The sequence below is a fragment of the Pongo pygmaeus genome, chromosome X (genome assembly GCF_028885625.2).
Source record: "Pongo pygmaeus isolate AG05252 chromosome X, NHGRI_mPonPyg2-v2.0_pri, whole genome shotgun sequence".
In the NCBI taxonomy this organism is placed as follows: domain Eukaryota; kingdom Metazoa; phylum Chordata; class Mammalia; order Primates; family Hominidae; genus Pongo; species Pongo pygmaeus.
In genome coordinates this window covers 105,935,564-106,007,652 of record NC_072396.2, presented here as the reverse complement: position 1 = coordinate 106,007,652, position 72,089 = coordinate 105,935,564, and the positions used below count along the sequence as shown (strand labels likewise).

The 72,089-nt window shown below is 37.8% G+C and overlaps 2 protein-coding genes and 1 non-coding gene across 8 annotated transcripts; 1 reads left to right on the top strand and 2 right to left on the bottom strand.

Annotated features, from left to right (window-relative positions):
• Positions 1-12,858: 12,858 nt before the first annotated feature.
• Positions 12,859-62,505, top strand: ZMAT1 (zinc finger matrin-type 1). 6 transcript variants are annotated; one of them, XM_054472028.1, is made up of 7 exons: positions 12,859-13,451; positions 40,860-40,966; positions 46,976-47,077; positions 47,154-47,328; positions 48,903-48,971; positions 58,078-58,177; positions 59,976-62,505. In XM_054472028.1, the coding sequence occupies exons 1-7, from the start codon at positions 12,911-12,913 to the stop codon at positions 61,285-61,287; spliced, it is 2,406 nt and encodes an 801-aa protein (XP_054328003.1). In that variant the 5' UTR covers positions 12,859-12,910; the 3' UTR covers positions 61,288-62,505. The 6 variants fall into 6 exon arrangements, with proteins under 6 accessions (XP_054328003.1, XP_054328006.1, XP_054328007.1 ...); XM_054472031.1 differs by having other exon boundaries at positions 12,872-13,199; XM_054472032.2 differs by having other exon boundaries at positions 12,874-13,199; positions 48,906-48,971.
• Positions 29,460-29,567, bottom strand: LOC129025495 (U6 spliceosomal RNA). Its single transcript, XR_008497251.1, has one exon. It is a non-coding gene; the product is annotated as a U6 spliceosomal RNA (small nuclear RNA).
• Positions 32,934-38,087, bottom strand: LOC134739058 (zinc finger protein 844-like). The gene is made up of 3 exons (XM_063660725.1): positions 37,984-38,087; positions 33,150-33,581; positions 32,934-33,042 (listed from the first exon to the last, which is right to left on the bottom strand). Exons 1-3 carry the CDS (start codon positions 38,085-38,087, stop codon positions 32,934-32,936), a joined length of 645 nt encoding a protein of 214 aa, XP_063516795.1.
• Positions 62,506-72,089: the final 9,584 nt, after the last annotated feature.

The following is a 72,089-nucleotide window of genomic DNA, read 5'->3' as shown; positions in this document are numbered from 1 at the left end:
AAAGAACCTAGTGTGGTGGGAGGTCAGGGCTCCTGATATGAGTCTGGAGCTACCTTTAAGACCTTGAGGTAAAGTACCTTTGAAATATTATTACAAAAGTGTCCAGAGATTTGTCTTTTGCCCTAGCAGTTACAGAGTCACTTCTTATAGAAAAACTGTGAACTAATTGAATACTCCAAACAAGAAGGAGGAAAAGAAGCCCAAGGACTTTAGCATTGAGCAGAAGTGGCAAAGTCCACATCCAAACCATGAACAAAATGAAGTCTTAGCCAGGACAAGCATAACCAGAATAAATGCTCTACAACATTTTCAGGCTTTTGGCATATAGTCCCTGGTATGCTCAGGGTGTTTGTTTATTATGATGAGATTCATGGGTATTGTCATCTTGAATCCTGTAGTGGCTCCTCATTCAACATCACTGTGATGGGTTGGAGCCAGAGCTGGTACCCTACTTAATAATATTGGCTCTGAGAACTAATTTCAGATCTTGTATTCTTCATTGGAAGATCTACACAGTTGTAAGTGTGGGATTAGTTGCAGAGATCTCTATTCCCTGTTAAGAACCTAGAGTTAGCTAACCAAACTTTAAAACAATTATAATGGAGAATGACTGCAGACTTTGGCAGAATGCCTTTTTGTGGCATATGGAATAAGCTTTTGGGGTTGGGGAGGTTCTGGATTTTATTGATCCCCATTCTATTATCTTCCCTAAATCCAGGCATCAATATGGCATAATTTATGCCAAAATAGAAAAGAGGTAGTAAAATGGGAAGGTGTCATTAAGTGGAAGGTGATATTATATTTGGGTATCGTATACCTAGAGTCGTAAGTGAGAAGTGCCCATTTTATGGCTAGAAACATGATAATGAATGTTTAAGGAACAAAATGGCAAGTTCATAAAGAGATCTAATATATAGATATATTTAATGAAACCCTGAGTTTCACTTATTGTTGTTTGCATGATAATTAACCATAGTTATGTGTTTTCCCTAAGAACTTATTTCCTCATCTATGAAATAAAAATAAAAATACACACAACATGAAAGTGTTGGAAAGAATAAAAGAAGGAGTGCACATATCTTAAGTGGTATTGTTTCTGGCACTTAAATTCTCAATATATGTTAGCTGAATATGTCATAATTTGTATTCCTACCAGCCAACCAGAAGGAGAATGAAGATTAGTGGAGATAGAGGAAGTTTAGTGCATTTTGTTTAGTCCGGTACCCTCCCTCTGGTGCAGTAATCTGAATAGACCCACATAGACCCTAGGCTGGAAAATGGGTGATCTGGGCAGTTCCTTGGACTGTTGAAGTGCAACTGGTCGGCTCTGGGTGTAAGCAGTTAACACCTTGGCATCTGCTTATGACCACTTAGGTAATGTCTAAGAAGACTGAAGCTTTCTCTACAGCACTCCTCTTCTTCTGAGCCTTCACCAGCATCACTCTTAATGCTCCACTCATGGCAATGTAGTCTTTTTCTAGCATGTGCCTCCGAATTCTTTCAGCCTCTACCCATTACCTAGTTCCAAAGCCACTTCTATATTTTTAGATATTAGTTGCAGCAGCCCTCCACTTTTTGGTACCAGTTTCTGTCTTAGTCCATTCGGGTTGCTATAACAAAATACCCTAGACTGGGTAATCTACAAACAAGAGAAATTTATGGCTCACAGTTCTGGAGGCTGAGAAGTCCAAGATCAAGTTGCCAGCAGATTTGATGTCTGGTGAGTGCCTGCTCCCTGCTACAAAGATGACTCCTTTTAGCTGTACCCTCACATGCCAGAAGGGCAAAAGGGGCAAACAAGCTCCTGCAGGCTTCTTTTATAAGGAAACTAATCCTATTCACAAGGCCTCTGCCCTTATGACCTAGTCATTTCCCAAAGACCTCACCTCTTAATACTAACACATTGGGAAATTGATTTCAACATATGAATTTGAGAGGGACACAAACATTCAGACCATAGCAACTGTCAAAAATTTTGTGGACATGATTTAAAATCACCAGCTTTCCATTTCTTTATTTTACTTTAAGTTCCGGTATACATGTGCAGAACGTGAAGATTTGTTACATAGGTATACATGTGCCATGGTAGTTTGCTGCACCTATCAACCCCATGCTTCTTTTTATCCTACTAACTTCCTTCATTTTATCCTACCAACTTTTCACAACAAATACCAACAAGTGATATTGTTTTAAATTTGTTTTTTCATCTTTTTCTACATTAAGAAGAAACTTTAAAAACTGTTTTTTGTTGTTGTTATTCTTGTTGTTATCACCAAATATGTGCTCACTGGTTTTGGGAAGGATTGAAGAAAGTTTACACAGTCCTTGTACTCTGGGAACCCCAGGAACTCCATGATTGCTGTGTGCCAGGTACTATGCTTGCTCCTTGACACAAATGACCCAATTATTTCCTTCAGCATAACTACGATCCGGAATATTATCATTTCTATTCACCAGATGAAATCTTGGGTAACACAGTCACTGTATAGAAAAAATTATATTGTAACTCATGTTCCTATGACATTATATTCAATGTTATTGCCTTTAGCATTAGAGTCATTATTGAAAAGAACCTAAGGTAAGATCAACAAAAATATGAGAATTGACTTCATAAGTCATCTGTATTATATACTTGAATGTCTAATGTGAAGACATATTAATAGAAAAAGAGCTATTGAGAGACATTGTAAGTGTTCTATAAATTATATGGGTTCCAGAAATGGAAAATGTGGGCCAGGCGTGGTGGCTCATGCCTGTAATGCCAGTACTTTGGGATGCCAAGGCAGATGGATCACGAGGTCAGGAGATTGAGACCATCCTGGTTAACACGGTGAAACCCCATCTCTCCTAAAAATACAAAAAAAAAAAAAAATCCAAGTGTAGTGTCACGCACCTGTAATCCTAGCTACTCAGGAGGCTGAGGCAGGAGACTCGCTTGAACCTGGAAGGCAGAGGTTGCAGTGAGCCGAGATCATGCCACTGCACTCCAGCCTGGGTGACAGAGTAAGACTCCGAATCAAGAAAAAAAAAAAGGAAAATGTGGCTTGATTTTGTGTATCAAAAAAAGGCTGAGTGTACTGGCTGTGTTCTTGTGATCCTGGTACTCTTGTGAGAATTGTACATTGGGTATCTTGTGATCAATGTCTTGATCAATGATAACCTTGTTGTGTAGGTGTGTGGTCTTATGGGAATGAAGTTCTATTTGAAAGAACAATCTTGGTTTGCATTTTGAATTCTGGTGTTGGTGAGAAAGGACAAAAATGCACCTCATTACCCAATTGTTACTTGAGTATAGAAAAGGGGCTTCCAGTTATGAGAAAGAAGACATCATATATAACCTAGGAGGGGAACTGGTCCTTTAAGGCAATGGACACTTTGGTTTGATGGGTACTTGGGTGGACTCTCATTGCATACTATGTTAAACTGGATTCTATTTTGTAGTAAAATGATAACCAATAACTTTAATTCAGGGTGCTTTAAACCACTTCCACATCCTTACCATAAAGCTGGAACCAGTACCTAGGGCTACTGAATCCAAGACTTCTGCTCTTGCTGGTAATTAGCCCCAGTGTACCTTTTGATGCCATCATGCCTCAATGTGATGACCCAGAAGATGTATAAATAAAGTAATTTATCTAATCCTCACATTATTCTCCTGCACAATTCTGGATATTCAAGAAGCAGGATAGATAAAATTCAGGCTGACAGGTAAGCTAAAAAAGAGAGGTGAAGGGATTTACACGAGGTTGTTGCAGAGTTACTGGGTTAGATCTCTCACTGGAACCCAGAGAGGTTTCCTGAATTCAGTCCAGTGGCCCCTCCAGCAGCCAAAGTACTGAATTTGTTCCTTGATAAGTAGTATCTCATTTTTCAAGGAAAGTTTTGTGTGTGTGTGTGTGTGTATGTGTGTGTGTGTTTGTGGCGGGGGGAAAGGGAAAGAGACTTATCACATTATTTTCAATATTCAGTGGTTATAGGATGAATTACCTTATGGAATTAGTAAGGAAGAAAAGAATAATTTTATCATTTTCTTTTATTTCATGTATTTTCCTAATCACTGATTTTATCACATAGTGTGATTTAGGAGAAAATTTCCCACTGAGTTCCAAAAGATGGTACAGAGGGACACAGCATAATAGTGGGATCACTTGATAGAAAAATGGATTCAGGAAACCCATGCTGTTGGCCCCATGCATAGTATTCTTCATTGTCATTAGGGGTTACTCCCTTCAGGTACCCATTTTGCTGGCACCATAGTAGACTGCTAACAGAGACTGGCTGAAGGTAACTGGCTGGGTTATCCTGTCTACTTAAGTGTTTAGTATCTTTTCTGTGGTAGATGCTCTCTAGTGGGCATTAATAGGCAATACAAACATTTTCACTTTCTGCCTATTCCCATTAGTCCATCCATATGCCTCCTCCCCAGACTTTACTGTATTTGATATTCAAATATTTCTCCTTCCAGGACCCTGACCAACCTGACAAGTCATTTTCCACTGCCTGTGAGCATATATATATATATATATATATAATATATATATACACACACACACACACACACACACACACACACACACACACATATATATTCCTACCTCTAGTCAATTCTCCTTGAACCAAGATAAATTAACAGATGCTCTGCCCTGGTATTCCCTATGCATATTGGGAAGCTTTGCCCTTAAAATGGATGTCTTTCAGTTACCTTTGAGTGAGGCTTAGTGCAGCAGCGTTCCATTTTCAGCTTGTACCCACATATTGAGCCAACCCCTCCATGAATCAGGCTCTGTCATTTTCCTTCTCCATCAGCTAGTCATAAGGGATCTCCCATGGCCATAAATGTGAGCTGAGACCTGAGGCTCTGATGCAACAGTGTTGATAAATTGGAAGTCTGGATCCCCTCTCCAATCGTTTCACTGTGCTTTCTGGACCTGCCTATGCCCAATCGCAGCCATACCACTACCAATTTACAGAGAATTGTTGCTGGACCACTCAAGTTTATGATCTTGTGGGTCTGACAGTATCCAGCTTATGATGGGAAATTCTGGCTATATGTTCACTTGGTGTTGAAGAATCAGGTGCTCTGTGTCTTTTAAGGCCTAATAACATGACAGGGAATCTTTTTGGAATGCTAATTCTTCACTGCAGATAGCATGGCCCTGATTTCAGAACATCAGAGATTATTTGTAAGTCTCCTGTTGAAGCTTGCCATAAATTCCACATGGAATCTATTTCCTCCAAATGCACTTCTAATAGTATAAGATCTGTTGGGTCATATGGCCCAAGAAGCAGGGCTACTTGCACTCCAACTTGGACCTGCTTTAGAGTCTTCTCCTGCTTCCAGCCCCAGTCAAAGTTGGTAGTCTTGCATGCCACTCAGTAAGTGGATCAGTGCAGTATTCCCAAGTTAGAATATATTGCCTCCGCAATCTGAAGCAGTATATCAGGTGTGGTGTTTTCTACTTAGTGGTGGACAACACAAAATACTACAATGTGTGTAGTGTTTCTGTAGGATTGTGCCAATATGCCCAAAACCCCTGGACCCCTAGAAACTCTACTGACATGAATCTGCAATGATTTTATTCCTCACCCTATGGAGCACATGTGTTTTACTTATGACTTAAATGTACCTGCCAATTCTTTCTCATTTGATCCAATTGATGTGGTGTTATCTATATAGTGGATCAAAGCAATGTTCTGCAGAATGTCCACACAGTCCATAGCTCTTCAGACTATGTTATAACAGTGGCACTGTTACCATATCTCTGGGGCAAAGCCCTAAATTAATTCTGTTTTTCAAAGCATGTGAACGTGAACTGCACTTGGTCATTCTTCATGATAGTGATGGGAAATAATTCATTGCTAGATTAGTGGCCACACACAATGTACCTAAAACCATGTTCATCTGTTCTGACAAAAATACCACATCCAGTACAGTAGTTGCATCGGGGCTAATACTTGTTTGCATTTGTGATAGTTCACTCTCCTCCTCTATATAATCCCTCTGGAATAGTGAATTAAATGGGAAAATGATAGACATCACTACCCCTACATCATTTAATTCATTAAGAGTGGCACAAATTTCTGCCACTCTCCACAGGATTTTTATTTACTTATTTATTTATGTATTTATTTTTGACATGGAGTCTCACTCAGTCACTCAGGCTGGAGTGCAGTGGTGCAAACTCCACTCACTGCAACCTCCAGCTCCCTGGTTCAAGCGATTCTCCTGCCTCAGCTTCCTGAGTAGCTGGGGCTAGAAGTGTGTGCCACCACACTCGGCCTTTTTTTTTTTTTTTTTTTTTTTTTTTTTGGTATTTTTAGTAGAGATGGGGTTTCACCATGTTGGCCAGGCTGGTCTTGAACTCCTGACCTTAGGTGATCTGCCCACCTTAGCCTCCCAAAGTGTTGGGATTACAGGCATGAGCCACCACACCTGGCCCACACAGGATTTTGTATGGTTGTTTTATTTATTGTTCTGGCTGGAATAGTAGCAGCTCTGAAGCTGCTACTACTGAATTTCCCCAGAATGATAGCTTTCTCCTCACAGGCTAAGGAACAAATGTGGAGATTCTATCATCTGTCATGTATATTCATTCTAATTATATATTTGTGTATCAGGGAAACAACAAGCAGATTAGTCTGTGGATTCATTAGAATGACAGTGAACCGGACCTGAGCAGACTCGGTAGAAACACAGTGAGGGCCTCCAATAGAGGGCCATGATGATGCTTCAGGTCTTCAGGCATCTAGTTGACATAGCGTCAGCTAGAACCCTGTGTCCAAAGGCCTAAAAAATGTAAAAGTAATTTCCCTCAGTGTACAGTTAGCTAAGTAAATGGTCATAGGTCCCTTTGGGGAAGGACTATCAGAATCATCACTATATAAACTTGCTATAAAGTTGCAAGGTTTTCCCTTCTTGAACCTCATGTCTGTGCTATCCCTGGAAGCTGAAAAGACACCACACTCAGGGGAGTAGGTCTATTGGATTGAGCACTAAAGTGAGAGTCAGCAGATGTGTATCCCATAATCAGAGCCATCAGTCTTTGCAGCACCTAAAGTAGGTCACTTTCTCTCTTATCATATTCAGCACTCAGTAAATGCCAACTGTTATAATTAGTTAAGTATACTGTGGTGCTTTTGAGTAGTTTTGGAATACGAGGCCCGGTAAAAATGTTCAGACCCTCACCCAAACACTCCTGGAATAGAGTTATTTTAAAATCTTTCTTTCCTGAAGAAAAGACTTGTGGTGAGTGGCTCTGTTGAAGAAGAGTTCAAACACATAGATTTGATTTAAGTACACACACACACACACACACACACACACACACCATATATCATCAAGCTAAATTCTCAGCCTCTTTCCTTAGCACAAAATCTCACATTCTATAATTGTCTTAAATTCTTTCAGAATGCCTACCTGAAATACACTCTTTATCAATAACAAAAAAAAAATGGCTACAATGATATTTATTCTGATGTTCTTTACATCCAGAAGATGATTATTAGCTAGGTTTAGGATCAGTCTTAAATTTTAAAAATCTAATATACACTATTACATGTCAAATTACTTTTATTTATCTTCATTGTCACTTGAATGCAGAGAACAGTTTTTATCCAAAAGAACAACTCTAGACACTACCTGGAAGGAAAGTTGATGCCTTTTAAAGCAAGACCTGCATGGCGATGTTAAGAAGATGAATAACATAAAATATAAAAATCAGAGATCAGGAAGGCACATGAAACAAAAGAAAATGGAGTGATGAAATCGTTCACTGACTCCATACTCCACAGAATGATTAAGTGACCAATGCCTAACTACGTTCTTCCTTTAACCAATTATACAGAAGCTTAGGTTAAAGGAAAACACTTCCCTATGGTTAAAGTCAAACAGTGAGAACGTTCTGGAACTTTCTAGATGTTTACATAGGAAACATTAAGAGTGATTCTGGCATAGATCTGGATACGAAATCACATGCTAGGATATTTCCTTCAGACCCTCTCTAGGCTGAAAAGATGTGCGTGTGTCTGTGATGAGGGTTGGGAGCAGAGAACAAGAATGAGAATATATGAAAGTGTACACTATGAGACAAATACATTAGGCATACATAGATCTATTTTTATAAAAGTTCTGTATAACTTCTTTTTCATTTAAATATATGTATGTATATATATTTGACAACATTTCATATCAATAAAGATAAATTTCTATAACTTCCATTCCCAACCAGGTACATCCTATACTATTGTAATTTTATCTATCACTATTAATCCTGAAACAATGGGGAAATATATGCATTAATTAGCTTATAGTTTCATCTTAAGCCTGACTTACCACAGGCTATCTACTCATAGTATTTTCATATATACTTTCCAAATATATTTTATGTGTGTTTATATATAATCCAAAAGCTATATGTTCATATGTGCAAATATATTTTTGTTCAAAATTGAGTCACATTATACATACTGCTATTGTCTGAATGTCCCCCAAAATTCATATGTTGAAACTTAATTGTCAATGTAATAGTGTTAAGTGGTAGTGCCTTTGGGAGGTGATTATTTGTATATCTCAATGTATCTTTTTATTTGTCTTTAATGTTAGTATTGCTAAACAACTTTGGATGTTTGCCATTGCTTCTCACTTTCGAATCATTTGTTAATAAAATTAAACATTACTATTATACCTAGTCAGATTCATTCGTATGTCAATCATATTACTTATATGCTATTAAATTCTGTTTGGATTATTTCTCCCATTTTCTGATGCTTTTAAATGTATTGTGTTTCTTGATAATGGCTTTTCAATTTCCCCATATTATTCCAAATGAGGTATATTATATTTCACTGCAAATATAGTGAAATGACCACTGGTATGCTTTTTGTTTTTTGCTGATTTCTCACATATGCAAAAATATTCTCTTTTTAGCACCTCTACCCCTACCTTACACCCAACTTCCCTCCCCTAATCCCACCCTTGTTTCCTTTCTATGATTTGGGGGATTGGTAGTTGAAATTCATTTCAATTAATACAGTCTCCTCCCTGTGGGTCAATGATATAAACAGACCATTTTAATCAATAAGTAAAGAACCATGGAGAAGTTATTTACACTCATGAGACTGAGTTTCGCATTTTTAAATGGAATTAATGAGCCCAATATAACATCACTTTTGTGAGAAGACTGGGAAATTCTAGGAAATGTCTGGCCCATAGCAGGCTTTCCTTAATTGCTACTCTGTGCTATACTCCACCTCCTCTTTCCTGTGAGATAAATTACGTTGGCATTCACTTAATAACATTACTGTCATAGACAGCAATGATAAGTATAAGAGGAGGAAAAGGGAAGTGTGTGCTTATTGTCACAGTGCATGACTGAGGTTTGGTGGCATTTTCATGTTATGGCATGTCACCAAATGCAGTTGAAGGATGGGGAGAAAATTAACTAATAATTTTATTTTATTTTGTGAATTATCCTACCACTTCTTTTTACCGTTAAAGTGGCAGAGACAGAATTTTCCATGGATCCTAAGAAGGACAAAGTAATTCCATAATTTAATATATATTTGTTGACTGATATAGTTGTTACTGTCAGACAGAGGTCAGGGAACTGCAGAAAACCACTGCTAATCTCACAGATCCTCCAAAGCCTTTGAGTACAAGACTTACAGAAGAATGCTAGGGTCTGAAAAAAATTTGTTTTATATCTGCCAGATTCCACATAAAGAACAGTTTTTATTTCCTTTCTATTTAAAAAATATCATACAAATACATAGCATTGGTGATACCTAAACCATATTCAGAATCCTGCTGGCAAGAAGTTTAGGAAATGTAATTCATAGGATTCCAGCTTCTGCAACAAAGGAGAGAACATAGAAGAGGATGAAAAAGCTCTGCAACAAAGGAGAGAACATAGACAGGGATGAAAAAGCTTCCAACTGCCAGATGACCTTATCTGCATAAGTCTCCTGGATTTTACTTCTTTAACCTTTCTGATTCTTTTAAGTACCTGATAGTCTACATTAAATATTTTCTGTTTGAAATACCTAGTGTAGTTTCTTTTTTGCTGACTGAATCTTGAGTGATGCCCACTCCTCCAGAGATTCTGATTGAATATTTCTTACATAAGTGGATTGTGATTCATATTTCAAAAAACAATGTTTTTGAGAGATCCCTCCATATCAGAAGGAATAAAATCACACCCCATTTGTATGCTTGCCTTGTCCTACTAGCTACTTGAGCAGATTATTTCTTGTGTCTGGCCTATCCAGTAACTTCCTTGACGAGTAAAATTTGATCTAACTTACATAAGGACAAGGTAGAAGTCTAGAGAAGCTACCTATTCACTCAGGTAATCTTGGGTAAATTATTGAACCACAAAAAACAACATAAAGATAAGTGCTTAAAAGCCCAGAACTCCAAGTCTCTCTAATTGGTTATTCTGCTCTAGCCAACTGTAGCCATTCAGGAATGCACAGCCAGTACTGCCAAATCTTCATGTTGTTAAGAGACTTTTATTTTGCATGAAATACCCCTTTCAAATGTTGATGAGGACATGAATAAACAATTGTGTACGTAGAAGACAACATATCATAAGCCAGATCTAGGGACTTAGAGACCTGGGCCTAGGGATCCCTGCCTTTCAACTTCTGTCCTAGGACTTTACTGGGCTGGAGCATGAGTCATCGAAAATAAGACGTTGTCTTTTGTCTCAAATGGTCCCAGGTTATTGAGAAGTACAAAGTATATAATTCATTACAATAAAAATACACATCAGATATGGATGTAGCACAGAAGAAGGTGAAATTAACTCTAAGGAGAGACAGAACGGGTTACTTGGTGAGGTGATGTGTTGTCTGGGTTTCTAAGAGTGTAAAGGATTTCATTAGGCAAGTGCCTAATGTGGGGATGTGGGGGAAAAGGTGTTTCAGGAAGAGAGAAGAACATATACAGTAACATTACATCATGAAATAACATGGTCTTCACAGGAATCTTTTTTGTTTGTTTGTTTGTTTGAGACGGAGTCTTGCTTTGTCGCCCAGGCTGGAGTGCAGTGGCACAATCTCGACTTACTGCAAGCTCCGCCTCCCAGGTTCAAGCCATTCTCCTGCCTCAGCTTCCCGAGTAGCTGGAACTACAGGCGCCCGCCACCACGCCCAGCTAATTTTTTTGTATTTTTAGTAGAGACAGGGTTTCATGGTGTTAGCCAGGATGGTCTCGATCTCCTGACCTCGTGATCCACCCGCCTCGGCCTCCCAAAGTGCTGGGATTACAGGAGTGAACCACCGCGCCTGGCGGTCTTCACAGGAATCTAAGAAGATTTAGGGATTGCTAAATCAAAGTAAAAGCAGAGGGGAGAGATGGGGACAGTGGAAAGAGATGAGGTCAAAGAGGTGAATGGGGAGACTAACAGGGCAAAACTGTGTCTTTTGACTTTGTCCAATAAGCACTGGACAGCCAGTGACGACTGGCAACAATTTGGTAATAGATTGGAGGGATTGAGATCAGAGGAAAGAAGATCAGTGGGGTAGATGCCATACTTCTGACCATATATCATGAGGACTGAAATACAGCAATGGATCTAAGACTGGAAAGGAGAGAATACTTAAGGGAGACTTGCACAAATGCACCAGGAGGTGTGCCCATCAATAAGGAAAAGGGTGAGACATCCTACAGCATCGACAGTGCATAACTACAGCTACAAGCAACAACATAGATGAATCTTAGAAACAGAATGTTACATGAAAGAAACAAGTCCCAGGTCAAGCATGGTGGCTCCTTCCTGTAATCCCAGCTACTCCAGAGGCTGAGGTGGGAGTATTGCTTGAGGGAAAAAAAAGCAGAAACAAGTCCCAGAATGCTACCTAGAAAAAGATATAAATATTTGTGAAAATTGAAAACAATCAAAACTAAACAACACTATTTAGGCACATATCTATGTGATAAGAATATATGTTAAAATGCAAAGAAATAATAAATATAAATCAGGATATTGGTTTCTTTGAGAGGAGAGGTTGGGGGGACAAGATGAGATTTAAATTATCAGTAATATTCTAGTACTTCTATTTGGTGCTGAATTCACAGGAATTTATTGTAATTAAGATGGGCAGATCGATAGATAGGCAGTCCTTTAAGAGGCCATGAAAACAATGTGTCAGGACGAAAGACTCTGTTCTATTCTCTGTACTAAGTGCTTTAAGAAAGCCAGGGGCCAGGCGTGGTGGCTCACACCTGTAATCCCAGCACTTTGGGAGGCCGAGGCAGGTAGATCACGAGGTCAGGAATTCAAGACTAGCCTGGCCAACATAGTGAAACCCCATCTCTGCTAAAAATACAAAAATTAGCTGGGCATGGTGGCACATGCCTGTAATCCCAGCTACTCGGGAGACTGAGGCAAAATCGCTTGAACCAGGACCCAGGAGGCGGAGGTAGCAGTGAGTGAGATCGCACCACTGCACTCCAGCCTGGGCTACAGAGCGAGACTCTCCCTCAAAAAAAAAAAAAGAAAAAGAAAAAGAAAAAAAAAAGCCAGGTGAAGATATATTTCAGAGATATTTTGGAGGTGAAATCAATAGGTTTCCAGACATTTTTTCCTCTTAAATTGGTTTTAGATTAGCTCTCCAAAGAAGCCTCACTGTGCGAGGCCCACGTGCTCTTACATCCCGCGCTTTTTGCCCTTTGCCCTTGGCCGTCATTGCTTCCCCTCCAAAGGGAGGTGGGGTGACGCAATGCAGTGGGGGAGGGGGAAACGGCCGGCGGCTTAAAGCTCTCCGATTGGTGGACAGAGGAGCGAGAACGAGGCTCGAGCTGAAGCGTTGAAAAGAGGGACAAAGGGGGTGGTGCTAACGGAAGGCGGGGCTAAAGGAGCTTAACGGAATCCAGACGCAAGTGCAATTGTCCGCGCGCCTCGCTGCGATGGCGGCGGCGCCGAGCACAGTCACCCCGCTGGCGGCGGAGTCTTCCCCTCAGGAAGCTACCGTCTCTGCCGCCTCCTCCTCCTCCTACACCGCCTGCGCGGCGGCGGCGGCGGCGGCGGCGGCGGCAGTAATTGTTCCTGCCTCCTCCGCCACCTCCGCCCCTGCCTGCCCGCCTGCCGGTGGCTGTGGCGACGGCGGCGGCGGCGGCTTTGGCGGCTCCACTATGGCGGCGGCGGGGAGGGGGGGCAGTAGTTTTAAAGTAGACACCCGCCCTTGCCTCAGAGAAGGTGAGTTCCCGTCCCGGGGTGCGGGGGCGGCCCCATCTCCTTCGCTGCCTCTCTTCAGCCCGTCCGAGACTGGGCTGGGCGCGGTTCGCCACTGCCCCACCCCCCACCTGCCGTGGCGCAGTAAAGGCCAAGCTCGCCCCGCCCCGCCCCGCCGTATTAGCCCCGAGTGTGCAAGATGGACTGAAGCAGAGAGGGCCTTCCCTACCTCTCCCACCTGTAAAGGATGGGGGCCCCCAGGCAAAAGAATTGCAGGTACTCACGAGGCAGGAGTTTGAAGGGAAAAAAAAATACCACATAATTTCTCTCCCAGCCAGGACACCTTAGTGTGCTGTAGGAAGCTGAGGTGTGATTTGGAAGAGAGAGGAGGCAAGGTAGAAGTGCTGTGGGCCAAGAGGGTCAAGGATAAGGGAAGGGGGACCGATGGAGAAAGGGGCGGAGATAGGAAATGCCGAAGAAATAAGGGGGAGTAAACCCCCCTTTGGTGTTCAACGTCCTGCAGTGTAGAAACTCGAAGTAGAATATTTACAGAGAGATGACGTTAGAAATTTGGGCAGGTTACAAGTGTATACTTGAGCTTTAAAGTAAGATCTGTCGGATTTTAGGAAGGTAAGGTCTGGTGGAGGGGACTCTACTAGGGAAAGAGGAAGAGAGTGTGGCAGAAGTACAGATTTCAGGAATCACTTTGGAGAGTTTTCTTTGGCTATTTGAGGATGTGACCTAGTAAAGCAAGGTTTACAGGTCCATCTTGAAGGTGGTTTGGCTTTTAATAAGTTCTGTTGTACCTACCAACACATATTACTCCTAACATAAAAAGATATTTCTTGACTGTATCAATATAAGCGGTATTCACACAAAGTTCTGTATACTTGTAAACAGCCTACTAATAGCAAACTGTAAAATTTGCCATTGAAATGTGTTTTAAAGCAGTTTGGGAAATGTTCTTAGCTGTTGGAGACCATTCCACTGCAGAGCATCCCAGTAAAGCATTTTGCCATGTAAATTTCGTAATTAATTTCCAGAATTTGCTGTGTTACCTTATGTTGCTAATTTGCCTCCGAAGTGAAAGATTGTGGACACCAAAATAGAGGAAAGTAAATTCCTTTTTCTTAGGAAGATACCCCATTAAAATTATCGCGTAAAAATAATCTCTTCTTCACATTCTTAAATGATATATCCCTGTGTGCTAGTCCATAACCTTTCACACCTTTCACTTTGGAGGAATGGCAAAGTAGAAAAAGAATCCCTTACAATATTTTTATAGGCACATTACATAAATGCCACTTATTAAATATGGAAGTTAGAAATACACTGTAATGTTTTATTTATCAACTCTCTTACTAAAGTCAACCTTTGAAAGACTCCATTTAGTGTCTTCAGTCAGCCTGAATGGATGGAAACATGAAATCTGGATTTTAAATTTTTATATCAACCTTTATGTCCATAACCAGCTAGTAGGCAAGAGCGGTTTTATAGGCATCAAGATCACAATTCAATTTGGCTCTCATCGTCTGTTCACAGTAAAGTTTAAGACCAGTATCTCATGGAAAAAAAAAAAATATGGCTTTTTGCCTGGTGATGTAACTGGTTTGTTTGCAGTATCTTTTAATATATGCAAATATTAAAGGCTTTCAGAGAGCTAATTTCATGAAGTAGGAGCAATACCTTACCTATATTATTGCTAGGCAGTAAAATGAGGAGCACCCTGGCATAGGAGTGTGATGCAGTTAATGTAGGTTCAGCTGCTAATTAATTCACTGGACTTTGTGACCCTGAACAGGCCCCATGCCCTCTCGATTTGGGTATTGACATTTTTGAAATAAGGGAATAAAACTACCCACACTCTGAGGGTTGATTTCAGATCTGAAAGTATCAACCATGATTTTGCTGTTCTGGATTGATATTCTTTCAATCACATTTCCATGGCTGTGCACTAGAACAATAACTCATAAATCGTAAGAAACCTTTTCTGATAGTTATCACCTGACATTCAGTGAATAATGAGATCTATGTTGAGTTAGTGTTGAGACAATTTACTGGCATATGAAAAACCAAATATAATTGTTAACCTAAAAATTCTCTCTTACCATTTCATTTTAACTATATATCCTTCATTCACTATTCAGTCCAAACTAAAATTCTCTCACCTTTTCACTTAACAAATGGCAAACATTTTATATATTACACTGTTCGAAACACTATTAGGCCTCAAAATATTTTTGTTTCTCTCTCTCTCTTTATATATGTGTATATATATATATTCTATATATATATATGTGTATATATATATTCTATATATGTGTGTGTATATATATTCTATATATGTATATATATTCTATATATATGTGTATATATATTCTATATATATGTGTATGTATATATACTATATATGTGTATGTATATATACTATATATGTGTATGTATATATATTCTATATATATGTGTATGTGTATATATATTCTATATATATATGTGTATGTGTATATATATTCTATATATATGTGTATGTATATATATATTCTATATATATGTGTATGTATATATATTCTATATATATATGTGTATGTATATATATATTATATATATATGCCATAAATGGTTGTCAATTATGATGGCGGATAAAGGAGAAGAAAGGAAAATGTGACTTGGTGGTGTGCCAGTATCTTTTGCTTGTTTAAGTCCTACTTAAGAGATTGCTCTAAAAGATGTCAAAGAACTGTCAAGATTCAATTATTGCAAGTCCACTCCTTATAGGATCATTAAAAGTGGTTTGGAAAAGCATTTGCTGATCCATTTTGAACTGTAGCTGTTATTCTTGAGGATTTCATCTGTCTTGGGGTGGATAATGAACAAATGTCAATGGAGATTAGAAACTAGCAAACGGAATATTAGAAGCTTTCAAAGATTACAAATGGGACATTGAGCAGTAAACCTAGTAATAGAACAAAGAAAGAAAAGAAATGCCATCTGAAAAGACATATATACACTCAGAATTCACAGTAAAGGGAATTATGAGATTTTGTAGGACACTTCATATTTCATTTTTCAAAAATGTTTAATGGCTCAAAAATGAATTTTCACCGAGGAATAATATTCCAGTATATTCATAGTAAAAAAATATATATTGCTTAATTTACCTCTTCCTTTTAAGAAAAAATATATCAAATGTATCCTGTTTTAGATTGGAAGACCTTCTGGCTTTTTATTTAGCTATTAATCCATTTGTGTAGCAATGACCTAACAAGACTATCATTTGTCTCCATATTATTCAGTAAAGTTTCAAGTCAAATGATAGTAAGACCACCATAAGAAAATCTAGTGGGTAGGCTGGGAGCGGAGGCTCACGCCTGTAATCCCAACACTTTGGAAGGCGGAGGCGGGCAGATCACGAGGTCAGGAGATGGAGACCATCCTGGCTAACACGGTGAAACCCTGTCTCTACTAAAAATACAAAAAAATTAGCTGGGCGTGGTGGCACACGCCTATAGTCACAGCTACTCAGGAGGCTGAGGCAGAAGAATCACTTGAACCTGGGAGTGGGAGGTTGCAGTGACCGGAGATTGCCCCACTGCACTCCAGTCTGGGCAACAGAGCAAGGCTCAGTCTCAAAAAAACAAAAAAAGAAAGAAAAGGAAAATCTAGTGAGTAACCTTTCATGTATTCAGGAATCATTTATTGAACACTTCTATGTGTGTGTGCCAGGCACTATGCTTAGTGTTAAGGATATACGGACAAATTAAACACAGCTATACTAAACAACTCAATAATAGTGCTTGATAGTAAAATTATAAAATATTTAAATAAGGGAAGGAATGCAGTTTTAAATGTTACTAGTCAGAATCCTGAGCCACAGGACCATTCCATTGTTTATTATAAATCTGTACTCTGTAGCTCATAGTATTTTATATACTACAGGCACAGTAAAGCAAATTGTACTGTAAATCTAATGTTGGTGTGAGAGAAGAATAGTAAACTGTTACAGAATTAGTTTTTAATTCTCTGCATTTGGCAGGTGGAGATGTCTGGAGAGAGGTAAATTATTATTTGTTCGTTTCTGACCCTCTCTATTAGATTTCAGTATGTGAAAATACTAACTAAGCTTGTTGTAAAGACTAACTTAAGCATACCCCCTACTGTATTTATTACATATCGGTTAGGATAAAAACTTTGATTCTTTCTCATCTGAAACCAACCTTGCAGATTCATTCACATTTACTAACCTGTTGGAATGAATGCATGTATTTGGTGGCTTTCTGATGCAAAGTAGCTGTCATGGGATCAAGTGTATTAATGGATTTACACAGTACCTTAATTCAGTTTCTGACTTCACAAGCATGAACCCTGAGCTGGCTAGCCACAAAGTGCTTATGATTATGAAGGTAAAGGACTTGGCTTAAATAAAGACAATGTAAATGTTAAACATATAACTAGTACTCCCAATTATTTTGTTAATTCTGTTGTAATTTGTGATTGTTAACATGCCATGGGAAACCCTTCATTATTTGTTTGATTGTGATAACTGTGTAAAGTAGCTAAAACTTGGCAAACTCATAAGTCAGGTGTTAATCTTATAAACTGAAAAACTAAGGACACTAGATAGTGTTATAGTTGTGAGTGGTCATCATGCTGAGAGGTACAGATCTGCATTTCTACCACAGCTATTATTCATGAAAACTCCTTAAACAAAGTGTGACCTTTAGGGGAAAAAGAGTTAAAACATTTTGTGTAGGTTAACTCAGTTCCCCAGTCTCCTATAACTTAGTGCTGTGCTCTGCTCATTCTTTTCTACGATTCTGATGGTATTAAAAGATTGCAAAGGTCAAGTCAGTTTTTTTTAAATTCTATTTAATCAAGAATGCTTGAGGGAGTTTAAAAGTGTAATCATGGAAAATATAGCACATGTGCTCTTTGCACAATTAAAATGATTATTTCTCAGATTTTGTAATGCCTGACTTTAAATGTGTGACTGAGAATGAGATTTATGTTTATGATATTGCAGCCAGTCCTGAAGTTTGCTCCATTTTTGTTACTTTATTAAAATAGGGTATACAACGAATCCTTTATAATGCTAGATGTTTTTGCATCAAGATCAGTTGGCCTGTGAACTTCCCACTTCAGCAAAGCATTAAAACATCTAATAGCAAGTTTTTCCCATAAACATCTGACGGGTTATCCTGAGGAGGAAATTTGGGGTTTTGTGCAACTCAACCTAATTGTCATTTAACAAATGCAAGTGAGATTCATTTTATTAAATATAGCCAGTTATATCTAAAATAGAGTCACCTAATTTGAATAGCTTAAACTTGGGGGTTAACAAAGAACATTTAATTGGAATGAACAGAGAATTCTGTTGCCCGGAACTGAAGAAATATGGTAATTTTCTGGTTCCTTTCCTCAGAGATCCTGCATGGTTTACAATTCCATAAGCACGGGTGGACCAAATTGGTTATTCTCACTCAAGCCATAAATGTTTTATTTTTGTCATAAAAATGCATTTCATCTTAAATTGCCTGTTGTTATGTAGTAGCATTAATTAGAAAGTTTCAAATATGATAATTTGGATTTCACACTCAGCTGCACTTTTGAATGCGGAAGTTAATGTTACTTTACTTTCACATAATAGTGCTGCTATTTGGAGTAGGCACAATCCAACAAACGTAGCTAAAAAGTAAGTTTCTGTCAAGTCAACCTCTTCGCTTTTTATATCATTGAAGGCAGATATTCTGGTACAAACTGAATTGAGTATTTTATATCAACATAAGGGATTTTAGTAATGCCCAAGTCCATAGAATGTGAGCTATTAGTACTCCTAATTGCATTTTACTGACTTAAGAACATCCCTTTACTATTACTATTGTCTCTTCCCGGACTACTAGAATTTTTTGATAGACCAAATCCACCTGAGTCTAGAATCATACGTTTTACATTTTACCTCCCTCAATTCTTTAATTCCTATTACCTCTCTGGGCCTTAGCTTCCTCATTTATGAAATGAGGACATTGGATTGGTTCTAAACTGGAGGCAGTTTTGCCTCACGGGATATTTGACGTTGTCTGGAGATATTTTTGGTTGTCACAACTATGGAATGCTACCGGCATCTGATTGGCAGAGGCCAAAGATGCTGCCAAATATCCTACAATGCGTAGGACAGGCTCCTCACCACAATCAGTTATCCGGCCCAAAGTGACAATAGTGCCGAGTTTCAGAAGCCATGAACTAGATGACCTCTAAAATAACTCTGGTCTAAATAAAATGATTATGTATAATATTAAGTAAAAAATTCAAAGCTTCTGGATTAGTGAACAAGCATACTTTATCAAGTGCCTACATGTGTTGAACATTTTAAAAATTATTTCATTTAACATTCACCAAATCCTAGAATTAAAAATTACACATTGTATTTCTGTACCTTTTAGGTGAAATAAAAAACGGTCCATAGTGGTTACATAATTTGCTGAAGGCTATATAGTTGTGGGTAAAGATGGGATTTGAATCTGTTTGACCAACTCAATATCTTATTTATTTTTTTCCTACATCCCAGTACTGTAGGTCATAGTTTTTCTCCCCATTACAAATTATTATGAAAGATTTATTTTCTTAGGTCATGAAAACGTTTCTTGTAAGAGGGAAATGAAGAGGTAAAACACTCTTATTTATAGAAAATTGGAGTTTATTCATTCTCCCACCAAATGCTGAAGCCACACTTAAATGTAATCAAATACATTACTGGAATATATGAGCTCTCTGATCAGATCCCATTTATAATTTGTCACAAAACTACCGTTTCATTTCAAATAACCATCATAAATGTTATTCAAAAGTGGATTGTTTATGTCATGGTAGCAAAACAACCATCACTTGCTCATGCAGTTTTCTCTGAGCAGCAGGTTGATTCTACAAGGCAGCTGTCTTTCATGCAGTGATTCAGATGCTTTTATCTTTTATTTTTTTCAATATTTTATTTTATGTTTTATTGTGGTAAAATATGCACACCATAAACTTTGCCATTTTAAGTGTGAAATTCAGTGGCATTAAGTACATTTACATTGTCAAGCAAGCTTCACCACTGTCCATCTCCAGAACTTTTTCATCATCCCAAATTGAAACTCTGTACATATAGGTCATAGTTTTGTTATATGACCATATTTCTCCACTCTGAAGAACTTTCTGATGTATTTATGGAAAGTAATATATATTTAAAAGTTATGCTTAATTTGTTAACAGTTGGCAACTTGAATAGTTTCTTATTACCACAAAGCACAGCATTGCAAAGCAATTTTACCCTCTTATACCCTGAGTATAAATGGGACCATCTAGTAAAAATTGGTCTTATCTTTTCCACATCTTATTATTTTTAAACCTTTACTTCATTATCAGATATAGGTTATCTTCCCATTTTGAACCTAGTTTTTGATAGTACTTTCTTATTCCCCACTGCTTTTGTTTCATGTTAAAATGGAAATAAATGACATCAGCATCAGAAATTCCTGTATATTTTAAAGATGGTATATTCCACTTCATATTTGAGAGCGTGCCTTTGTGTCATTAAGATCTCAATACCAAGTTTCACTAAAGTAGGCTCCTCGGCCGGGCATGGTGGCTCACGCCTGTAATCCCAGCACTTTGGGAGGCCGAGATGAGTGGATCACCTGCGGTCAAGAGTTCGAGACCAGCCTGGCCAACATGGTGAAACCCCATCTCTACTAAAATTATAAAAATTAGCCAGGCACAGTGGTGCATGCCTGTAATCCCGGCTACTTGGGAGGCTGAGGCAGGAGAATCACTTGAACTCGGGAGGCAGAGGTTGCAGTGAGCCAAGATCTCACCACTGCACTCCAGCCTGGGCGGCAGAGTGAGACTTCATCTCAAAAAACAAAAAAAACTTGCTTCTCTATCCTTATTTCTTTTCCAAGTTTATAGTAGCATAAAAAAATTCAAATGTACCAGGGAATGAAGAACAGTTGAAAAATTTTAGGCTAGAAATATTGAAAAAATATGCCTAAAATTAACCAGGAAGTATTTACCATACCATTTTCAAAGAAGTGTATTTTTTCCAGATGAGACTTGAAATCATACTTCACAATATTCAGTATATTGTAATTTGATATTCTAACATGTAATCTGTTTATATTTTTAACCCTAGCTCTCCTAATTTCTTAATTAGATTGAAAGATAAAAGACCATCTGCCATGAATTTTGTACATTTATCATTGGGGAAAACTCAACTATTGTACCTAAATCATAACCAAAATATTAATTTTGCAGAAAAATTTCTTTTTAACTCTAGTTGCAATTATTAAAATATTACACTTGGTAATAGAAATGCTTCATAGATTTTTACAAAGAGATATTTTGGAGAGAACCAGCTTTAGGGTTAGGACGTAGACAAGAAAATAAAGATGATGGAGGAGTAGGAGAAGAAATATTGGGACCCTTTGATTTTTTAGGCCCTTAAAGGTTTGTGTTAACTGTATAGCTGCTTAAAACTTTAAATCATCTTCTGTGCTTCGTATTTGGAAGCAACTAGGTGTTTGGGTCCTCTGTAAGTACCCCACCAAATTTTGCTTCCGTATATATTCCCATCTAAAATATATTTTTTCATTGGTCACCATCAACCCATATAAAGTCAGGTAGAAACAGAAATCTGAAAGGCTGTGATATGTTCTTAGTCACACAGCTAGTTAATAGCAGGGTGAAAACTAATGCAGTCTCTCTCATCCTAATGCTTTTTACAACTCTTACTACTTTCGGAATTAAGAATCAGTATAAACCCACACTTAACAACCAACCAATAAAAACAGATTCATTTCATATTCTAATCAGTTAAGGAAGAGAAAAGACATGGTGAGATTATAAAGAATAAAAGAGAGGAAGATGCCCCCAAGTTTCTTCAGCTATCCCTTGGTTCCCATTTCTACTAGAATCAGCTCCTAAGTCCCAATTCTATGCCAGAACAGTTTTATTCATGGCAGGTAGTGAGTTCTCAGTAAACATTAGTTCCTGTCCCAGTCATCTTCCTCACAGTCAACATTATCTGCTCACCTGTCCTCTAATTGAACATCTGCTCCCTGAGGCTGGCCTTTCCTCTAAGCTGTCACCCTGAAACAGGCTGAAAGACATCTGTATTGTCACCAGTTTCCTCTCGACTTTCAGAATTGGCTATTGGTCATTTTTTCCTGGGAGTCCAAAAATCATGTCTCAACTAGTGGGGGTTGGGGGTCGGGTGGATCGAAAGAAACATTTAGCATCTCTTGTGAATCAGACATATGTTTCTTACATATGTCAAGCCTGGAGATCAAGTCTCTTTTTAAGATTAGCCTTGCCTGTAATCCCAGCACTTTGGGAGGCCAAGGCAGGCGGATCACCTGAGGTCAGAAGTTTAAGACCAGCCTGGCCAACATGATGAAACCCTGTCTCTACTAAAAATACAAAAATTAGTTGGGCATGGTGGTGCACGCCTGTAGTCCAGCTATTTGGGAGGCTGAGGCAGAATAATCACTTGAACCCGGAGGCAGAGGTTGCAGTGGGCCAAGATCACACCACTGCACTCCAGCCTGGATGACATAGCAAGATTCCATCTCGGAAAAAAAAAAAAAGACTAGCCTTCTTAAGAGCGAGCTCAGGGAAATCTTGGGCAGACTTAGATTTGAATCCTGGTTTTGACACTTATCAACTGTGTGACTTTGGGCAAACTGTTTAACCTCTCCAAGTCTTAGGTATGACTTTTAGAAAGTAGACATCATCAAATTCATGTCAAATTTAGAGGAAATGGAACCTGAGGAGAATTTGGCAGTATACAATAGCCTCTGGAAAACAACACCCATTTTATAAATTTGTTCTCAGTGGAAACCCCCCTTCCATGAGCCTCCTGGTGGCAGATTCTAGAAGATCCAAAAAGATCTTGAAAGCCTGGAAATGGTTGTTTGACTCTAACAAGGTGAAACTTAAAATAAAAAATATAAGTATATATTGGGTCTGTTTTGGGATCCAGAAGAATTTCTATCTAACTATGTCCTAGAGGGATATATTTTAACCAGTTCTAGATCAAAAAGAACCATGTATTTAATCGAAAGCTGAGCATGACTCAACAGTATGATATGACCACCAAAAAATGGTGACGCTATTGTAGACTGTATTAATAGAAGATAAATATTCAAAATAAGGAGTTAAATACACTTAATACTACTGAACTGTACACTTAAAATGGTTGAGATAGTAAATTTTACATGGATTTTGCCACAATTTAAAAAATTAAGTACCCCACCAAAATTTTGCTTCCGTATGTATTCCCATCTAAAACGTATTTTTTCGTTGATCTCCATCAACCCATATAAAGTCAGGTAGAAACAGAAATCTGAAAGGCTGTGATATGTTCTTAGTCACACAGCTAGTTAATAGCAGGGTGAAAAAGGTGGTCCCATTTTACTTATTTGTTGTTATTACAGTATTAAAGTGATTGTGTTTAGGTTATACCTTATGAGTGGCAGGGATTTAGGCAAACTAATAAAAGGATTAGAAATTATGACATACTGGGATTAATTCACAAATAGGGCAGAGAGGGAGGGAAGAATAAATATGTCCTAAATAAATAATGCTGTCTTAAAATATTGAAGGATTGTCATTTTAGAAGAAGGTTTATACTTACCCTTCTTGTATCACCTGGGAAGCTTTAAGAAGCAAAGCAAATAGTAAAATATGACTGGGAACCACTCTCAGAGATTCTAATTAGTCTGGAGTGGATTCTGGGCACTGGTATGTTTTAATTGGTGATTCTGCTCTGCAGCTAGGCTTGAAAACAACCGTGGTGGAAGGTTGAACCAAATGACTAGTTTGGCTAAGAGATTATGGCCAAATATAGGCTAAAAGCAGAGATTATTTAGCCTCAATTTTGGAGAATTAAGTAGATTTGAAGTAGTGCAAAAAAGATGTACATTTATATATCCTTTTTTTTTTTCAAAAATCTCTTCATGTTAGACTAAAGCACAATTTAGCTTGATAAGTACCATTCTAGATGGCAAGACTTTTGTATCGATCAGCTTAGTCACCAAATAGATATTGGACAGCTATTATCTGTAAGATTCTAAGCCTGTCCTGTAGGGCAACGATTCCCATCCTAACTGATCATAAGTATCACTTATGGATGAATTGAACCACCCACAGATACTTTGATTTTAATTCAGCATGTATGATTTTGAAAAGCTATGTGTGTGGATGTGATAGAAAACCCTGATTGATTAATTGTTTTTACATTAGGATTTGTTCCTGAATATTTGAGTAGATATAAACCATTTGACTGAATTAGGAAAGCATGCTACTTAGAAAAAAATTGGATAAATCCGTTTAAGTACATTTTAATTTTTCTTTTTTTTTCCATTATTTTCTCCTTGCAGAACTCACAGTCTACCTTTTAAGTACATTGTAAATGTGAATCATCACTCCAGTATCTTTTATAATTTCATATTTTCATGTATTTTAATTTTCAATGATTGAAATCAGAGCATCAACACATTTATTTTATTACACCCACAAAGAGAATTTGTCATTGACAATTGTAGACGATTTTATTTCATGTAAAGTCAAAGCTCTATCTCCTGCATCAGGAACAACATTACTTAAGCTTAAATGTAATAGATCTGGGCCGGGCACAGTGGCTCACACCTGTAGTCCCAGTACTTTGGGAGGCAGAGGCAGAGGCAGGCAGATTATTTCAGCCCAGGAGTTTGAGACCAGCCTAGACAACATGGTGAAACCCTGTCTCCACAAAAAATAAAAAAATTAGCTGAGCATGGTGGTGTGTGCCTGTAGTCCCAGCTACTTGGGAGGCTGAGGTGGGAGAATCGCTTAGCCCAGGAGGTGGAGGCTGCAGTGAGCCATGATTGCACCACTGCACTCCAGCCCGAGTAAAGAGTAGGACCTTGTTTCAAAAAAAAAAAAAGTAATAAATCTACAGGATTATTGTATTCATAGCAAGTTCTAAACTCAAGCTTTAATACTCTCTAGTTTTGATATACCTCTTCTATTCTTTCCTTCCATTCTGTGCCCACTGCCCTTCTTCTAGTTCAATCCTGAAGCCTGAAACTGACCCCTGATATACCCACTTAAATCACTCCTTTCCCCCTGTTGAATGCAGAGTTAAGTCCATATGCCTTTGTGAAGCCCATCATGACTTGGCTTTATGCTAAGCTTTCCATTATTGTCCTTCATACTCTTGCCTCCCCTGAAATATTTTTATTCCACTCTTTTTGTTTGAATTTTACACATCTTTTAAAGTTTAGCTCAAAATCAGTTCTACTCCAGAAACCTTTTTTCCCCCAAATTCCTCAGCAGGAGCACACTGTACCTTCTTGTGTCTTATAACACTTAGACCATGTTGGTCTTGGGATCATAGTTCTTTCGGTACACATCTCATCTTCCTTACTAAATTGTCAATTTCATGAAATTAGGAATTGCATCACGTAGTTTGTCATCTCCAACATGTGGAACAGTTATGTATACATGATGAAAAGAGTCAAGATAATGCAAAGTTAAGTTCCAGCTAAACCCAAATGACACGTGACAAGTTATTTTGATTTCACTGAATCCTAATTTTCTATTCTTCAAAATTTTTGAACATTCAGACAAATGTGCCACTTACCTTGCACATTTGTCTTAAGGTCTAAAGGGATAATCTATCATTTTTGACATATAGAGGCCCTCATTAAATGTTTGTTCTTTCTTATCTCTCAAAAATATCTACCATAATACTTTGAAACTAAGCTCAATACATAACAATAAAGCTATATGATACCCAAGACACTGAGGGCCTGAACTAGGTAGTGTTATGAATTAAAAGGAAAAGGTAGATGTTGAAAAATGTTATAAGCTAAAATTGATATGAGTCAATAAGTTTCTGGGGAGAAGAATGACTGAGATTTTAATCCTAGGAATATTATGCCATTTGATTAAAAAAAAAGAGACCAAGAACTTGTTTGAGGAAATGAGTCAAAGGAAGTAAGTCTAGGCAATGCCATTCTAAACGAAAAGTTATAGGAGCACTAGTATTTTCATAGGCTTCATGGAAATGACCTGGAGCCCCAGTCATGAAAGGGTGTGTTTTAAAAAAAAACAGCATTGATATTTATGAACTCGAGTGTCAGTTTCAAACTTTGACTGTTAATAGTGGAGAAGTCTGGAATTAAGGGTTGATCTAGGAGAGAAATAAGTGTTAAATTTTAGGAATTCTTGAACCTTTAATAGTTTCCTTTTTTCTTAAAAGAAATGGTTCTTCTGTAATAAGTTATATTGTAATCAAAGAATAATATTTACTTTCTTTTTAATTTTTACTTTTTTTTTTTTTTTTTGAGATGGAGTCTTGCTCTGTCACCAGGCTGGAGTGCAGTGGCACAATCTCGGCTCACTGCAGCCTCCACCTCCCGGGTTCAAGCGATTCCCCTGCCTCAGCCTCCCAAATAGCTGGGACTACAGACACGCACCACCACGTCCAGCTAATTTTGTGTGTGTGTGTGTGTGTGTGTATTTTAGTAGAGATGGGGTTTCACCATGTTGGCCAAAATGGGTCAATCTCTTGACCTTGTGATCCACCCACCTTGGCTTCCAAAAGTGCTGAGATTACAGGCATGAGCCACCATGCCCGGCCTTTACTTTTCATGGGTACATAGTAGGTGTATATATTTGTAGGATACATGAGATGTTTTGATACAGGCATGCAGTGTGAAATAAGCACATCATGAAGAATGGGGTATCCATCCCCTAATTTATCCATTGAGTTTCAAACAACCCAATTACTGTTTATTTAAAAATACATGGTTATTACTGACAATAGGCACCTTGTTGTGCTATCAAATACTAGGCTTATTCATTCTGTTTATTTTGTGCCCATTAACCATCTCTACCTCCCCACCAACCCCCCACTACCATTCCCAGCCTCTGGTAACTATCCTTCTAATCTGTATGTCCGTGAATTCAGTCGTTTTGATTTTTAGATCCCACAAATAAGTGAGAATATGCAATGTTTGTCTTTCTGTGCCTGGTTTATTTCACTTAACATAATCTCCAGTTCCATTCATAATGTTGCAAATGACTGAATCTCATTCGTTTTATAGCTGAATAGTACTCCATTGTGTATATGTACCACATTTTCTTTATCCATTCATCTGTTGGTGGACATTTGGGTTGCTTCCAAATCTTAGTTATTGTAAACAGTGCTGCAACAAATATAGCAGTGCAGATATCTCTTTGATATACTGATTTCCTTTCTTTGGGGTAAATACCCAGCAGTGAGATTGCTGAATCATATGGTAGCTCAATTTAGTTTTTTGAGGAACCTCCAAACTGGTCTCCTTAGTAGTTGTACTAATTTACATTCCCACCAACAGTGTATGAGGATTCCCTTTTCTCCACATCCTTGCCAGCATTTGCTATTGCCTGTCTTTTAGATATAAGCCATTTTAACAGGGGTGAGATGTTATTTTGTTGTAGCTTTGATTTGCATTTTGCTAATGATTAATTATGTTGAACACCTTTTCATATGCGTGTTTGCCATTTGTATGTCTTGTTTTGAGAACTGTCTATGCAAATCATTTGCCCATGTTTTGATTGGATTATTAGATATTTTTTCCATTGGAGTTCTTTGAGTTCCTTCTATATTCTGGTTACTAATCTTTTGTCAGATGGGTGGTTTGAAAATATTTTCTCCCATTCTGTGAATTGTCTCTTCACTTTGTTGATTATATCCTTTGCTGTGCAGAAGCTTTTTAACTTGATATGATCCCATTTGTCCGTTTTTATGTTGTTGCCTGTGCTTGTGGGGTATTGCTGAAGAAATCTTTGCCAAGACCAGTGTCCTGGAGATTTTCCTCAATGTTTTCTTGTAGTAATTTTATGGTTTGAGGTCTTACATTTAAGTCTTTAATGCATTTTGGTTTGAATTTTGTATATAGAGATAGGGGTCTAGCTGCATTTTTCTGCATATGGATATCCAATTTTCCCAGCACTGTTTATTGATGAGATTATCTTGTCCCCAGATTATGTTCTTGGCACCTTTCTCAAAAATGAGGTCACTGTAGGTGTGTGGATTTGTTTCTGGGTTCTCTATTCTGTTCCATTGGTCTATGTGTCTGCTTTTATGCCAGTACCACACTGTTTTGGTTACTTTAGCTCTGTAGTATAATTTGAAGTCAGGTAATGGAGGAACAATTCCTCCAGTTTTGTTCTTTTTACTTAGGATAACTTTGGCTATTCTGGGTCTTTTGTAGTTCCATATAAATTTTGAGATTTTTTTTTCTATCTCTGTGAAGAATGTCATTGGTGTTTTGATAGGGATTGCTTTGAATCTGTAGATTGCTTTGGGTCCTATGGAGATTTTAACAATATCGATTCTTCCAATCCATGAACATGGAATATTTTTCTATTTTTTGGTGTCCTCTTCAATATAATTCATCAGTGTTTTACAGTTTTCATTATAGAGATCTTGCATTTCTTTGCTTAAGTTAATGCCTAGGTATTTAATTTTACGTGTGGCTATTGTAAATTGGATTACTTTTTTAAATTTTTTAAATTTTACTTTAAATTCCAGAATACAAGTGCAGAGCATGTAGGTTCGTTACATAGGTATATATGTGCCATGGTTTGCTGGACCTAACAACCCATCATCTAAGTTTTAAGCCCTGCATGTATTAGCTATTTGCCCTAATGCTCTCCCTCCTTTTGCCCCCACCCCCCAACTGGCCCTGGTGTGTGTTATTCCCCTCACTGTGTCCATGTGTTCTCATTATTCAACTCCCACTTATGAGTGAGAAATGCGGTGTTTGGTTTTCTGTTCATGTGTTAGTTTGCTGAGGATTATGGCTTCCAGCTTCATCCATGTCCCTGCAAAGAACATGATCTCATTCCTTTTTGTGGCTGCATAGTATTCCATGGTGTATATGTACCACATTTTTTTTATCCAGTCTATCATTGATGGACATTTGGGTTGGTTCCATGTCTTTGATGTTGTAAATAGTGCTGCAATAAACATACATGTGCATGTGTCTTTATAGCAGAATGATTTATAATCCTTTGGCTATATATCCAGTAATGGGATTTCTGGGTCAAATGGTATTTCTCGTTCTAGATCCTTAAGAATCACTGCACTGTCTTCCACAATGGTTGAAATAATTTGCATTCCCACCAGTAGTGTCATAGTGTTCCTATTTCTCCACAGCCTCGCCACCATCTGTTGTTTCTTGACTTTTTAGTAATCACCATTATGACTGGCATGAGATGAAAACTATGGAATGCTTCATGAATTTGTGTGTCATCCGTGTGCAGGGGCCATGGCTAATTTTCTTTGTATCATTCCAATTTTAGTATATGTGCTGCTGAAGTAAGCATTTGAATTATTTTTTCTTTTTCAGATTGTTCATTGTTGACATATAGAAATGCTAGTCCTTTTTGTGTGTTGATTTTGTTTCCTGAAAATTTACTGATTTTGTTTATCAGTTCTAATAGTTTTCTTGTGGAGTCTATAGGTTTTCCCAAATATAAGATCATATCATTATCTGCAAACAAGGATAATTTGACTTCTTCCTTTCCCATTTGGATGCCCTTTATATCTTTTTTTTTTTTTTTTTTTTTTTTTTGTCTGATTGCTGTAGCTAGGACTTCTAGTACTGTGCTGAATAACAGTTTTGACACTGGGCATCCTTGTCAAGTTCCAGATCTTAGAGGAAAACCTTTCAGTTTTTCCCCATTCATTGCAATACTAGCTGTGGGTCTGTTGTATATGGCTTTTATTATGTTGAAGTTTGTTCCTTCTATCCCCAGCTTTTTGAGGATTTTTATCACAAAGGAATGTTGAATTCTATCAAATGCTTTGTCAGCATCAATTGAAATGATCATATGGTTTTTAATCCTTTATTCTATTAATATGATGTATCTCATTGATTAATTTGTATATGTTGAACCATCCTTGCATCCCAGGAAAAACATCCTACTAGGTCACAATGAATGATCGTTCTAATGTAGTGTTGAATTCTGTTTGCTAGTATTTTGTTGAGGATTTTTGCATCAATATGCATCAGAGATCTTGGCCTGTAGTAGTTTTCTTTTTTGGATGTCTCTTTGTCTGGTTTTGGTATCAGGGTAATACTGGCATCATAGAATGAGTTTGGAAGTATTGCTTCCTCCTCTATTTTTCAGAATAGTTTTAGTAGGATTGGTCTTAGTTCTTTAAATGTTTGCTAGAATTTAGCAATTAGGTCCCGGGCTTTTCTTTACTGAGAATTTTTTTTTTATTATGGCTTCTATCTCATTACTTGTTATTGGCCTGAATGGTTTTGGATTTCTTCCTGGTTCAATGTCAGTAAGCTGTATCTATCAAGGAATTTGTCCATTTCCTCTAGATTTTCCAAATTACTGGCATATAGTTGCTCATAGTAGACACTAATGATCCTTTGAATTTCTGCAGTATCGGTTGTAATGTCTCCTTTTTCATTTCTGATTTGATATATTTGGATCTTCTTGCATTTTTTCTTGGTAGTCTGGCTAATGGTTTGTCAATTTTGTTGAACTTTTCAAAAAAACCAGCTTTTTGTTTCATTGGTCTTTTGTATTGTATTTTTAATTTCAATTTCATTTATTTCTGCTTGATATTTATTATTTCTTTTGTTCTACTAATTTGGGGGTTGTTTTGCTGTTTTTTTCTAGTTCTTTAAGATCCATCATTTGATTATTTATTTGAAGTTTTTCTAAACTCTTTTTAAATGTAGAGACTTATAGCTATAAACTTCCCTCTGAGTACTGCTTTTGCTGTATTCCACAGGTTTTGGCATGTTGTGTTTCTATTGTTATTTGTTTCAAGAAATTTTTCAATGTCCTTCTTAATTTCTTCATTGAACCACTGGTTATTGAGGAGTGTATTGTCTAATTTCCATGTATTTGTATAGTTTTCAAAATTCCTATTATTATTGATTTCTAGTTTTATTCCATTGTGGTTCGAGAAGATGCTTGATATTCAGTTTTTTGAGAGTTTTAAGGGTTGTTTTGTGACCTAACATATGGTCTATTCTTGAGAAAGACCTATGTGCTAAGGAAAAGAATGTGTATTCTGCAGTTGTTGCATGACATGTTCTGTAAATATCTGTTAGATCCATTTCGTCTGTAGTGCAGATTACATCTGCTGTTTCTTTGTTGACTTTCTGTCTGGAAGATCTTTCTAAAGCTGAAAGTGGGGTGTTGAAGTCTCCAGCTGTTATTGTATTGGGGCCTATCTCTCTCTTTCACTTGAGTAATATTTCCTTTATATATCTGGGCACTGCAGTGTTGGGTGCATATCTATTTAAAATTGTTATGTCTTCCCTCTGGCTGAACTGACCCCTTTATCATCATATAGTGTCCTTCTTTGTCTCTTCTTACAGTTTTGGTCTTGAAATCTATTTTGTCTGATCTAAGTATAGTGACTCCTGTTCTGTTTTAGTTTCATTGGCATGGAATGTCTATTTCTATCCTTTCATTTTCAGTCTGTGTGTCTGTATAGGTGAAGTATGTTTCCTCTAGGCAACAGATCGGTGGGTCTTGTGTTTTCATCCATTCAGTTAGTCAGTGTCTTTTGATTGGGAAGTTTAGTCCATTTACCTTCAGTATTATTATTGATAAGTAAGGACTTAGTTCTTCCCTTTTGATTTTTGTTTCCTGGTTGTTTTGTGGTCTTCTCTTCCTTCTTTCTTTAATTTCTGTCTTCCTCTAGTGAAGATGATTTTCTCTGATAATATGATTTAATTTCTTGCTTTTTATTTTTAGTGTATCTATTGTATGTTTTTTGGTTTGAGGTTCCCATGAGGCTTGCAGATACTTTCTTATAACTTATAACCCATTATTTTAAACTGCTAACAACTTAACACTATTTACATAAACAAACAAGCAAAAAGAAAACTAATAAAAACTCACCTTAACTTCATCCTCCCACTTTTTTTTTTCTAACATGAATTTGCTATTGCTTATAAGATGATGGTTTAACAAAGGAAAAATCTCCCTTTTTGTGAAACAAATATCTGTGTTTCTAACGCAAGTTCCGCAGAGAAATGTAGAGGGAGAACAGAGCAGCAAAAGCCATCTCAAAATCAGTGAGACTCTATGGAAGCAGCTTTACATTTTGAGTCTTCCCATACAAAGCTTTTCAGTCTCATTGCATATAAAGATTAATTGCAAAAATAATGCAGAGATAACTAAAAACCTGTTTATAGTACACTGATACTTTGTCATATGGAATTCCAGTCTGTGACTGGCTGCCACGTACCCTGATCAAACAATATACACACAAACCAGACAGCTTTTTACTGAGTCAGTATCCATAGTGATTCCATAAAGATGCCACTTTCATTTCTGGAACACTCTGCCATATTGTCATTTGGGAATGAATATCAGAGTCAATCTGCACCATTCATAAGCACTTCCCTGCCAAAAATGTAATGTGCAATAATGGCAAATTCTGACTTCATTTGGTTTTTGTATATATGAAAGGCATTTGTTGGGTTTCTCACCAATTTGAACATCTCTGGTTTGGAATATGGTGAATCCTTGGACAAAAGCTTTCCCTGGATCCACTACACTTGTTCCATTTCTTTTTTGTAGGTTCTATAATGTAGCACTAATGGGTGTTTGAGGCTGAAGGTCATGAGTGTTGATTATTTCCACATTTCCCTACTATTTGGATGCAGGGATGGATGACCTAGAGCTTGGTGGTCCCATGGTCATTTCCCATCAGTGTGAACTCTCTGAAGGTGTCTGAGGGGAGTGCTGTGTGAAAAGGCTTGTGTATGAATATACATTTCTCATGTGTATGATTGGGTCAAATCTAGAAAAGGATGAGCTGTGGCTGTCCCCAGCACATGTGGAGTGGGTTTATCCAGTGTGAGTTCTCTGGTGCTTGGTAAGGGAGGAGCTGTGTGTAAAGGCCTTTCCACAGTCCCTGCACACATATGGCTTCTCTCCTGTGTGGATCCTCTGGTGCTGAGTGAGGTGGGTGCTCTGCCTAAAGGACTTTCCGCAATCGTGACACTCATGGGACTTTTTCCCAGTGTGCGTCCTTTCGTGCTGGCTGAGCAAGGAGCTGTGGCTGAAGGACTTCCCACACTCATTGCACTGATAGGGCTTTTCCTTGGTGTGAATCCTCTGGTGTTCGATGAGAAGGGAGCTCTGGCTGAAGGCTCTGCCACACTGGTTACATTCATAGGGTTTCTCTCCTGTGTGGATCCTCTGATGCTGAATGAGGGGAGCAAGCTGGCTGAAGGTTCTGCCACACTGGTTGCATTCGTAGGGCTTCTCCCCAGTGTGGATTCGCTGATGTTTGGTGAAGGACAAGCTGTGACTGAATGCCTTGCCACAGTCATTGCATTCATAGGACTTCTCCTGTGTGGATTCGCTGGTGTTGGGTGAGGTGACTTTAACTTTTTGTTGTTTTTACTTATATCTTACTGTACTATGTCTTGAAAAGTTGTAGTTATTCTTTTTGATTGGTTCATTATTCAGTCTTTCTACTTAGGATAAGAGTAGTTTATACATCTCTCTTACAGTATTATAATATTATGTGGTTTTCTGTGTATTTACTATTACTAGTGAGTTTTGTACCTTCAGGTGATTATTTATTGCTCATTAATGTCCCTTTCTTTCTGGTTGAAGTACTCCCTTTAGCATTTCTTTTAGCACAGGTCTGGTATTGATGAAATCCGTCAGCTTTTGTTTATCTTGGAAAGTACTTCTCCTTCATGTTTAAGAGATATTTTCACTGAATATACTATTCTAGGGTAAAAGGGTTTTTTTTCTTTAGCATTTAAATATGTGATGCCACTCTCTTCTATCCTGTAAGGTTTCCATTGAAAAGTCTGCTGCCTGACATATTGGAGCTCCATTGTATGTCATTTGTTTCTTTTCTCTTGCTGGTTTTAGGATCCTTTCTTTATTCTTTACCTTTGGGTACTTGATTATTAAATGCCTTGGGGTAATCTTCTTTGAATTAAATCTGCTTGGTGTTCTATAATGTTCTCGTACTTGGATATTGATATCTTTATCTAGATTTCAGAAGTTCTCATTATCATCCCTTTGAATAAACTTTCTACCTTATTTCTTTCTCTACCTCCTCTTTCAGGCCAACAACTCATAGATTTGCCTTTTTCAATCTATTTTCTAGTTCCTGTAGGTGTGTGTCATTGTTTTTTATTCTTTTTTCTTTTGTCTCCTCTGTGTATTTTCAAGTAGCCTATCTTCAAGCTCACTAATTCTTTCTTCTGCTTTATCTATTCTGCTATTAAAGGACTCTGATTCATTCTTCAGTATGCCAGTTGATTTTTCAGCTCAGTATCTCTGCCTGATTCTTTTTAATTATTTCAATCTCTTTGTTAAATTTATCTGATACAGTTCTGAATTCCTTCTCTCTGTTATCTTGAATTTCTTTGAGTTTCCTCAACACAGCTACTTTGAATTCTCTCTGTGAAAGTCCACATGTCTCTGTTTCTCCAGGATCGGTCCCTGGTGCCTTTTTAAGTTTATTTGGTGAGGTCATGTTTTTTGGAATGGTGTTGATGCTAGTAGATGTTCTTCGGTGTCTGGGCATCAAAGAGTTAGGCATTTAATGTAGTCTTCACTGTCTGGGCTTCTTTGTGGCTGTCCTTCTTGGGAAGGCTTACCAGATATTTGAAAGGACCTGGGTGTTGTGATCTAAGCTGTGTCTTCTTTCTGGGGCACCCAGGCCCTGTAACACTGTGGTTCTTGCAGACTCATAGAGGTGCTGCCCTGATGGTCTTGAACGTGATCTGGGAGAATTCTCTATATGTCCAGGCACATACTCTTTTTCTCTTCCCTTACTTTCTCCCAAACTTACAGAGTCTCTGTCTGTTCCGAGTCACCTAAATCAGGGGATGGATTGACAGAAGCATCCATGTGGCCACCACCACTGTGACTATGCTGGGTCACACCTGAAGCCAGCACAGAGCTAAGTCTTGCCTAAGGCCCATTGTAACCACTCCCTTACTACTGCCTATGTTTTCTCAAGGCCCTGGGGCTCTACAATCCACAAGTAGCAAAGCCAGCCAGGTCTGTGTCCTTCCTTTCAGGGCGGCGAGGTCCCCTAATCTCTGGGTGAGTCTAGAAGTGTTGTCTGGGAGTCAGAGACTAGAGTTAAAAAAACCTTAGAAGTCTACCCGGTATTCTATTGTATTGCAGCTGAGCTGGTACTCAAACCACAAGACTGAGTCTTTCTTATCCTTCCTTCACTTTCCAAAGGCAGAGTAGCCTCACCCCATAGCCACGGCCACCCCTGACCACAAGGCAAGGTGTACTGCCAGGTTACCACTGGTGTTCCCTTAAGGCACAGGGGCTCTTAAGTGCACTTGTGGTGAATGCTGCCTGGCTTGGGACTCATATTTCAGCGCTGTGAGCTCGCCTCTGGCCCAGGGCAGTCCCAAAAATGCTATCTAACAGTCAACTCTAGAATCAGGGACCCCAGGAGCCTGCTTGATGCTCTACCCCACTGTGGTGGTGTTGGTACCTAAGGGGTAAGACAAAGTCCTCTTTACTTTTCCCTCTGCTTTTCTAAAGGAGAAGGAGTTTTGCCCCATAGCACCACAGCTGGTAATTTGCTGAGCCCCACCTGAAGCCAGCAAGTGTCAGAGGCTCAACAAGGCCCTCAAGGTAGTTCCTGGGTATCACTGCTGATTATTCAGGTCCCAAGGGCTCTTCAGTTAGCAGATGATGAACGCTGTAAGGATTGGGTCCTTTCCTTCAAGTCAGGGAATACATTTCTGGCTAAGGGTGTGTCTTGAAATATCATCTGGGAGCTATGGCCTGGAACAGGGTCCTCACAGCTCTGACTGGTGCCCTATCCTTGTGTGGCTGAGCTGGTAACCAAGATGCAAGGCAAAGTCCTCTCCTCTCTTACCTCTCCTCTTCTCAAGCAGAAGGAAGAGGTCTCTTTTGGATCCTCAAACCATGCAGCCTGGGATTAAGGGAGGGGTGATTTCAGTCCTTCCTTGGCTGCCCCAGCTGGTGTCTCAGTATGTCATGTGCCCCGCCCCCTCACCCCAGTCCACTGTCTCTGGGCCTAGTTCAGCCCTAGGACTCGCCTACAAATTGCAGTACTTATGGCCTAGACTGCCTTTCAGGTTTACTTAGAGACTGAGAGCACTTTGGCCCTCAGAGGTAAGGTTTGCAGGCAGTCAACTTTGAACCACTGGGATGAACAACTCCTCTCTGGCTAGGGCTGGTTTAAATGCTCCTTCCCTGGTTGGGTAACAGCTGAGTTTGGTCTGGTTTTCCTTTCTGCTCTAACAGGACAGCACAGAGTTCATTGCCTAACAATTGCTGTGTTCTCCCTTCCAGCATCCAGAAATGCTCTCTGCACCAGGCTGCAGCTGCAGGGATGGGGGAGGGGTAGCATCAGCTATTCAGGACCTTTTTTTTTTCTATCTCTTAAGTGCCTCTTTTAGTGATCTGAAGTTAAAATTGGGTGCTTTGAGCTCTCACCTGATTTTTGGTTCTTGTGAAGGTGTTTTTTTCTGTGTAGATAGTTGTTAACTTGGTGTCCTTGTGGGGTTGGGGGACAATTGGTAGAGCTTTCTATTCTGCCATCTTGCTCTGCCTTCTATATTTACTTATTCTTATTAAAGATTTTAATGGATGGGAAGTTCAAGATTGTACCACTATGCTCAATTTGCACATAGTAGTTAATCCTGAAAAAGGGAAGTCATGAAATGCATTTTAATTAACTTATTTACATTGCTGATGTTAGAATCGAAGTTAGATAAATCATATATTCTAAAACAATCTCAAAAATGATTGAGGTGATACTATATGTAATAGAGATAAATTTGTAACTATTCATTGTTATTTTTTACACGTTTCTAGTTACATTTATTCTTATCTTGAGTATGCACTTTTAAAGGTAAGCTTTTTTAGTCCATGTAATGGTATTGAAAATTAACTTAGCTAAAGATATCTAACATAACTTTTAAAATAAATATCTTCAATGGTTTCTATCTAATATAGGTATAGGTATAGGTATTCCTGCTCTGTTTTAGTTTTTCCTTTTCATTCTTTTCTTTTTTTCTCCTCTTACTGTATATTTTCAAATAGCTTATCTGAGTTCATAGATTATTTCTTTTGCCTGATCAATTCTGAGGTTGATGCTATTACATTTTTCATTTCATTCATTGTATTTTTAAGCTCCAGAATTTATTTGATACTTTTAAAATATAATTTCAGTCCCTCTGTTAAATGTCTGATTTGGTCATTTACTGTTTTCTTGATTTCATTAAATTCTCTATTTTTTTGACGTTTATTTAGATTTCTAAAAACAGTTATTTTGAATCTTTGTCAGACAGTTTGTATAGAGGTCAGCTACTAAGAAACTGTTCTTGTGGTGGTGGTATGTCTCTTGGTTTTTCATGTTTCTCATTGCCTTACATTAATGTCTGCACATTTAAAGAAACGTAAGGACTTATTCCAATTTTTGCAGACTTAATTTTTCTGGGAAAGCCCTTCACCAGTCAGCCCATCCAGAGATTCCCAGGCAGGCCATCTGGTATGATCCCTGATGCGCTTGTTGCTGGAGTCCTTGGGCAGGCTGGCCTGCTAACTGGGTCAGCAGGTGGGTGGGCCTGGTATCTGGGTCTTCAGGGTTGGGCCTGAAGCCTGAATCCACTGGGGTGGACCCGTTGATTGGGTCTTGAGGAATGGGCCTACAGCCTGTGTCCACGAGGGCAGGCCTGGAGCCTGTATCCACAGGAGCCAACCTGAAGCCTGGTCCACAGGGGCTCACCTGGTGCTGGGGTAGGCCTTGAACCTGAGTCTATAGGAGATGGCTGAACACTGGATGGGCCTGACACCTAGGTCCACTGGCACGGGCCTGGAGCTTGAGTCCATGGAGGCTAGCCTAGCACTGGGGTGTCTTGGATTATTGAAATGATCACTGAGGTGCCTGGTTCCTGGGATCACTGAGATAGACCTGGAGCCTGAGTCTGCAGGGGTGGTCTTGGAGCCTCAGTCCAAGGGGTCCTGCCTGGTACTGGGGTCTACAGGAGTGGGCATGGACCCTGGGTCTTCTAGAATAAGCCTGGAGCCTGGGTCCTCTGGAGCCTGGGGCCTGGTGCTGGGACCAGTATGGAACCTGTAACCAGAGTCTCATCTGGAGTCCAGGATTGTGGATGCTACCCCAATGCCTGGAGCTACTGGGGCTGGCCTGGAGCCTGAGTCTGCAGAAGCAAGCCTGGAGGCTGGGTGTGCAAGGGCTAGCTTAGAGGCTAGGTCCCTGGGGGCTAATGTGGGTCTTGGAGCCACAGGGCCAGCCTGGGACCTGGGCACACAGGGATGGTCCTGGCACCTGGGTCCACGGGGGCAAGCCCAGCACTGTGGTCTACTGGAACTGGCCTGGGCCCTGGATCTGCTGGAACACTGAGATGCAGGAGCTCCAGCAAGGGCTACAGGAGCCAGCCTGGAGGGCAGGGCTGTGGGATCCTGCCTGGTTCTGGGGTGGGCCTGGAGGCTCAGTCTGTGGGTACCAGCCTCTTGGGGCCTATATTAGCTCCCTCCAGGGGCTGGCCTGGAGGCTGAGTCTGCAGGTGTCAGCCTTATGACTAGGGCTGTGGGAGTTGGCCGGGTGCTGGGGCTGACCCTGGCCTGAAGCCAGGAGCCTTGGGAGCTAGTCCAATGCTGGAGATGGTCGAGGGCATGGTACTGCTGAGGTTGGCCTGACGTTGGGGTAACCTGGAGACCAAGTCCACTGTGCAGGCCTGGAGCTTGGGGTTGAATGATTCAGCTTGGCACTGGAGCAGGCCTGGAGGCTGAGTCCACTGGTACTGTCCTGAAGTCTGGGGCCGTGGGGGCCTTCCTAGCACTGGATATTACTGGGGTGGGTCCAGTTTTGGAGTTGGAATCAAAGTTAAGTGCTCACTTCCCTCTCCTTCTCTCACACAGAGGGTATCTCTCTCCACTCTATGCTGGGCTTGGTAGAGGGCTGATGCTGATAGTGTAAAACTCTCTTTCCTACCTTCTTGAATGCACCTTATTTCTGTGCTACATCCAGGTGCTGATATAATCTCCTACATATTTGTTTTGTTTTTTTTAGTTTTTTTTAGTTTTTTTGGCTCTTGTGAAGATATTTTCATTTGTGGATAGTTATTTTAATTGATGTTTCTGTAGAGAGATGAGTGCTGAAGATTCCTATTCTACCATCTTGATGATGTCCGTCCTAATCGTTTTTTAATTCGAAAGTCCTGCATGCTTTTAACAAAAATTAAGACAGTTGTACAGAGAGTTAAACATTAAGTTGTCTCTCCTTGTTCCTTTTCTAGGCCCACTTACCAGAGTTAACCATTTTTAAATTCGGTTTATTTTATTCCAGATTTTTCTGTGCATATATGTGCATATATTTAATTTTTGTTAGTATTGGGAATTGGATGTATTGTGTTTGTTCTACAGCTTTTTATTCATTTAATAAGTAATTGGCATCTCTCTGTGAAAGCATGTGTACCAACTTAATCACTTTGATAGCCAAATAACAATGAGAATTTTGATGTTTGTGACTCATACTGTATAAAAAATGGATAAACTTTGGCAGAATACATTGTAGTTCTTAAGAATTTTAGATGACACTATAGACCTCAAGTGTAAATGCAGAAAGTTTTGGCATGTGTTATTTATTACAGTGAGAAACACTATAGCATACATTTCTAGATATGTGTATGAACATTACATTATAGCTTTGAGAGGCTTGTGTGAGACCTGTTTGGCCACATTAGTAGGCTAGTGTTTGTACAATGATGAAAGATGTTTGCCCACTATGGGCAAAGATAGTTTGTGGTTTCTTGTGATTTCTAGATAACATTGAAGGCATAGCTTCATGTTTCTTGTACCTGTAAAATGAGAGTGGTAAAAAATCTCTTGATTCTTAACGAGAATCCTGTGACAAATGACAGTCCTAAAACAAAGCATTTCTTAGGATTGTCTGCTGTTAAACACAAAATATCAAGGCTGTTTTTTGTTTGGTTGGTTGGTTTTCAGGTTTGTTTTTTGTTTGTTTGTTTGTTTATTTGAAACAGTGTCTTGCTGTCACTCAGGCTGGAAGGCACAATCATAGCTCACTGCAGCCTCGACCTCCTGGGCTCAAGTGATCATCTCAGCCTCTGGAGTAGCTAGGACCACAGGCGCGTGCCACCATGCCCAGCTAATTTTTATTTCTATTTTTTTAGAGATTGTGTCTTGCTGTGTTGCCCAGGCTGGTCTCAAACTCCTGGCCTCAAGTGGTCCTCCTACCTCAGCCTCCCAAAGTGCTGGGATTACAGGCATGAGCCACCGCACCTTGCCAAGGCTGGGTTTTTAAATCCAGCCTTTAATTACTGGTGTCCCAAGTCATTCCATGAAGCTCATGAAGTTACTGGTGTCCCCACAATGATTCCTTTAGAATGCCATTGCCTAGACTTACCATACTAAATAAATAACTCTTGCCATATCTGACATTAGAGGGATACTTAGTATGTGCATATTAAATTGCACACTAGAACAAAAAGCTGTTACTGTAGCCTCACAAGCACTCAAATTTGAAGTGTCATATGAAATCATATATAGTTGAGGAATGAAAAATGATACCTCTAAATATTTATTAATGTGATATATTTATCTTCCCTTTTTTATTCACAGATGCCATTTGGAATGAACAGGAAAAGGCTGAACTTTTTACAGATAAGTTTTGTCAAGTATGTGGAGTGATGCTACAGTTTGAATCACAAAGAATTTCACATTATGAGGTAGGTTAAAAATAATGGAAATAGGGTCTAAAGCAGGTTTTTAAATGTAGCAAGTAAACTTCCTGTAAGTCATCTTACTTGATTCTTATGAGAATCCTGTGAAAAAGGTAGTAGTATTTTCCTTTGATGGATGAGGAGACTGGCTCAGAAAGGGATGGTAATATACTACTTTAAGTTTGGGGAATTCAGATTTCAACTCAGTCTTTTTACTCCAAAGCTTGTTTTCTTCTCTTCACACCACTCCCTTTGCATCCATCAAGCCATCCACCCTTGTATTAAATACAAGTGAGGCATTATGAAGCTTGCATAGGAAACTATTAATGTGAATCAAGGGATATTATGTAGAACTCCCAGAGTCTTCCTTTACAGCAAATGAAGACTATAAAAACAAAACGAACCAATCTTGCACTTGATTGAACCACATGTTTTTAGACACAGGAATGTAGAATCCTAGAGCTAAAAGAGAGAATGTTTAATGTCCTTACTCTCTTAGTTTATAGATTAGAAAACTGAGACCAAGAGGGTTAATACTTCTCCATGGCTAGTCACTGGTATGACTAAGCCTAAAAATGATTTCTTCTGATTTCATATCCAGTGTTCTTTCCCTTCATTTGGTGTTGCTTCATGTTTCTACATCATCTGATGAGCTGTTGGATTTCTTTCATATCTTGTATCTAGGTTACCAAAAATACTAGATACATTCAATTAAAACTAATGTAATGCCAGTTCTACTTTTTTAAACATCTCATCTTGTTCTTCCCATTGCTAATCTTATTGGTAATTATATTTTAGTCCTAATGTTGGTTGAAATTAATTTACTATAATTACAGATAGGGAAATTGTGTGACTGTGGATTGAGAGGAGGTAGGGTTAAGTCTTAATTCCACCATTGACTAGTTACATAAGCTTTGGCAAGTCACTTTACCTTTCTGAGCATGTTTCTTGGACCTGTAAAATGAGAGTGGTAAAAACCTCTTACTATACTTGTGAGAATTAAGTGAAATCAAATGTATGAGAGTGCCTAGCACATCTTTAGACTCCATAGATCAAAGATTTAGAATTAGTAACAGAGACAGACAGTCAAGGGGCTCTGTGATAAGTACAATTTATCCATTTGGACCATTTTAATTTATATTAGAAAAACAGCTTTTTATGGAATCATAAAGTACTGTTCAGTCTAGAAAATAGGCAAAAATACAAGAAAATAAATATAAATTATAATTCTGTCACTTGTAGTTAACCGTTATTGAATTTCTCTTTTGCTTCTGTGATTCCAATATGATTTCTGAACACACACACACACACATATACACATGCATTTTTACAAAAAAGATAAACAGACTCTCTCAGTATAGTATTGTAAAATATAACAGTATTGCAGAAGTTTTGAATTTTAATGAGGTTGTATTAATATTTCTTTTGTGTCTGTGCTTATGTGTTTAATAAACCATTCTATACACTTTTGTCATATACTTTCCTCTATTTTCTTCTAAAACTTTGAAGATTTACTTCTTATGTTATAATCCATCTGGTATTGATTTTCTTGTATGGAGGGTGACAACAGGTTTTTCATATGGATAACCAGTTGTTCCAGCACTATTTATTGTATAGTGCATCCTTACCTCATTGATTTGTAGTGACACCTCTATTGTATGCTAATTTCCACATATATATTGATTTATTTTGAGGCTTTTATCCTGTTTTATTGTATTGGCCTGGTTTCCTATATCTACAACAATTTCACCTTTAAAATAAGTCACAGCTTTCAAATGAGTCACAATATCTGTAGAAGAAATTTATATGACATTAAAAATTTTAAAATCATAAACTAAATTAAAAATATATGCCACACATTAGTTGATATTTATAACCTGTGTAACTAACGAAGGATTCGTGTCTAGAATATAGAAGGGACTACAAATCAATTAGAACAAAAGCAAATAGAAAAATGGGAAAGTGATGTGAACAGTCCATAGATACTCAGCTTCACTAGTGATCACATAGGACATGCAAGTTAAAATAATAAACTATCATATAAGAACCATAATACTGGCAAAAATTAAAATCTAATAACAACACTTCAAGATAATATAGGGAAACAAACACTCTCATCGCTACATTTGGAGATGTAAACTGCTTCAAAATTTTATACCTGGTAAAGTTGAAAATCCACACTCCTTATAGGCCAAGAATTCAACTTCTAGGTATCTATTCTAAAGGAACTGTTGAACTTGTATATTGGGAGATCTATTTATATATGTTAATTGCAGCAATGCTTGTGTTAGCAAAATAAACTGAAACATAATTGTCCTAAACAGGGAACTGGATAGGTAGCATATGGAGTAGAATATTATAGCATGAATGAACTAGAGCTATATGTATCAATATCAATAAATCTCATAAATAAAATACTGAGTTTTAAAAAGCAATTTGGAAAGAATATGTATCAAATGATTCCACTTTTTATAATCAATTTTTACAAGACAGTAATATATAAAACTATTTATGGATACGTGTGTGTAGTAAAAGAATAAAAGCATGAAAGGAAATCAGGTACACCAACTTTAAGAGAGAGAGAGGAAGAAAGGATTGTGAGCATGAGGGTATAGGATTGTATCTGTAAAATTTTACCTCTTTTAAAGGAAATTTGAGAGAAATGCAACAAAGTGTTAAAACTGAATAGTGGGTATGGGTTTCGATTATATTGTTTCCTGTTCTTTCCTATACAATGGATATATTTCACATTTTAAAATTATGTAGACCATCTATGACAAACCCACAGCTAATATAATACTGAATAGGGAAAAGTTGAAAGGCATTCCGTCTGAGGAATGGAACAAGACAAGGATGCCCACTCTCACCACTCCTCTTCAACATAGTACTGGAGGTCCTAACCAGAGCAATCAGACAAAGAAAGAAAGGGCATCCAAGTCTGTAAAGAGGAAGTCAAACTCACTGTTTGCCAATGATATGATCGTTCACCTTGAAAACCCTAAAGACTCCTCCAGAAAGCCCCTAGAACTGATAAAAGAATTCAGCAAAGTTTCCGGATACAAGATTAATGTACACAAATCAGTAGCTCTTCTATACACCAACAGCGACCAAGCAGAGAATCAAATCAAGAACTCAACCCCTTTTACAACAGCTGCAAAGAAAAAAAAATTAGGAATATACCTAACCAAGGAGTCGAAAGATCTCTGTAAGGAAAACTACAAAACACTGCTGAAAGAAATCATAGATGACACAAACAAATGGAAACATATCCCATGCTCATGGATGGGTAGAATCAATACTGTGAAAATGCAATCTACAAATTCTGTGCCAAAAGCAATCTACAAATTCAGGGCAATCCCCATCAAAATACCACCATCATTCTTCACAGAATTATAAAAAACAATTCTAAAATTCATATGGAACCAAAAAAGAGCCCACATAGCCAAAGCAAGACTAAGCAAAAGAACAAATCTAGAGGCATCACACTACCTGATTTCAAACTATACTATAAGGCCATAGTCACCAAAATAGCATGGTACTGGTGTAAAAATAGGCACATAGACCAATGGAACATAATCAAGAACTCAGAAATAAACCCTAATACTTAAAGCCAACTGATCTTCAACAAAGCAAACAAAAATATCAGTTGGGGAAAGGATACCCTATTCAACAAATGGTGCTGGGATAATTGGCTAGCCACAGGTAGGAGAATGAAACCGGATCCTCATCTCTCACCTTATACAAAAATCAACTCAACGTGGATTAAAGACTTAAACCTAAGACCTGAAATTATAAAAATTCTGGACGATAACAATGGAAAAACCCTTCTAGATACTGGCTTAGGCAAGGATTTCATGACCAAGAACCCAAAAGCAAATGCAATAAAAACAAAGATAAATAGCTGGGACCTAATTAAACTAAAGAGCTTTTGCACACCAAAAGGAACAGTCAGCAGAGTAAACAGACAACCTACAGAGTGGGAGAAGATCTTCACAATCTGTACATCTGACAAAGGACTAATATCCAGAATCTACAACAAACTCAAACAAATCAGTAAGAAACAAACAATCCCATCAAAAAGTGGGCTAAGGACATGAATAGATGATTCTCAAAAGAAGATATGCAAATGGCAACAAATGGCCAACAAACACAAAAAATGTTCAACGTCACTAATGATCAGGGAAATGCAAATCAAAACCACAATGTGATACCAGCTTACTCCTGCAAGAATGGCCATAATCAAAAAATCAAATGACAGTGGTGTTGGTGTGGATGTGATGAACGGGGAACACTTCTACACTGCTGGTGGTAATATAAACTAGTACGGCCACTATGGAAAACATTGTGGAGATTCCTTAAATAACTAAGAGTAAAACTATCATTTTCTCCAGCAGTCCCACTACTGGCTATCTACCCAGAGAAAAAGAAGTCATTATTCGAAAAAGATGCTTGCACACGCATTTATAGCAGCACAATTCACAATTGCAAAATCGTGGAACCAACCCAAATGCCCATCAGTCACTGAGTGGATAAAGAAACTGTGGTATATATACACTGGAATACCACTCAGCCATAAAAAGGAATGAATTAACAGCATTTGTAGTTATCTGGATGAGATTGGAGACTATTATTCTAAGTGAAGTAACTCAGGAATGGAAAATCAAACATCGTATGTTCTCTCTGATATGTGGGAGCTAAGCTACGAGGATGCAAGGCATAAGAATGATACAATGGACTTTGGGGACTTGGGGGGAAGAGTGGAAGGGAGGCGAGGGATAAAAGACTACAAATATGGCACAGTGTATACTGCTCGGGTACTGGGTGCACTAAAATCTCACAAATCACCACTAAAGAACTTACTCATGTAACCAAATGCCACCTGTACCCTAATAACTTATGGAAAAATACAATTAAATTAAATTTTAAAAATAAATAAAATTCTGTAGAGAGAGTGATTATCTCACATTATGTGCTCAGGAAATGTTAGTTTCCCTTCCCCCTACACCAACATCTTAGTTATTCTTACATATTTGATTATATGTTTGTTAGAGATTATTTCTAATGTCTCTTAAACCCAGAAGGATTTCTTTTCTCACATAAAAGAATTTGCAAGGGAGGTAGTAGAGGGCTGATATGACAGCTTTATAACATTATCAGGGACCTAGGCATTTTTTTTTTTTTTTGAGACAGAGTCTCACTCTGTTGCCTAGGCTGGAGTGCAGTGGCACAATCTCGGCTGTCTGCAACCTCCACCTCCTGGGTTCAAGTGATTCTCCTGCCTCAGCCTCCTGAGTAGCTGAGATTACAGGAGCACACCACCATGCCCAGCTAATTTTTGTATTTTTAGTAGAGACGGGGTTTCACCATGTTGGTCAGGCTGGTCTCGAACTCCTGACCTTGTAATCTGCCCACCTCAGCCTCCCAGAGTGCTCGGATTACAGGCATGAGCCACCACATGCCCGGCGGGCATTTTCTGTCTTTCTGCTCTGATGAACTGGTTTTCCTCCTCAATGTCCACCATGGTCCAAAGATGACTGTTGGAACTCCATCCTTTGTATCTTAATTCCAAAAGCAGTAAGGAAGAAGGGTAGAATAAGGGCTTATGGCCCAGTCATTTAAGGAGGCTTCCCAGAAGTTCTACATAACACTTCAAATTATATGTTATTGACCAGAATCTAGTTACATGGATACATCTTACTGAAAGGAAGGCTGAAAAACATAGTCTTTTAACTGGGTACGTAGCTCAAGATCTGTAACTAAGTAAAAAGAAGATATTTGATATTGGGCAGCAACTAGGAATCCATTTCAAAAACAAGAATCTAAAAGTTATTGGCTTCTAAATTTAGCATTATTTTCATTTTAACTGACATTTAGAGATTTGAAATCATGTGTCTGTACCAAGTTTGACTAAATATATTAACATAACACACATGAGTGCCATCCTCAAATTCAGAAAGGTGTAAATTTTGAATGACTCTTATTGAATAAACAAAGTCATATTATATCTTTTTTCAGGGTGAAAAACATGCTCAAAATGTTAGTTTTTATTTTCAAATGCATGGGGAACAAAATGAAGTGCCTGGTAAGAAAATGAAGATGCATGTTGAGAATTTTCAGGTGAGTGATGTGTGTTGGTATTGTAATCTAAACTTTGAGTTATTGAATCTTTCTAACAAGATTGTGCCTATTTCAGGTGCATAGGTATGAAGGAGTGGACAAAAACAAATTTTGTGATCTCTGCAACATGATGTTTAGCTCTCCACTTATTGCTCAGTCTCACTATGTGGGAAAGGTCCATGCTACAAAACTGAAGCAATTAATGGAGGAACATGATCAGGCATCTCCATCAGGATTTCAACCAGAGATGGGTAAGGTTCCGTTCACCTCTTGATCTTCAATGCAGGATCTGCCTATCATGTTTTGTCTAACTCTGCCATATCCTTTTTATTGGGGGAGACTTTCACCCCAGTTGAAATAACTTGATTATTATTCTTCTTCCCAGTTAATCTCTGTGTCTTTGTCATTTAATATGGAGATTTTAATTGCTAGTTGATTTTTAAGAAATGTTATGACCTCTCCTTTTCAGTTCACTAAATTCAAACAAAAGCAAGTGATTTGCTATACTGCTATAAAGAAACAACAGTAAGCAGCTGGAGCTTTGTCAGTTTCTAATCAAATAATAAAATCTTCACTTTTTACTTCTTCCCCTTGGCATCTTTTTTGCGTTAGTATTTTCCAAAACATTATCTCATATGAGTGTTCAAATCAGTGTCTTCACCATAATGTAGTTATGTGTTTCCTACTAACTGTAGGCGAAAAAAAAAGTTACTCTCTTTCTATTATGACAGCGTATTTGTTTCTTCCTGTAAATATGAAGTACTACCAGCATCATCAGTTAGTTACTGAGTACTTATTTTATATTAAATCCTGAAAATACAGGGAATTATAAAAACATTGCGTCTTTCCTTCTTCTGGTGATGTTGGGTCACCAGCACATATGAGAAAACTGACTCAAAGTTGCCCAAGATGGCAGAGTATACCCTGGAAAACCCAACTTGTATTTTTATAAATGCATGTGCTAGAACAAGAAAAGATGATTAATCCTCTGTAATAAATAATTTACCACATTCTTTGTAGCTTCAACACTTTAGGACTAAGGCATGCCTGGCATGGAAAATTCACCAACATCAATTTTGAACTCATAGTATAATTTGAACTCATCAATTTTGAACTCATAGTTACCCAGCAAAGTCAATGCCACAAGATATGTTATTAAAACTTTTATTTTCTTAATAAATGAAGCCAGAATTATTTTTTTAGTCTCTAATTTTTATACATTTTTTCTGCCTGTCATTCAAAAGATAGACAGAATCAGTGTGCCCTAAAAGAAAAAACATTTTGTAAAAGCTTTATCTTCACTCCCAAAATTTATCAACTTGAGCTCAGAGAGGAGGATAAATAAAAGAGCTATGAAATACTGGAATTGTAGGAACATGTATAGTTTTATAGTCTTAAACAACTGCATAGATTTTATTCTGATGCAGACATCACAAATGTAGAATGAATAGACGCCTTACTTTGTTACTCAAGAAAGACTAACTTAGAAGTTAATATCATATGTTTTATCCTCACTAATTTTAAAGAATCATAAGATGGCTATCATACTTTCATTGATTTCTGTATGACTATAATTAGGCAATGCCTAATACAGAATACTACTTCCTTCTCATATCAAACTTGGTGACAAATTCATATTCACATTTCCATTCTCACAGAAGGAAATTCTTTTTTACTTTAGATGCTTTATCCAGCAGCTGTCTGTTGAAAAAAAAAAGTCTGGGGAGTGGGTTTTTAGAGAATTATAAATTTCCCTAGTACTTTACAATAAATGAGTTCTAATATCTGAAAATGTGTTTATCACTTCTTATTACAACTATTTCAGCAGGAGTGCCTCTTACTACTTCTGCAGAGTCAACATTCCTGAAGCCCCTTCCTGTCAAGCCTCCTCCAGGTGGGATTAAAGACAAGACTATGCCTTCCTCTCCCAGCAGTGATTTGGGTTTGAATAATCCGAACAAATTTTGCAAGCTCTATCCTGCTTCCTTTAATAGTCCAGTAATGACTCAACAACATTATGTTGGGAAAAAAAAACACAAAAGAAATGAAGCCAAGGAGACATTTGTAGACAAAATAAGAGAGAAATCTCTTCCAGCAAAATCAAATGCAAATGGTAAACATAAAATTATCCCAAAACTTTTTCATAGAAAGTTTGTATTTTATAAAACATACTAGCTTATTTACATACCATTTTACTCTTCTTGAGTGAGAGGTTGATAGTATTCATGGAGTCATAGAATTTTATAAGGACTTACAAGTCCATCTAACTTGATCTGTTCATTTCCTAGGAAATGAGAACCTGAATGGTTTGGATGACCCCTCTTAATTTTAGAATCAAATATAGGAATTCTCATGGTTTCATGTTATTTTAGGTAAATAAGGATCCTTACGTATATACATAAGGAAGCATTTTAAATTAATATCATGTGGTTATATCATTTTTACTAAGTATGTTTTAAGTGTCTCTTTGGTGCTAGGCTAGTCATTCTTGGGAATACAGTTCCCTAAAGGAGCGAGCGTGTAAACTAGTTAGGTTAATAATACTTCATTGCAAGAGCCGACAGGCGCATTTTTATGTACATATTTTTGGTAACTAGATGAGTGAAGCATAATGGTCCAGAAAAATCTTCATATATTTAGATGATTTTCAATGGATAGAAGTGGGAAAAAGAAAGGATGAACCAAAGGGCTTGGAGCTAAGAAAGAGTGGCAAGAATTCAGGCACAGTAAAGAGACTGATCCTGACTGGAGTGATCCACTTGCTCTTCTAACCATATTTTTTTTTTTCATTTTTCCCCCCACAGGCACCTTCTCACTACTAGTGTATTTTATTCCCCTTTCATATTCTCTCTTCCACCCATTTCTTTTCCTCCACTCACTATTATTTTTCAGTTCTTTCTTTACCCAGCCTTTCTCCTTCATGTGAAAATGTTCATTCTTCTCTCCTCCTTGAAGCTCTATTGTTTGTCATATGTAACTCTTTATGCTCTGGTTCTTCTCCTCTTATTTCTGTTTCTTTTTTGTTTTCTCTATGGGCTCTTTTTTTATTCATTACCTAGATGTAGGTATTCCCATGGTTTCATCCTTGACCTCACTCTACAAACACGATTTCTATTTCCCTGGTTTCATTTCTCATCTGTATGCTTGTGACCTTTCTGTCAAGCATTAGATTCACATATCCAAATGGCAGCTACTGCTTCACCTGGATGCCTCATAGCCATTTCAAATCCACCTAGTCATTCAAAGTAGAAACCCACAGGTAACTATGAACCCCCAAACACCACCTTCTTCACTTCATATATCTAATGAAGCACCAAGCTGTGACTCTTTTACCTCCTGAATACTACTCTCCCCTTCTCTCCGGCCCTGCGCTTCCCACATTAGTTCAGGTCCTCAAGATCTTTCCTAGAGGTTTGCTACTCAGTGTGTGGGTTGTGGATCAACACCATTGGCATCACCTGGGAACTTGTTAGAACAATGACTCTCAGGCCCCACTGCAGACCTACGGAATCAGAATCTGCATTTTAACAAGATCTGTAGGTGATTTGTACTGAATAAGTTTTGAGAAGTGATTGCCACAACCTCCTAACTACTCTTTCTGCTTCCAGTTTTGTTTCCCCAAACCCACCCCCAATTTAACCACTACAGTGTTTCACTTAAAGTGTAAGTATTTCCATGTCATTCCCCTTCTTTAAAACCCTTCATTGTTCCTTCATCTTCTAATTATAAAATCTAAGCTTCATAGCTCTCCACCATCTTGTTTCTGCCTGCCTTCTCCAGGCTTATCCCCTGCTACTTCCTGGCATGATCTATGTGGGTCAGTACCTGCAAACTACATGTGGTTTCCAGAAACTATTACCCTGTTTTTTGTGTCTATGCCCTCGTTCATGCTGCCACTTTGTCTGGAATATCCCTATAACACTTCCCCTGGCTAACTCCCACTCATTCAATTACTTCAAGGTTAATCTTATGTGCTTCCTTAAACTGCATTTCTAAGTATCTCTCCATGTGTCTGTCTCCAATTAGAATGTAAGGTCTTTGAGGCAAGGGACTTCATCTAATTCATCTATATTTCCAGTGCTATAGATAGAAACTCGCACAGAAATAGGACCACTTCAATAGAGATTAGCTTAATATATGCATCAGATAACTATTAATTATCTTTATTTGTTGAGTGCTTATTCTGTTTTCTGCTCTTTCAGGTTTCTACTTAGTGTGATTCAGCATATCCCAGAAAGTTACATAGAGATACGTGTTTTTATCTAGGATTATGAAGAATGTTGATTTAGGCAAGTGTAGAAATACAAGTGCTAGGGCTTCTGAAAGTAGGAGTATATGTTTAGAGAAATGACAACTTTCACTTGTTAAGGTATTTTTCCTGTTGCTAGGTTGAGTGTATCTGAAATAAGGGGCTTCTAATTTTGTAGCATTAGGTAAATTTGAACTGAGTTAACTATGAGAAGTGTGTGTACTCCTGTCACTTCTAAATGAGGGGGCCATTTTGGCACCCTGAAGTTTTAATGTTATTAGAATGAGGAAAGAAGGATTTTGGTGAAATTATCATCTGATGGTGGAGGAGAGGGGATGATCATCAGCATAATTTAATCCGGTCATTGGAATCACTTTACATTAGCCTCTGAAGCTAGAGCTCAACAGATTTTTCAACCCTACCTTGGCTCTTTCATTTTGAAAGCAGTAAACATTTGAACATTAAAAAATACCTGGAGAATTTTAACTAGGTGACGAGAATTTCAAAGAACAGTAACAGCAGATGCCCTCATTACAAGTGAGCAAGTGGTAATAATTTAACATATGCCACCTTAACTGTTTCACTCATCACCCATTTTCTTCTGTCTGCCTTCCTCTCCATCTGCTATTGTTTATATATGTTTCTCCCATATCTAATCTTTCTCTTTTTCTTCATCATTCTCACTGCTTTCTTCATGTCCCTCATCCAGCTCAGATCTTATTAGCACAGGAATGGCTACCATAACGATATGGAACTAAAGTATGTATGTATTTTTTATTTATTGTATTTGTTTTGTTTATCTTACTAATTTTTGGCCCCATTATTGCACTCAGATGCCTCACCTTCACCTATAACTCAACATCCCTAAAACGGAATTAATAATTTTCTCTACAGTCAACTTGAATTTCCCAAGTTTTCTGTCTTCGCTAGTAGTTCCAATGTTTATTAGTCACCTACACTTGAATCTTTGAGGCTATCTTTGACTACTTAATTATCTATATCCTATCCATTAGCAAATCTTATCAAATCTTAGAACTATTTCTCCTTTCTGTAGCCATTCATTACATTTCTGCTACCATCACCTCACACCTTAATGCTGTAACAACCTTCTGGAAAGCTTACTTGTACCTCATTTTTATTCCCTCACTCCCTAGTAGCAGGATTTCAACCCTGGATCAGTTCCACCCTCTACATCTTCTACTTCTGCATAAAGCCTACTGAGTGATGCTGTGGAAAATTATAAAGTATAGAGATTGGGTATGTTTTCAGAGTCTTGGTACCTAACCTCTTTGGGCCTTTAGTCTTACTTAATCTGTTTCCTTTTCCTTCACTTTCCCCTTAGCAACAATTTTAAACCTATATCATTCTTCAAGACTCTCTTCCCCTGCTCTACACTCCTTCTCTTCACACTTCTCAGACAAGCTCCTTTGTGATTTCATCAAGAAAAATTTGGCCATCAGATGTGGATTACTACCAAGTATCTTGGTTTAACTAAATCCTCCTGTAACCCTGAGTTCTCCTTTAACTACTACATTCTCCCCTTCCCTTCTTAACCAAGTTATTTTTAAAATGTAGTCCACTCTTACCGTCTCCACTTATTATTTACTCAACTCACTGCCATTCTTTGGCACTTATTCCCTCAGCCTTCATACCACCAGTCTACCACCTCACTGTAACTACTACTCACAGTGGCAAAGTGACTTCTAAATTTGTAAGTCCAATGAACGTCTTTATTTAGCTCCTTTGACATCACTGTCTCCTGTTCATTCTTATAATTTGCTGTCCTTTGCTTTGGTGGACTTTTCATAGGCTCATCTTTCTCTACCATCTTTCTTTAAAGAATGGCATTCTCCAGGGTTTTATCAGTATGTTGCTATTCCTGTGCCTACCCATACATTATCTTCAGGAGATTTCATCCACTCTGATTATTTTGACTGTCCACCCCCATGTTCTGACATCTCCAAAATCTCTCTGACCTATCTTCTGCCTTTCATACTCCTGTATATAACTGCCTGTTGGACACCTTTACATGAAAGTTTTGTAGATATCTTAGACCCTGTGTTCAAACTTACACTATTCACCATTGCCTACTCTCCCACCCATTAAAACAACACATACATCTGAAGTTCCAATTTCAGTTAATGGGATCACCACCCACCCACTTACCAAATTAGGTTTCTGGGAATTATTTTAGACTTCTCTAGATTCTTTCCTCTCCCCAATCCGTCACATTCATTCTGTCACTAACTTTTGCCAGTTTTAAAGTTAAATGTTATACCAATCTCCCTGCTTCTTTCTACCCCTACTGAGACCCATCTAGTCCATGTCCTCATTATGTCTTGCCTGATCTCCTTACTTCTAGGCTTACTCTTCTTTAATGAATCCTTTGTATTGCAGCCACAGAAGAGACTCATCTAAAACACACAATTGACCAACCACGTCACTTAATACATAAACCACTTCGAGGTTTCCCAAAGCACAAAATAAAAAATTTAGGCTCCTTAGCATAACATATAAGTCTTTCTTTGATCTGACCCATTTTGCCTCTTCCCATCTCTTTCCCTTATGTTTTACTCTACAACAATTCCAAATTTTAAGAAGTTCCTGTAAGCACTTCTATGCTGTTTTCATGAATTTTTGTACCTAAAACACTCTTCTCAACTCTTTTCAGGTTAACTATTCATCATCCCTCCAAGTTTAGCTAAGACATTATCTTTTCCAGTAGCCTTTTTCAGACCCCCGTATTATGCTAAGTGCCCCTGCTTCTTTGTGCTCGCATACCTCTTAAACATACCTCTCTTACTTTTACCAAGTGAGACTGAAATTTTTTGTTCATGTATCTTTCTCACACTGGATTTGTGAACAACTTGGCTGTTTCATTCATCTTGTATCCCTGGCGTCTAACCTGATGTTTGGTGCCACATAGGTATTCAGTGTTTGTTAAACCGATTATTTGGATTCAACACATTGTGCTGATTTCTGTCTCTGCCATACTTGATATTAGTTTCATCCCCTGGAATGCCCTTACCTGCTTTCTTACAAATTCAAATCTTTTCTGTCCTCAAAGATCCATCACAACTTCTCTTACTGTTCTAGTTCTTTGTGTTCTCCCCTTTCTCTGATTTCTCATAGGCTTTACTGTTCATTGACAATTGATACAATTATAGCCCCTCAAGGGAATTAGCTTCTCTGAGACAAAAGATTATATTTTATTCTTCAGTATCCTTCTTAGTGCTTTATATGGTAATGAGGACATAATTTTTTCTCAATTCATATTTGCAAATTGTTTATTGAGAGTCAGTGTTGTATAGAGGGATAAACATAGATTTGGAGATATAGTCACTTGCCAAGTTGCACCACAGATTCCTCTGGTATAAAATGAAAATAATGTGACTCTACAGGATTGAATAATAATAAACTGAAGTAGTATATATAGTACCCATCACAGAATAGGTTTGTAACAAATGTTAGTTTTGTAAAAATGTTTTGTCCCGTCATAATTTTAAAATAGGTAAATTGGACATTTTCTATTTTTCTTTATAACATAAATCCGATATTCACATGCAGTTTTTTTCCAACTTTTATTTTAAGTTCATGGGTGCATGCGCAGATGTGAAGATTTGTTATATAAGTAAATGTGTGTCATGGTGGTTTTGCTGCACAGATCATCCTATCACCTAGGTATTAAACCCAGCGTCCATTAGCAATTCTTCCCGACAGCTACAGTTTTGATTATGTGCAGCTCTCAATTGGGTTTTCCCCGTTTAAGATGTTAGACCAGTGGTTCTCAACCTTGACTAATTAGAATCATGTAAGGAGCTTTTAGAACTCCCATTGCTCAGGGCATCCCTCCAATCAATTAAATTACCATCTCTGGGACTTACATGTTCATGTTTTGTGTTCTCTTTTTTAACTCCCTAAGTGATTTTTATATGGAGCCAAGATTGAAAATAGTGTTAGACATGCACTTTCCCAATTTATGCTTTGAAAACAAAGACCTTAGTTCAGAGACTTATGAGATAGGGTTATGATTAGGGGAAGAGTAGGCCCCACAAGTTTCAGGTTAGTGAAGATTCTGAAGGGTACAAGCTATAAAGGAGCCTGAGTTTCTGGGAGAACTCAGAAACAAGGAATCCTAGAAGGGCTGAGAGCAGAACAGCCAAGAACAGAACAGAACCTCGGAATAGTCTCTGAAATAAAAGAGTGGAGAGTATAAGAAACAGAATGGAGGCAGGCCCCAGGAGGATTCAGTCAGGAATTCTGACCTTGGGGACATAAATAGGTTTCATATCTTCACAGAAAGGTTTACACAACTTTTATATATCATTTTCTGAGATGTCTGAATCCTAGAAAAAGATAAAGAACATCAGTATGTGAAAAAGCCAAGGGCTAAGGTAATGGTAATCAGACTACAGTTCTAGAAATGCCTCTGGATCTTTAATACATGACGGGCAGCTCTTCTAAACCTCTATGTTACCTCTATTAGAATATTATTTCTGATGTAGTTTGTGGAGACACAAAGCAGGAACAGAGGAGAACACTGTATACAGTATACTTTATAAGCACTAAATAAATATGTAAAAACTCTGAAATATAATCTGAGTTTATAGTCATAATGAAGATTATTAGCTCAATAATCTAGGGTAGAGGTGTCCAATCTTTTGGCTTCCATGGGCCACATTGGAAGAAGAATTATCTTGGGCCACACGTAAAATACACTAACACTAACAATAACTGACGAGTTAAAAAAATCACATAAAAATCTCATAATGTTTTAAGAACGTTTGTGAATTTGTGTTGAGTCACATTCAAAGGCCCCCTGGGCCACATGTGGCCTGTGGGCTGCAAGTTGGACAAGCTTGATCTAGGGCAAGTGCTCAACAGTGGCTGCACAGTTAAATCATATGTAAAGCTTTCAAAAAGTAAGGGTGCCTAATTCCACTCCTAGAGATTCTGATTTGATTGGTCTGACATGGAGCTGTAACATCAATATTTTTAAATTTTTCCATATGATTTTAATGTGTAACCAGCATTGAGAACCATTAATCCAGAGGAAACCAGGACTCCTGCTTATCTTGCACAACTTGGGTACCCTCAAAATATATGGTATTGGCAAAGTTAATCTGAGCCTAAGTTCCAGCACCTGTAAAAGATGGTAAGAATTTCCTGAAAGAGGTTGTTGTGAATATGTACTCTCCTGGGTTTAGTCCTTAACTTTGCAAGAAATCCAAAATCTTCAAGATGATCAGCCTGAAATCAGGGACTCACTAACCACAAACAAACTTGAAAGTGGCTGGTAAATAACTAACTGGAAGGATGTTACTTTAATGTTTCTCACAAAGCCTGTGATAATCATTTGCCATATTTGTGATCATAGAAATTTCTTGTCCCTGCCCCAGAAACATTGAATCATGTTCTCCAGGGGAGAGCCTGGGAATCTATATTTTTAACTGACACCCCAGTTGATTTTTATCAGAGAAGTCTGGGAAACATTGTACTTTAAGTTATTGTATTGTCATTCTGGTATTGATTTATGGTAAGAGGAGATACATATTTCCATTTCCTAGTTTTTCTTGATGTCTGTCATCCAGGGTATCCTTTTCTTGGTATCAAAGAATATGAAAAACCAATTATAATCAGAAAGTGACTTAGTATGCATGAAATTAGAGCATAGAAAAGGATAGTTTTGAGGGAACATTTCATTCATATTTTGACATAACCTGCTGAGTTTTCCTGGGCCCGCAATAGCCAGTAGTGTGCAGCCTCATGTTCTTCAGAGTCAGCATCTTTCTTTCCCCTTGCAAGCAGTCTCCTGTTTCTATGAATAGTCTTTGCTCAGACAAGGCCAATATACTTGATAATAATTAATTTAGCTTCTTTTAAATGATTAGGTCACTTTTTGGTTTAAAAGAAGATTACCGTGGTTGTCCCTAAAATCTTTGCAGGTACCAATTTATTTCCTCCTCCCTAGGGTCAGAACGATTTCATATTTGGCTTATGAAATGTATTAATTTGCTTCTTTTGATCAAAGATAAAGTGGAAGGGTGATGAGATTTTTAAAAAATTAATGTATCCCTTGCTTCTAATTCTACCTACAAAGCAGAATAGTGTGCCAGTTACTATATAGTTCCTAGTGTATAGCTTTTGACTCTTTTGAAGTGGTAACTAGTAGTTTTGTTTTAGAATTTTGCTTTCAGCTTTTATCCTGAGAGTGGGGCTCACTGAACCTCTCTCCTTTCTAAAATCTGTGGAAATTACTTTTGGTAACTAAGGCACTGCAGTGATCTCAGGTAAGAGAGTAAAAAATTTGCCTTTATTTGTTTTTAATGTTGTGGGACGTTTCAGGTTTTGGTTGGGTGGAAACAGAGTTGGGGCAAACAAAAAGAGACTGGTTAAGAGATTCAGAGGCAAAGGTTGGTTGGCCATGCTAAATTTCAGGTGCCTGTTGCACCTCCATGTAGCAACAGTAAGTAGACAGATAGCAGATTCTTAGGGAAGAAGTTAAGCTAGAGAAGCAGTATGGTGTGGTGTAAAGAATTCTGGGCATTCAATTAAGAGGGTGGGCTCTGAGAGGCTAACACTACTACTAACTTGATCGACTTTGACCAAGTCATTTGACCTCTCTGGGCCCCATCTTTATTGGAAAATGTCAAGTAGATGGTCTCTAATAAATTCTTGTCCAGTTCTAACATTATGTGATTCTAAATGTATTTATACTGACCTTCTTAACTTGAACTCTTTGTTTTTTCAGCATTTAGTATGAGAACCTATGTTTGCCATATTTGTAGTATTGCTTTTACATCTTTAGATATGTTCCGGTCCCACATGCAAGGAAGTGAACATCAAATTAAGTAAGTATTTTTGCCAAAATTTTCCTATGATGCCAAAGACCAGAGCTTCTAGTCAAGCATTCTTTGATGTATTTTACAAACTTCTTAGGCATTCATGCCCCTATGAGTTAAACCTGGGTATGGTTGGCAATATTTGTAACATATTGCATACTAGCGTCCCTCAGGGGTTCTAGTTTTAGTTCTAGTAATGATAGTATACTGGCAAACCTGGCTAACTGGCACCCCTCCTGACTAGAGAGCAGTGTTCTTTGGAGAGATGCTAAAGGATCACTCTCACACTAACCACACAAATGCAGAGAATTTCTGGAAGGTTGGCTTGGTTCCAGGGATTCAGTGACCCAGTCACCATTTTTCCAGTGATGTATAGTGGTTAAGAACAGAGGTCTTGCTATTAGATGGACCTGGATTAGAATACCAGATCCATTTTTCTACCGAGTGTGTAACTTTGGTGAGTTCTTATATAAGATTGTTATGATGAAATATAATATGTGTAAGGTGCCTGCCCTGGCACATAATGGGAGTTCAATAAATATTTAGTCCATTTTATTCTGTTATTTCAAGGAGAGGAGAATTGAATGGACAGTTGGAGATTGGGTAGTTCAGGTAGCAAAGGGTATTTGACTATTTATCTTTGTATTGATGCTTTTAAAGTCAAGACATAGAGCCAGGCCTGGTGGCTTATGCCCGTAATCCCAGCACTGTGGGAGGAAGAGCCAAGGAGTTTGAGGTCAAGCCTGGGCAGCATAGTGAGACCTTATCTTTACCCAAGAAAAAAGAAAAATTAGCCAGGTTTAGTGGCATGTACCCATGGTCACAGCTACTTGGGTAGCTAAGGTAGGAGGATCACTTGAGTCCAGGATGTTGACGCTGCAGTGAACCATGATCACACCACTGCACTCTAACCTGGGCAACAGAGTGAGACCCTGTCTCAAGAAAATAAATAAAATAAAATGAATAAAATAAAATCAAGACGTATTCTTTCTGTTACATTGTTTTATTCTAGTAGAAAATATTTCTATTATTTGTATCCGAATACTTAGAAGCTAAATTGTCTGACTTACCCAATTAACCTACATTTACATTCCTTTTTTCAGAGATGGGTTCTTGCTCTCTGGCCCAGGGTGGAGCCCAGTGGCTATTCACAGGTTCCATCATAGTGCAGTACAGCCTCAAACTCCTGGGCTCAAGAGATCCTCCTGCTTCAACCTCAGTAGCTGGGAATACAGGCACACACACCACACCTGGCTAGATTTATAATTTAGATTTTTAAAAATCTCAAGGTTACAGAATAAACACATATCACATTTATAAGATGTATATAAGGAACTAACGAAAACTTTAAAAACGGTATGACATTCAAATCAGAGCGTCTGTCAGGACATTAAATATTATTAGTCCCTACCCATACATTCCAACATGCCTTAACATTTTTAGTGCTACAACAACATCAGATATATGTGCTACTTTATACCCGTCTTCCCTTTCATCCCAGGCCAGAGGAAATTTCCTTTTCTTTTTTGCATAAAAATTGTGAGGTGCCTAGGAGATATATCATTTTCCATGCTCCTTTTGGGGGGGCATAAAAAGTCATGATTTATGGCTTTATAATGGGTAGGTTCTCACTGTCCATGCTGCTTTTTTGGCATAAAAATTCACAATTTATAGCTTTTATAACGAAGTAGGTTTTTAAAATTTGTTTGGGTATTGTTTTTGTTTTTTCAGACTAATACTTTTAAGAACAAATAAAATATTTAGAATAAAATAATCTAATGAGAATTTTCTGCTGTCTTCTTTACAGAGAATCCATTGTTATCAATCTAGTGAAGAATTCAAGGAAGACACAAGACTCTTACCAAAATGAGTGTGCAGATTACATCAATGTGCAGAAAGCCAGAGGACTAGAGACCAAGACTTGTTTCAGAAAGATGGAAGAGAGTTCTTTGGAAACCCGCAGATACAGAGAAGTGGTCGATTCCAGACCCAGACATAGAATGTTTGAACAAAGACTCCCATTTGAGACTTTCCGAACATACCCAGCACCATACAATATTTCACAAGCAATGGAAAAGCAGTTACCTCATTCAAAGAAGACATATGACTCTTTCCAAGATGAACTTGAAGATTACATCAAAGTACAGAAAGCCAGAGGACTAGATCCAAAGACTTGTTTCAGAAAGATGAGAGAGAACTCTGTGGATACTCGTGGGTACAGAGAAATGGTTGATTCTGGACCCAGATCAAGAATGTGTGAGCAAAGATTTTCACATGAGGCTTCCCAGACCTACCAACGACCATACCATATTTCACCAGTGGAAAGCCAGTTACCTCAGTGGTTACCAACCCATTCAAAGAGGACATATGATTCTTTCCAAGATGAACTTGAAGATTACATAAAAGTGCAGAAAGCTAGAGGACTAGAGCCAAAAACTTGTTTCAGAAAGATAGGAGATAGCGCTGTAGAAACACACAAGAACAGAGAAATGGTTGATGTCAGACCCAGACATAGAATGTTGGAGCAAAAGCTCCCATGTGAGACTTTCCAGACCTATTCAGGACCATATAGTATTTCACAAGTAGTGGAAAACCAGTTACCTCATTGCTTACCAGCTCATGATAGCAAACAGAGACTAGATTCTATTAGCTACTGTCAACTCACCAGAGACTGTTTCCCAGAAAAACCAGTACCCTTGAGCCTTAATCAGCAAGAAAATAACTCTGGCTCATACAGTGTAGAATCTGAAGTTTACAAGCACCTCTCCTCAGAAAACAATACTACTGACCATCAAGCAGGTCATAAACGGAAACATCAGAAGAGAAAGCGACACCTAGAAGAAGGCAAAGAAAGGCCAGAGAAAGAGCAGTCCAAGCATAAAAGGAAAAAGAGTTATGAAGATACAGATTTAGACAAAGACAAGAGCATCAGACAAAGGAAAAGAGAGGAGGATAGAGTCAGAGTCAGTTCAGGAAAGCTTAAGCATCGAAAAAAGAAAAAAAGCCATGATGTACCCTCCGAGAAAGAAGAACGTAAGCACAGGAAAGAGAAAAAGAAATCTGTTGAAGAAAGGACAGAAGAGGAAATGCTTTGGGATGAGTCTATTCTTGGATTTTGAATGTTTAGTTTTGTTTACCCAAGGTTGAATTGAAAAAAAAAAACAGTCAATATGGATTTAGAAAAAGGAACATCTGATGAAGAAAAGGAGAGGTAGATACAGTCAGTGTCACTTCAGGACACTTAGGGTTTTTTTGTATAAAAATTTAAATTGAATTAAAACAAGGAAAAAAAAAAGCCCAAACTTAACCTCTGAGAAAGAACATAAGAACTCAAGGAGAACATATAAGAGAAAAGGAAACCTGTTAAAGAAAGGACAACAATCTGTGTTTTGGAATGAGTCTATTCTTGGGTATTGAACTTCTAGTTTTGTTTGCCCAAGGATTAATTGAGGAAATCAGCTAAGAAAATTGACTTAGACAAAAGCAAGAGGATCAGATGAAGAAAAGGAGAGGTAGATAGTCAGTGTCACTTCAGGAAAGCTATTTAAAAAAACTTGAAATTTAATTGAAAGAAGAAACAACAACAAAAAAGCCTAAACCTAGCCTCTGAACAACACTAACATGAGAACACAAGAACTTAAGAGAAAAAGAAACCTACTCAAGAAAAGACAGAAGAGACAGTGATTTGGGATGAGTCTACTCTAGGATTTTCAACTTTTTCGTTGTGTTCCTTCAAAGTTGAAGGAAAAAAAGTTTGGTTTTATAAAATTCATGTTATTGGAATTTTTCTAGGTGGATGGCTACTTTAATCTCTAAAAAAGCCAAGTGAAGTAAAAGTATTCAATATGTCTTTTCCTCAAGTTACTTTCCTTCATTTTCTTAAAAAAGAAAAAAATTATTAAATGTTTCTCACATATCTCACATATAATGTAATTTCCCTAAATGAAGTTGTCTCTACTTCTGCTCATCAAATTGCTGTGATAGTGAATTATTTATTCATGGGAGATAATTTATTTTAAAGGACAGAATTACCAAGCATTACAAAATCAATTCTTTGCTTGGTTTTGTGTTAGTGTTGGTGGTATTTTATTGTTGTTTTTCTGTGTTTATGTGTCTCAACTTTCTCCAAGGAATATGTATGAAATAACTTAAACTGATTTTTTCTTTGTTAAATCTAATTTGCAGTGTATTTTTGCATTTTCTAGTTCTGAAAGTGGAAAATGAAACAGTCTATAATAAACTTAGATGATATATAGTTTTAAAAGGGTCTCAAAAAGTACTGATATAAAGTCAGTCTATATTCTGGAAATGTTTATATTAAAGTGTTTTAATTTCTACATATTGTTTTATGTAAATGATCATTTCCCATCCAAAATTATTATTTTGGGAGTTGGAGGGGCAATAATTAAACAGTTGGCACTTAATACCTCTGGGGAGATCACACTGTGAAGTTGTAATAATTTTATATTTTCTACATCTTATCTCACAGAGGCTGATACTGAGTCTCAAACTCAGTTTAAGGTTAGGAAAATATGACCAATTAAATGGTTGAAACCGAAGAAGGAAGAATTGGTAAGTGGTAGAGGACCAGAGGGTGTTACCTTTGAATTGTTTGATTTTGACAAATTTTTTACACTGGTGCTCCCTTTATTTATGAGCAGTACCACTAAGTATTTGAGGATCACAGTGGGATAGTAGAAAGTGTAATGGCCTGTGAATTTAAATTCCAGGATTCTGGTCTCAGTTGCACCATCAAGTTGCTCTGTAACCTTGTGAGAATACCATTAGAATCCAACTTGGAATCACTAGGAATATGAAAAGTAGGCTTTGTGTTCTCTTCATGTGTTAATCCTATCAAAAAATAAATTTATGCTCCACACAGTGGCTCATGCCTGTAATCCCAGCACTTTGGGTGGCTGGGGCAGGAGAATCACTTGAGTCCAGGAGTTCAAGAACTGCCTCGGCAACATAGTGAGATCCTGTCTCTTTTAAAGATAACAAAATAAATTTAGATGGTGACATATCTACATTTAGGCAAGGCACTTAATAGGTGACATGTCTGCATTTGGGCAAGGCATTTAATAGCTGTTCTTTGCAATTTAAATAAAATAGTAAATGTGAGCTGAAGCATAATATGATTGATTGAGTTTATACCTAATTGAGTAAATAGTCCTAAATGGAATTAGATGCTTCCCAAATCCACTTTTCTTCCATGAGACGGTTGTTGTAAGATTATTTTATGCTACAATATCATCCCCCCTTTTAAATTCATTTGGTGTACTGGTGAAAGGAGAGGGGAAAGAAGAACTAGAGTAGAATACATAGACTGCGAATCACCAAGCACAAATTGGCCAGTTATCTTTTTTGAGCACACCAAGAACTGCAGCACCTTTTCACAAAGTGCAAGATAAGATCAATTGAATTGCCAGCATCTGTTAAATTGACGAATTCTTTCATAGAAGCTTGTATTTAAAGTTGGAGAGGACTCAAAACTATATATTATAAAAATATTCCCTAAGATACAAAATTACTGTCATCTTTTAAAAATAGATACAATGATTCATAAAAATTATCCACCCATTTTTAATCTATAGTGGATAAGTCATGCAAACTTTAAAAACCAAAATCATTTAAATTGGTGATGTGTTGAGTAGACCGAAAAGGATGTGGTATTGATTACGGTCTTGGGACATGCACCAGTGACTTGCTCTAGAAAAGTGGTTTTCAAAAATTTTAAGACAATTTTTTGCCAAAAATAAATTTTACGTTAACTTCACCATAAAACAAATTTTACATTAACCTAAATACATAATTTTCTGGTTGAAGGTGGGGAAAGGGTCTGGAGCCCAACTTTGGCACATTGGTTTTTTTTTTTTAAATATTAAATGTTCTTTTATTATATAATGTGATTTCAGAAATTTGTCCATTTTTGTGGCCATGATTATTTTCTTTCTTTCTTTTTTTTTTTTTTTTGGGCATCCAAATGTTTATTAGTAGTAGTATGAAAAACTTACAAGCAAGTATGTGACTTATTTGCCACAATGAAAATCACATGGAATAGTCACAATGCAAGCGCACATGTTTTTTTTTTTATTTACAATTTTTTTTTCTTTTTATTATTATTATTATTATTATTATTATTATTATACTTTAGGCTCTATGGTACATGTGCGCAACGTGCAGGTAAGTTACATATGTATACATGTGCCATGCTGGTGCGCTGCACCCACCAACTGGTCATCTAGCATTAGGTATATCTCCCAGTGCTATCCCTCCCCTCTCCCCCCACCCCACAACAGTCCCCGAAGTGTGATGTTCCCCTTCCTGTGACCATGTGTTCTCATTGTTCAATTCCCACCTATGAGTGAGAATATGCGGTATGGAATTTGGAATGGAATGGAATGGAATGTGGAATGGAATGGAAAGTAATGTGGAATGGAAAGTGGAATGGAATGGAACGGAATGGAAAGTGGAATGGAATGGAATGGATTGCGGAATGGAATGGAATGGAATGTGGAATGGAATGGAATGGAAACGAATGGAATGAAAAGTAGAATGGAATGCAAAGGAATGTGGAATGGAATGGAATGGAATGTGGAATGGAATGGAATGTGGAATGGAATTGAATGGAAAGGAATGGAAGGTGGAATGGAATGGAAGGGAATGTGGAATGGAATGGAATGGAATGTGGAATGGAATGGATGGAAAGGAGTAGAATGTGGAATGGAATGGATAGGAATTTGGAATGGAGTGTGGAATGGAATGGAATGGAATGTGGAATGGAAAGGAATGGAATGTGCAATGGAATGGAATGGAATATGGAATGGAATGCAATTGAATGGAATGTGGATTGGAATGGAATGTGGAAAGGAATGTAATGGAATAGATTGGAATGGAATGCAATGTGGAATGGAATGGAATGGAATGTGGAATGGATTGGTGAATGGAATGTGGAATGGAATGGAACGGAATGTGGAATGGAATGGAATGCAATGTGGAATGGAATGGAATGTGGACTGGAATGGAAAGGAATGGAATGGAATGTGGAATGGAATGGAATAGAATGTGGAATGGAATGGAACGGAATGGAATGGAATTGAAGGGAATGTGGAATGGAATGTGGAATGAATTGGATAGGAATGTGGAATGGAATGGAATGTGGAATGGAATGGAATGTGAAAAGGAAAGGAATGGAATGTGGAATGGAATGGAATGTGGAATGGAATGGAATGTGAAAAGGAAAGGAATGGAATGTGGAATGGAATGGAATGTGAAAATGAATGGAATGGAATGTGGAAAGGAATGGGATGGAATGTGGTATGGATTGGAATGGAATGTGGAAGAGAATGTGGAATGGAATGGATTGGAACGTGGAATGGAAAGTGGAAAGGAACGTGTAATGGAAAGTGGAATGGACCGTGGAATGGAATGGAATGGAATCGAATGGAAAGTGGAATGGAATGGAATGGAATGTGGAATGGAATGTGGAATGGAATGGAATGGAAAGTGGAATGGAATGGAATGGAATGGAATGGAATGTGGAATACAATGTGAAATGGAATGGAATGGAATGGAATGTGGAAGGGATTGGAATGATATGTGGAAGGGAAGGTGGAATGGAATGGAATGTGAAATGGAATGGAATGGATTGAAATGAAATGTGGAATGGAATGGAATGGGTTGTGAAATGGAATTGAATGGAAGGTGGAATGGAATGGAATGGAGTGGAAAGAGGAATGGAATGGAATGTGGAATGTAATGTAGAATCGAATGTGGAATGGAATGTGGAATGGAATGGAATGGAATGGAATGTGGACTGGAATTTAATGGAATGGAATGGAAAGTGAAATGGAATGGAATGGAATGTGCCATGGAATACTATGCAGCCATAAAAAATGATGAGTTCATGTCCTTTGTAGGGACATGGATGAAATTGGAAATCATCATTCTCAGTAAACTATCGCAAGAACAAAGAACAAAAGGCACATTTGTTATGCTCCCAACTTCTGCCTCTGAGCACTTAGAGGTAAGAGTATGTGTAAGTCAAGATGTTTATGTGTAGGATCCCAAATGATCTCCACTTCTGGAATTAAGTGTTGAACTCACTAAGATGAAATTTAATGATATAAATAGTAAATCCTACATTTGGGTATTTGAATACAAAAACATATTTGAGGAAACATAATTTAAGATATTATATGTGAAAACAATGTTGAGGATTTTATTACATGCTTGGTTTGAAAGACTAATACGCTCACCCAGACATAAAAATCACATATGGTCTAAGTCAAATATGTAAGAGAATATTTGGAACAAGTTAAAAGTATCTAACTTCAGAGATAAATCCTGAACTGGGTAGAAGACACAGGGAGGCATGTACTGGGCAAATCTGGAAAATAGTTTTCAAAAACTGGAGCTATAGAAAAATAGAATTTACTGTCTTGTGTGCCTGCATTGAACAAATAAGAGCTGACTGTCAGCATTGTGCCAGGAAGGAACCTGAAAAAAGAATGAACACAGATTGTTTTTCAAAAAGCTCACAGTCCAACAGAGGAAATGGACCAATAAATAGGCAGTTACAAAATAAGTTTTATAAAGGCTTCAATCAAAGTGATGAAGGACACTGTGGGTAGCAAAGGTAATGAGCTTAATGGGATGGGAAGAGGGCATTCAGAAAAGGCTTCCCAAAGGACATCTAAGCAGACCATTTTCTCTCAGTTCAAAGATTTATTTATTTGATCTATATACATGGTTATCTAATAGGCGCTGCAAACTTAATATAGCCAAATAGAATGCTGCCTTCTGTCGTTACCAATTATTCATCTAGTTTCCCTTATTTCTGTAAAACCATCTAATTGCCTAAGCCAAAAACCATTTTTGAGCATCTCTTCTCTCCTACATTAGACCATAAGCGATTCCCCTTGATTATATCACCAAAATGTTTCTCTTAATGTTCAGTTCTCTTCATCTTTACTGTCATCACCCTACTCTGAGATATCATTATTTCTTGACCAAACTGGGAAAATAGGTTTGAGAGCAATTGAAACATTGGAAGAAGTGATCACAGGTTCTGAATTACAGGTAAAGAAAACTGCACAGAATCATCAAGAGATCAGAGAGAGCTGTGGTGAACTCGTCCCTTAAGGATTTCACAACTATCCAGCATATGTTTTATTCCAGAAGAAAAAAATCCACATACAGAAAGAAAACTGCTTATTTCAGAAATCAAATTGAACAGGGAAGAGAGATTGTGGGTAAGAGAAAAGGAAAGTTCAGATAGTAGCAGATGGAGGAAGAATCCAGAGAAATCAAATCCCAGAAAGTATGATAGCAAAATAAACATCGAAAGGTGAGTGTAACACCTTGAGAGACAAGACCCATAGGATGTGAAAGCACAGAAACATGCATACACAAAGCAGATAAAAACTCTGACCTAGTATTTCTAAATGAGCTGAAAGAAAACATTTAAACCTTTGAAACGGTATAAATCAGAAAAAGAACCTGGAAATAAACAACAGAAGGCTATGAAACAAAAACTGACAGGACTAAGGTAATAATAAAAAAAACAAATGAAGATTAACTTGGAAGGAATACACGACACTAGAAACTGGTAACGAGAGAAATGAAGAGGAAAACGAAGATAAACAGAATTTTAAAAATATGTATACTAAAGATCGATAAAAGTAATAGATAAAAGATAGCCAACACAGATACAATTACATTTGTTGAAATGGAGGCTGTGTTTTGCTGCCCAGAACCACTCCCCACCCCTTGCCATACCTTCTCAGGTCAGGGGCACTCACTTCTCCAAATTCTGGAGAATTGCCCTTATCTGAAGGCAACTGCCTCTTCTAAGGTTATGCAGCCCGCATCCACTGATGGAATGATGTAGATAGGCAAAAGCCAGACCTCCTGGTTCAATTTTGGGCAACTTTGAAAGGTCATCTCAGTTACCAAACTCACCATAGGATCAGCTGAGGCCTTCATTGTTACTGTATCAGTTCAATTCTTTCTCTGCTGTTCTTTCCTCCCTCACCAATTCACAAAGCTTCTTTTGAGCATGCCCGTATAAATTGTCTACAATCAAATTTTTATCTCATAGTCATTTTCCCCTAGAACCTTACCTAAAACGGGATAACAGAAGTGATCCTAAGGAACAGACCCCAAAATGGGATTTTCAGAGCAGGCAATGAGGATTCTGTCATTGGTAATAGATAAAATACTGATAGTGGGTAGTCTCTGGCATGCTATGGCAGTACGGTTGTTAAAACTTTCAAGTGATACTAGTAGAAATGAATGTACATGCAAGTGTAATATCTCAAGTAATTGAGAAAATTAGGGGAAATGGCAATTATATAGAATTTGCTGACTTTTTAGATGCCATTGATGCATTATAGAAAGAAAAAAGCTGAGAAAATGAATGACAATTTAGGGCAAAATATGGAAGTCAGAAGGCATCCTTGGTAACATATAAAGAGACTTTCATCTCTTCATCTTCATCCCACATTCACCTGAACCCTCTGAGCTCTAGGATTGTCAAATAAGATACAGAATGCCCAGTTAAACGTGCATTTCAGATAAAGAGCTAATTGTAATAAATGTTACATGTAATACTTTAGTCAAACTTATACTTTAAAAATTCATTATCTGAAATTAAATTTAACTGAGTATCTTTGTATTTCTTTTTTCTTTTTGCTAAACTGGCAACCCAACCCGTTTCTCCCAATTAAGGACTAGCATCCATTTCTTATATGAGGTTAGTATTTTGCCATCTGCCTTACAAGACAAGTTTGCTCCCCTAGCTTCTGTCCCCATCTCTCCTGCTGGCCACTAAACCACTAACTATGATCAAATCACAACTTAACCTGACCTGATAAGTACTAGTATCATAAGGGAAAAGAGGACTATGTCCATTCTAACGGAAGGAAAAAGTAGGAAGAGGCTTGGTGTGATTGGGCTCAAAGGTTAGATAATTTGTGGCCAAACTGTAAGAGCAGTAAGAGTTTCCAGGAGGAGCTCCACTGTGTGTGTGTGTGTGTGTGTGTGTGTGTGTGTGTGTGTGTGTTGAGGGAGGGGGAACAGGGAGCAAAAATGGATTTTCTGTAGAGGGAACAGCCCATCTGAGTGTATAACAGAATATGCAAAGGGAGGATAGGGTAGACCTGGAAGACTGACAAAGAGGGTTGTAGTCTTGACCTGTTTGGAAACGGGTTGCTATGGTTTGACTATTTTTGTCCCTTCCAAAACTCATGTTGAAACTTAATCCCCAATACAATAGAGTTGGGAGATGGGGCCTAATAGGTGGTGCTTAGGTTATGAGGGCTCTGTCCTCAGGAATGGATTATGTTCACAATAAAAAGGGCTTATGGGAGTGGGTTTGCTCTATTCTGCTCTTCTGTCATGAGAGGAGTATTGTTCATCCCATTTGGAGGATGCAGCATTCAAAGCACCCTCTTGGAAGCAGAGATTGAGCCCTTACCAAACACCAAATCTTCCAGTGCCTTAATCTTGGACTTCCCAGACTCCAGAACCGTAAGAAATGAATTTCCACTCTTTATAAATTACCCAGTCTAAGGTATTCTGCTATAGCAGCACAAAGCAGGCTAAGACTGGAGTCACTGAGAATTTATGAGCAGGAAAAAATGAGAGAAAGTTGAACTGAATTGTCTCTGGTAGTCTTAATGACTGTAATGTGCTCATTTAAAAAGTTAGTGTGAAGCTGGAAGGGTGGGCAGGAAAGGAGACCAGACACAGGATCTGTATTGGAATCCAAATTTGACACTAGAGACTAGGAGGGTGTCAGAGAGAACTGGAAGTAACAGACAGATGGGAGAGACTGAAGTTCTCTTGACCAGACTCTGAAATGCTAGGCTTGGTCATGGATGCCTGGAAAAATTCAAACTGAGAGGCAGGATCATGGGAAAAGCAAAGCCCTGTTTCATTTCCACGATGTCCAAAATTAAGAAAGGCAAACTAAGATCATGATGTCATTAAAGGAAACTGATAGTCTTCAGATGAAAAGAAACCTAATAATTTCATTAAAAACCCAAGTTTCCTGGGATCTTTTAATTGAGACCAAAGAGGATAAAAAACTGTAAGTATTTAATAATTGACCTGTAGAACCTGGGGACAATAAAGTTTCACTCTGAGCTTCAATTTAAGTTAGGCACTTGAAAAACATGTTTGGGAGTAGGAATGACTAATGACTAATCGTATTCCAGAAAGGTCAAAAATGGATCCCCGCAGATCTGCTATTCTATAAACAAAATCATTAGCACAGACTCACTAAAGGTTTGGCCCGTTTATATTTCAATCTCTGTTTTTTATGAGTATATTGATATAATTCTTAGGTATAGACTTGCAATATTTAGGAGGGAACTCTCACAAAACCTATTTATTTATTTATTTATTTATTTATTTATTTATTTATTCCATCCTCTCAAGCATTTATCCTTTGAGTTACAAACAATCAAATTATACTCTTTAAGTTATTTACAAATGTACGATTAAGTTATTATTGACTATAGTCACCCTGTTGTGCTATCGAATACTAGGTCTTATATTCATTCTTTCTAACTACTTTTTTTTAATTAACAATTCCTGCCCCTCCTCGGCACCCCCCATTACCCTTCTCAGCCACTGGTAACCATCCTTCTACTTTTTATGTTCATGAGTTCAATTGTTTTAACTTTTAGATCCCACAAATAACTGAGAACATGTGATGTTTGGCTTATTTCATTTAACAATGTCCAGTTCCATCCATGTTGTTGCAAATGACAGGTTCTCATACTTTTTGTGGCTGAATAGTATTCCATTGTGTATATGTACTACATTTTATTTATCCATTCATCTGTTGATGGACAGGTTGCTTCCAAATCTTAGCTATTGTAAACAGTGCTGCAACAAACAGGAATCTCTCTTCAATATACTGATTTCCTTTCTTTGGGGTACATACCCAGCAGTGAGATTACTGGGTCATATGGAAACTCAATTTTCAGTTTTTTGAGGAACCTCTAAATTGTTCTCGATAGCGGCTGTACTAATTTAAATTCCCAGAAACATGGTACAGGGTTTCCTTTTCTCCACATCTTCACCAGCATTTGTTATTGCCTGTCTCTTCGATATAAGCCATTTTAACTGGGGTAAGATGATGCCCCATTGTAGTTTTTATTTGAATTATCTGATGATCAGTGATATTCGGCACCTTTTCATATGCATGTTTGCCACTTATATATCTTTAGAAAAATGTCTATTCAAATCTTGTGCCCATTTTTTATTGGATTATGAAATTTTTTCCTACAGAGTTGTTTGAGCTTCTTATATCTTCTGGTGATTAATACCTTGTCAGATGGGTAGTTTGCAAATATTTTCTCCCATTCTGTGGATTGTTTCTTCACTTTGTTGACTGTTTCCTTTGCTGTGTAGAAGCTTTTTAACTTGATATGATCCCATGTGTCCATTTATGCTCTTGTTGTCTATGTTTTTGGGGTATTGCTCAAGCAATTTTTGTCAAGACCAATGTCCTGGAGATTTTCCCCCAATGTTTTCTTGTAGTACTTTCAGAGTTTGAGGTCTTAGATTTATGTATTTAATCCATTTTGATTTGATTTTTGTATATGGAAAGATATGTATATGGGGGTCTAGTTTCTTTCTTCTGCATATGGATATCCAGTTTTCCCAGCACCATTTATTGAAGAGACGGTCTTATCCTCAGAGTACGTCCTGGTCACCTTTGTCAAAAATGAGTTCACCATAGGTGTGTGGACTTGTTTATGGATTCTGTATTCCGTTCCATTGATCCATGTGTCTGGTTTTATGCCAGTACCATGCTGTTTGGGTTACTATAGCTCTGTAGGATAATTTGAAGTTAGGTAATGTGATTCTTCTAGTTTTATTCTTTTTGGTTAGGATAGCTTCAGAT

Bases quoted from the DNA above. Each gene is read 5' to 3' on its own strand.
- ZMAT1 (XM_054472028.1), top strand. From the start codon at position 12,911: ATGGCGGCGGCGCCGAGCACAGTCACCCCGCTGGCGGCGGAGTCTTCC. The intron at 13,452-40,859 runs GTACTCACGAGG...TTTTATTCACAG, and splicing joins CCCAGGCAAAAGAATTGCAG to ATGCCATTTGGAATGAACAG. The intron at 40,967-46,975 runs GTAGGTTAAAAA...ATCTTTTTTCAG, and splicing joins AAAGAATTTCACATTATGAG to GGTGAAAAACATGCTCAAAA.
- LOC134739058 (XM_063660725.1), bottom strand. From the start codon at position 38,087: ATGGACTCAAGCTCCAGGCCCGTGCCAGTGGACCTAGGTGTCAGGCCC. The intron at 33,582-37,983 runs GTGAGCCCCTGT...GAATCCACACAG, and splicing joins AAGGCCTACCCCAGCACCAG to GAGAAGTCCTATGAATGCAA. The intron at 33,043-33,149 runs GTGTGCAGGGAC...GGACAGCCACAG, and splicing joins ACACAGGAGAGAAGCCATAT to CTCATCCTTTTCTAGATTTG.